The sequence below is a fragment of the Mytilus galloprovincialis genome, chromosome 4 (assembly GCF_965363235.1).
Source record: "Mytilus galloprovincialis chromosome 4, xbMytGall1.hap1.1, whole genome shotgun sequence".
In the NCBI taxonomy this organism is placed as follows: Eukaryota; Metazoa; Mollusca; class Bivalvia; order Mytilida; family Mytilidae; genus Mytilus; species Mytilus galloprovincialis.
In genome coordinates, this window is record NC_134841.1 from 9597833 (window position 1) to 9669921 (window position 72089).

The window sequence follows — 72089 nt, forward strand, 5'->3', positions numbered from 1 at the left end:
CAGCTTTCTAATTGTGAACTTTCAATTTCTACGTTGCAACATTCAAGCAACACCTGCACACTGTTGTATATACTAGCACCACCCAGTTGATACCATATTTCAGGGCTTGTAGTTGCAATCATGATTTCTTTGATAGAGAGTTGCTGTGGGGGAGTTCAGATTATCCATTCATATATTTTACGGACGCATCAGAGGTTGGTTGACCGCTTTGTATTATCTGTTTCACAGATGACATCAAATATGTTCAAATTATCATAACTACAATTCCGCCCCCTTTTACCTTAATGTGACTTATCGAATAAGACTGATAATCCAATTGAGCGCCTGAAATTATTTAAATTTTTATGCTGGATTCATGTTGTGCAGTATTTCTATGTTGTGTTTTGTGTACTGTTTTTTTTTGTTTTTTTTTTTTTTGTCTTTTGGTATTTTGCTTTTGTTTTTGGCAATAGCGTTGTACGTTTATTTTTCATTTATCAGTTTGAATATCCCTTTGGTATCCGTACTTTTGTTTCGCTTTTGCAACTACTTGGTCGATGTCGCTGGTGGAGGACATCTTTACCCTGATGTCATCGTAAAAAAATGTGTTATCAAAAAGGCTTTTGATATGAGCGTCACTGATGAGTCGTATGAAGACGAAACGCACGTCTGGCGTACTAAATTATAATCCTTGTACCTTTGATAACTACTTAAAATATCATATTCAAATCAATTGGAAAAACAACTTCATAAATACTGATGGACTCATTCGACCATAAACTTAATCTCATAAGCGGTGAAAGCGTAATGTGTCTGCTTTTTGATGCAATAATCCATCTTACTTGCACACGGAGAGTATATCTTTTCGATGATATGATACATTCGAGAGCTAATGTTTAATAAAAAAAAAAAGCATACAATAGAGGGACCAAAATAAAAAAGACAAAAGACATATGGACAAAAGTATAACATTGTGGTAGTTACATTATCGGTATCTTTTTCCCCATGGCATTATCATGGAAGCTGGTTGATGCTCGATTTTAACTTTTGACTTTTTGTATTTGTCATGATTCTTTTGTATAAACCTCTTGAGACATCAAAATTGCTGTCAGGTAAATTGCTCGGTAAGCCATAGACAAATGTTACCAAAAACAAAGTACAACAACTCATACAAATTCCCAATCGTTGTCAGGTTATACGAAAAAAGTTAATTATTTACGCTTGATGTCATTCTACTTTATTTTTATCATCTCTAAATTTTACCAATTGCGAGTTTTGGACCACGGTTGTGGGCTACGAGATAATTTTCTTATATTCCGGAAATAATCCAATCTTGCAAGGCGTTCTAAATCATTAACCTGGTGTCTTTGAAAACTTTTCAGATATGCGAACTGTCAGTGTATCAAATATTATAATGCATTCATTTTACATGTACATGTTAGATCAAAGACAACGCATGCGCATGTGTAAACCGCTCAAATAATACTTACGCTTTTGAGAGTGTTATACTTTCATGCTATACAACATGGAAAAAATGAAAGCTGGCTATATTCTATAAACAGTTAAAGTTTTCAATTTCATGTATTTGCTAACACAAAGAATCGGCTTTTCAAGTGTTAAAATATAACTAAGGGATAAACATAAGAATTAAAGGGTAATGTGGTTGAATTTTATATGTGTAATGTCATGTTAAAAGTAACGTAGTATAAAATATCTTATTAAATACGATATCATCATTGAATGCGAAGTAAATAGATACATTCATGAGTATGTGTTTATGAATCCAATTATTATAATATATCTTGATAGCTCAATCTTCATTGGAAATTTTTCTGTTTTTCACCAATATAATCGGTTAGTCCTCATGTGCAATAAAAATGTAAATAGGAATAACTTGAGACGTTTACTGTAATAATTCGCTACATGGCTTATGGCCATTAAGTTTTAATGTTCTGTAATTGATTGCAGTGTTTGTTTTCAATATCAAACTCAAATATCAAATGCACATTAGGATTTCCATAATAATGGTGTAACCGTGGTGAATGGTTTATGTCCTGCTGAATGACACGTAACGAACTCAATCTAGTTCTGAATTTATTTATATATCTATCGTTACAGTACTTTTAGGTTTTGCTTAACCTTGAAATTTAGCTTAAATTGGCCATTTATATGATTTGTGTGTCTGTGCAGTCTCCTCTCCCTCATTTACTTACAAAACTGAACAGCATATCACAATGAAGGATAAATATTAATCGTATTTCTTTTTTCGGGTGTACTTCTGTTCGTTAGCGGTTTATATGGTAAATGTTATTTTATTTTTGTATTGTTCAAAACCCTTGTTTGTAACCCGGATTTGTTTTTTATCAACCGATTTATGACTTTCATATTTTGTAGTACCCGTGTTGATTCCGAAATACAACAACATGTTTTCATTATGGCAATTACACAGTTGCTATGTGATTGTCGTTTGTTTTTGTTCAATTCAGTGTTTCTGTTGTTTCTTTGTTTCCTCTTATATTTGATGTGTTTACTCGGTTTAGGTTTGTGACCCGGATTTGTTTTCTCTCAATCGATTTTTTTTTTGAACATCGGTGTACTAATGTTGCCTTTATTGGTCAATCGTCAACTTTCTATTCTTGAGCGGTAAGTTTATCTTAGTATACACCGGTTTTCGGCTTGCATGACGCGTGTTTCTCAAGTGCAGTGTTTTGCTTGTCTTTTCGTATAGCCTCTTTTGTTTATGTTTTAATCTGTCTTTTATACCATTACGGGTAATGATTAATCTTAGATATCCTTTCTTCTTTTTAGTATCACAGTTCTGTTCAAATTTCTCTACTACCATTTTCCGTCTTAATAGGCAAGACTTAAATGTTCGTAGTTTAAAATCACTTGAAGCAGGTATACATAGACATTTTAACGATTTATGGGGTCAACATCGTTACCATTACTTGTTTTTCTATCGTCAATAAAAGCATGCATTCCAATTGATGCTCTTTAGCAACTGTGAAAACTGTCAGCAATACGGTTTGAGCATTGATGATAAAGAATAATCCAGAAAAGAGCTTCGGATGCACTAAATTTATAAAAATTTGAAATAACATACAATACTGAACTCCGAGGAAAAATCAAATGGTGAAGTCCATGAACAAATGACAAAATTAGAAGCTCAAACAGATCAAAGGAATGGAAAGCAACAGTCATCTCCCTGGCAAAGTGTTATTTTCAATGGACATTAACTATTATTGAATATATTTCAAATCAAACAACAGTTACTCTATTCATGCCAGGAGATTTTTATTCTATACGGAAACCTCTGGTGCATCTTATTCCGATACGTTTACACCATTTTTGTCTGTGTCTATGTGTTCCAACTGGCATCTGTATGTATGGTATAGTTTACGATATGTATAATGAATATGGTTTAATCAATCTTTTGGAAACAGCAGAAAGGTAACGAACATTTTGCATATTCATCACCAAAATATTTGCATTTTTAACATTGTTACATGAAACAGATAAGAGGTTTTTTTTTTGGCAACTAAGACATTTGAAGTACAGTATAGCAGTTGTTAGTGATATTTGAGCATAGGTGTCGACCTCTTTTAATTACGCTGATGGTTAAGAAAGTAGGTAAATGTGTAATCATCGTTTGGGTATCTACGTCAAACAATGAGTATCTGATTTATTTTAGGTCCTAGTATACTTTTAGAATAATTTTGTTTTTAAAATGTTAAATACGATATTAAACAACTTTCTTTGCAGTTCCAATTGTTCAATTGATTTTGTCAGCCTTCTCTTTACATTTGCAATGAGACATTAAAAAGTCGGTAATGGCTTTAAGATATTTTTTCTGTTACGTAAGGGAAATGGACGAAGTGTTTGTTTTTGTTTCAAAATTATAAAAAATATTTTCATAAAGGTATCTTAGAACAGCATGTCTGCAGAGATCTTTCCATCCTTTAATATTAAATAGGTAATTCAGAATTATAAAAAAGGGAATAAACGTTTGTGTTTTTTTTTTTACTTTATTATCCTCAATAAACATATTTTGTCTATTCGTTATACAATACTGTTGGTTTCCGGAGTTTAAACTTATGTTGTACCCGGTTTATGCCTTTTAGTTTTGTTAAAGAGGGTAAAGATCCAAAGGTACCTGAAAACCATGTGTAGGCAATAGTGTTTATGTATCAATTAATTATGTCTCAAAATCTAGATCTTGTATTTAAGGTATTCTGGTCGGTCTTTAAAATGAAGATGGAATATAATTATGATAAGGGAGTTGATTGCATTTGTTGGCTTTTTTTTTGAACATGAGAACATATATTAGACAGAATTGCAATTAACAAAAAGGAAAACAAATAATCACGGACTCATTTCACTCTTTATTAATCAATATGATACTTCAATGCTTACAAATACTTGTTATTCACGAGTTATTGCAGTACTTTATCAAAGTGTTGTCTACCATTCCGTTGGTATTTTAAATTTTTAAAATTATACGAGACAAATTTTAAAAAGCCAAGGAACGCGAAAGTCCCAGAATACAATCGAAACATATCTTAAGGAGTACCATTACAAATTTTGGATATTTTAAAAAGACTCAAATTGACAAGAAAACTTCAAAGAACGATTTTTTATTCAATGCATCTTGCATGATATATGTGATCCTGAAAGGCATCTGGAGAACGATTTCCGAAAATATCAGATCACTCCAAGTCTATGGTGAGGTTCACGTTGATCAGACGTCAGCTTCAATTTATAGTTGTTTGTGTACTTTTTTGTCCTTAGGTTTTGTGCCATACCAGTTAATCTGAGATCAGACCTTAAAGAAACAATAATGTATGAAGACATTTTTATATTGTCATGATCGACTACTTCTGACAAAGCTTTGTCTTGTGTTATTATGAGTTGATGAGTTGAAAACTCGAACGTCCCCTCCCCGAAAAAAAAGGGTTTTTGCCTATCCTCTCCCTTCATAATTTAAACTTACATGTAGTCAAGTATAAGTTTATTTGATGTTCGATTAAAAATAAAACATTGACAAATATTTCGTTTTCCGGATACAAATGTTAAATGCATAAGGTAGTGGAAAAGAAAAAAGAGGGGATATACACAGTTACTTTTGCATAGGTACTATTTCTGTACTTTAAATATGCAGTACTGGAAATTTACTTGTAATATTTAGTACTATTTCTTTACTTTAAAATTATTGTAATATTTAGGTACTTGTATTTTCCAGTACTTTATTTGTACTCAAAATATTGGTACAAAAATGATACCAACAATGACCAGTATTCCATGTTTGAACATCATGATTTCATGAGATTTGAAAAAAGACAAACGTTCAAAATGCTGAAAATGTAACCGTGCAACCAAAAATATGTAGTACTTAAATTTCAAGTACAAATCAAGTACTGTAAAATACAGGTACTTAAATATTTCAAAAATTCGTAAGTAACACAATAGTACTGAATATTAAAAGTAGATTTCCAGTACTACAGATTTGTGGTATATAAATAGTACATAAATAGTACCTCTGCAAAAGTAGCTGTGTAATCAAGTGTGTAGGAACGTGAGTGGTAAAAATTCTATCGTCAATAAAAAAAAAAAAAAAAACAATTATATATCAAAGCTTTGTAATAACTGGAATCATTGTCTACTTTTTCAAGGTTAGAAGGGTAATTATTCCCGCTACATGTTACAAACTCAAAAAAGTTTCGACTTGAAAGGTGTGGCCGGTTACAATTACATATTTTTCATTTTATGTGCTCATTGTCGGTATAACAATAGTAGACTAAACTATTAAATAATTTCAAAAAGTTAAAAAGTATACTTCTAAACATTTAATAGAACTACGGTTCGATATTTTGAATATTTGTCTATCAAATTTCATGCAGTTTAAATTTAATCAATATCATTATATAAACCTAGTTTTTTTTCTTTAATGTTATGTCTCTCTTTGCCACACCCATGTCTCGATTTATTCTAAAAAGGTAGCTAATTAAAACAATAATTGCACAAAACACATGCTGACGTGGTACGAGCAATGATTGTCGTGACTTTCCTTTTATTCTGCTTTGAGGATGACAATGATATTACGTTACAGATTAGTAGGGATACAGATCTATAGCAACAAAATAGTTAAGGTTTTAAAACAGTGCTGACTTTATGTATTATTCGTGAAAGGCAGTTTGAATAAAGAAAGTAAATTCTGTTAAAGTAAGAAGTACATAAAGTTAAGATAAAAAGTATATACATGTATATTATACTCTGCTTAAATGGCGATGATAATGTACGTCGTTTGAACCAAGAGTATTCTTTCCTTTATTTGCCAGTAGAGCATAAAAGTAAATTGATTTTTTTTCAATTAATGTTCGGTTTATATATTTTTCTTTTAATAAAATCTTGTATTTTATAGTTTTTAGGGACAAATTACTTAACAACACTGACTCGTTCGTTACAAGTAGACAAATATAGAGGTCAAAACTGTTTCACATTTGGAAATCAGGACCATGTTGAACATGTATGTGACTTTAACATTAACTAACTATGAGAGTCCATTCAAAAAGATCAGGTGATCAACGTCTTTTGAAGCATGCTATGCTGTATTTTGCCCATGTTTAAAGAGTAACCTTTAATAGATGAAATCTAGTTTATGTGGTCTGTGGTTGATAGTTGTTTCAGTGTTAAACATACCACTCTTGTTTTCATTATGTCAACGCTTACAAAACTATCCATAAAGACAAATAAACTGACCTTTTTCAATGACTACATGCAGAGCGTAAATCAATATTAACAGTATTCTAACTTTGGACAGAATGTTTCGATTATGAAAATGTTTATGAGCGTTCAACCTTCACCATAACATTAGACAGTGGCGTAACAGTACAGCATGTCAACAAACGAAAACTCAGTAGAAAGTGTTTAACCCATCATAATGTTACCAAATACAAAATATTGACAAAGGGAAAAAATACACTCATCGTAGAGTACTCGCAGTTATCTTTAGAAAGCAATTGCTGTTGCTTCTGAACTACGAATTGTGTAATATAGGTATTGTATTCCTTTGTTTGATTACAATCACCTCAATTTTCATTAACAACATTTACAATATACAGAAAAGCCTTTACAGCTATTTCAATGTTAAAGTAATCAAAAGGCATCAAGTAGTTACTGTAGTCAAACATAAATCTACATGTATTTCACAAAGATTTAAACATGTTAAAGTTCTACATATCCTTTAACATGTAGGAACATGGCACACTTACAGGTGTTTATATATTTGACATATGTAAATAATGTAAAACAGATGTTAACCTACTATCATATATTATCATTGTAGAGGGTGTGAAGCTAAGCTTCGGGTTTTTAGTTTGGATTACAATGAGTTTGCTTAATAAGATGTTCTTATAAATAAGTGTAATACAATATTCTACTAGATTTCAAATCGTTTTTTAAGTGTGCTTATGTAAGATAAAAGTAGAACTATACAAACGCTTTGAGGGAAAACTAAAATCTACTATTTGGAATTTAATGCTTCATAATAATGATTATAAGGCTATAATATATCAGGTTACATCTATTAAATAATTGAATGTTCTGTTTTCAATGACTATTTCACACCTGCATGATGTTACTTCAACTATTTAGAAACAGTGTAAGATTACAATGAGGAGAGGTTTTTGTATCTATATTTCAACAGATAATTTCGCATATTTTACACTTAATCTGTAACTTCAGTTTCCACATTTGATACTTTATACGATTTAAAGTGCACAATACTTAAGATAATTTATTATTTGTTGGTGCATTATCTTTAGATAACGAACTAAAACTAGCTAAATGCTTTCTAAAATCTACTTGACAGTTCAACAAATTATTTTACATCATGAACATAGTCATTTAATTTGGTTGGCACTTTGACTGTTCTTCCAGATCTTGTCACGGGTGACTTAGATGGTTCAATACTTTCATTTTCCTCGGATGCAACGGTTTCACTGCGGTCTAGTGTTTGTGACTTGTTACAGACAGTTGAAGTTTTACGGACGGTTGAATTGTGATTGTTCTTGAAATGTTCATTATCAACTGTGTTTCCATTGTAAGCTGTTGGTCTTATATGCCTACGGTTTCTTCTGTAACGCCTGCCATCTGATGTTTGTACTACATAGGAGCGAGGAGTGTGGTGTTTTTGAATTATTTTTCCTGCTTTCCATTTTCCATCTGTGTACATTACAATAGAGTCTCCTTGTTTTAGCTGTTTCAATTCAGGTCCACAATGTTTATCATAGTTGGTTTTAGCTTTCTTTTGGCGAATTTCGAGTTTTTTGATAATTTCACTGTTGTTGACATTTTGTGGCATCAATAGCGGTAATGAAGTAGGTAGTGATGTTTTTAATCTCCTATTTAGGAACAATTGTGCTGGCGAAAGATCAATGTCCAACGGTGTGTTTCGATAGTCTAATAGAGCTTTGTGTGGATCCTTCGATTTCATAATTAGCTTCTTGATGGTTTGAACACTTCTTTCTGCTTGTCCGTTCGACTGAGCATAGTGTGGGCTGCTCGTTGTATGTTTAAATCCATATTCGGTAGCAAATCTTTTGAATTCTAATGAAGAAAACTGAGGACCATTGTCGGAAACTAATTCGTCAATATATCCAAATCTTGACATTAGTCCTTTTAAGTAATCAATGGTGTTTTTGCTAGTTTCATTGTCTAGTTTCATAACTTCTGGCCACTTTGAGTAGTAGTCTACTACTAATAGATAATGTTGTTTTTGGTATTCAAATAAGTCGGTAGCAACTTTTGACCAGGGTCTTTCCGGTATTTCTGGCATTAACATCGGTTCCTTTGCGTTTAGAGACTGATGTTGAGCGCAAAGTCCACATGCTTTAACTTTGTCCTCGATGTCTTGTCCCATGCCGATCCAGAATAGTACATCACGTGCACGGCTTTTGCACTTTACGATTCCAAGATGTGATTCGTGTATTTTGTCCAACATTTCATTTTGTAGCGCTTTTGGTACAATTGCTTTGTTTGACTTGTACAATAGTCCATCGATGACTGAAAGTTCATCACGGTAAGTCCAATATGGCCTCAAAGAGTGTATAAATTCAGATTTTTCATTTGGCCATCCATTAAATATGACATCTTGTAATTCCTGAAGGTGTTCATCATTTGCAGTTTCCTTCTGAAATTTAGCATACATTGCTGGTGCAATTGGCAAGTATGATATCAAATGAATGTCATTCACGTGTAAGTCTGGTACTAATACTTCCTTTGTTTCTTTTAGGAACGATCTACTGAGATGATCTGCTAGATACATCTCTTTGCCTGGTTTATAGTCAACTTTAAGATCATACTTTTCTAATGCTATTAAAAGTCTCTGTAATCTAGGCGGTGTTTGGTGAAGCGGTTTCAGGAAGATTGATTCTAGCGGTTTATGGTCTGTCTCTATTTGAACACGGCGACCATATACGTACTCATGGAATTTATTACATCCATAAACAATTGCAAGAGTTTCTTTCTCGATCTGTGGATATCGTTGTTGTGTTTGAGTAAGAGCACGTGAGGCATACGCAACTGGTTTCTGATTTTATATCAGTACAGCTCCAAGTCCTTTTGAACTAGCATCAACACTGAGTGTAAGCGGTTTGTTCGGATTGTAGTATTGCAGCAGTGGTGCATTTGTTGCCATTTCTTTTAACTTCTGAAAGCTAGTTTCTTGTTTTTCATCCCAGTGCCATGCTGTGTTTTTCTCTAAAAGTGTTCTTAACGGTGCACTGACTGTTGACATGTTTAGCATAAACTTGCCAAGATACTGAATAAAACCCATGAAGGTTTGTAGATCCTTGACGCACTCCGGTTTTGACATTTTATTAACGGCACGGATTTTTTCCGGGTCTGGTTTCACACCTTCACTTGTTAGACGGTGTCCAACGTATGTTACTTCCGGTTTGCTGATTTCGCATTTTCCGGCACTGAGTTTCAAGTTGTATTCTCGCGCTCTGTCCAGAACTTGTTTAAGACGCATATCATGTTCTTTTTGGTCTGATCCCCAAATAAGAATGTCGTCGATAATCGCTTCTGCTCCTTCAATGTCGGATACCATTTCAGACACAATTTTCTGGAATACTTCCGATGCTGAATTTATTCCGAAAGGTAAGCGAGCAAATCTATAACGTCCAAATGGTGTATTAAATGTGCATAGCTTTGAGCTAGGTTCGTCTAGTTGAATATGCCAAAATCCACTGGTGGCATCCAATTTACTAAAGACTTTAGCGTTCGGCATTTGCGATATAACTTCTTCTACTGTTTTTAACGGATAATGTTCACGTAAAATTGCCTTGATCAGATCACGTGGATCGATGCATATTCGAATTTTGCCGTTTGGTTTAATGACAGTAACCATTGAGTTGACCCATTGTGTAGGTTCTTGCTGTTTGAAGATTACACCAATGTCCTCCATACGATCAAGTTCAGCTTTGACTTTGTCTTTGATAGCTATGGGTATCTTACGCGGTGCGTGTACAACTGGTGCTACAGTTTTGTTGATACGTATCTTATGTGTTCCTGGTAGACATCCTAGGCCTGTGAATAAATCTCCATATTGGTGTTCCATATTTTTTGGTAAAAATTGTTTTGTCGTTTCTTGCGGATTGCTTGTTTGAGTGATTGAATGTATGCGCTTTAGGAGTTTCATGGCTTCGCATGTTTTTGCACCTATTACAGATTGTACATTACGGTCTACAATGTGAAATTTCACAGCATGATCTTGGCATTTATAACTACACCTAAGATTAATTACTCCAACAGTGTCAATGATGTGTCCTGAGTATGAACGTAGTGGCGATACCTGTTTAGTAATGATAGGATGCGAACAAATGGTTTTCAGTTTGTTTAGGGAAAGTACGTTGCACTTTGCACCTGTGTCTAGCTGAAAGTTAACTGGTACGTCGTTGACGTTGATTGTTTCGGTCCATTCGTCGGTATTTAATTCTTGATTATCAATTGTTGCTACAAAAAGTTCATCATCATTAGATTCACTGCATATGTCTAAAGTGTGCATTTTCTTTGATGATTTGTTTGATGACAGACAGACGGACGCAAAGTGGTTGTATTTATGGCATTTGTTGCACTGTTTCCCGAATGCAGGACATTTTCTACGCTCATGTTTACCTCCACAGTTTTTACATTTGTTTGCGAAATTGGGTGATTGCCCCTTGTTATTTTGAGGTGGTCCCCTTTGTGGTGTGTATTGCTTGCCATACTTTTTACCTGATGATCTTGATCCTTGTTTGTTTAACATGTTAATTGTTTTATCTTCGCTTTCCATAGTTTTAAGTTGAGCCTTTGAAAGTTCATATGTTCTAGCGAAATTTATAGCCTTTTCTAACGAGAGTTCGGACCCTTCAGTGATACATTTCTCCCGAACTTTGTGGTCTTTAGTTCCAAAAACAATGGCATCACGTACCATTTCCTCCGGCGTCGCATATCCACAATCTTTAACCAATATTTTGAGGTCTGTGAGATATTCTTCGAAAGTGTCAATTTCTTTTTGTACACGGCTCAAAAATTTGTATCGTGAATAAATCTTATTCGATTTAGGGCGGACGTGTTTTTCAAAGTTCTGATAGTGCACATCAAGTTTCTTTTTATCGTCCTCCGAAAGATCCCAGGTCGAGTATATGTCCCTTCCTTTATTGCCGATCCATATCATTAGATAGTTACATTTTTGTGCTTCAGCAGTTTTGGCTAGAGGTCCCGCGAACCAGAATTCTGTGTGTTGTTGGAAAGATTTCCAAGCGGTCACTAGGTCCGTCGCTTCCCAGTCCATTTTGGGGTGTGATCCTGATAGTGCATCCATGATTATGATAATTTAGGTAGCTGGATTGTTCTTGCAACTTTTCGGATTGCTTTCATCTACGGATGGCTTAATTTCATGATGATGAGCGGTGGTTCAATCTGACACCATGTTGAATAACTATGAGGATGACATATTGACAATAACAAGATATTTTATTAACCTTCTATACAGGAGAGTATTATAATATATAACAATAATGTCCGGATCGTATCCGGTTAAGATATGTCAATATTACGGTATGTGACAGTTACGATATAAGGAACACATCCGATATCATCTGTGAAACGGTTACTAGTATTCCATAACGGTCAACCAACTCGTAATGCCAATCGTAAAATTCAGGTATAAATTGGTCAGTGCGTATACAGGTTAATCTGAACAACATAGCAAAGGCGATTAAGCTTGCCTTGCAGCATCCCGCCTACAAAATTCCCATATTACTTGTTGTCTGGAACCTCACCCCTATGCGTTTTTTCAATGCTTACCATAGCTAGACTTCAGTAATTTACGGTTTTTCTTCTCTTTTGCTTCAAAAAAATTTAAGTCAAGATTAAGTCTTACTTTTCACGAGAAAGATATCGGGTACGGATAGTTGAGCAGAAATTGTTCACCATTCCGAACACCCGAGTTCAACCAATTAGTTCGGCTAGGTTTAATTTGATCAATCTTTACTTTTCTTAACTTTTGTTGCGAGTTAGTATTTTTGTCCAGCAGGTAACGTTTTGATCAACAGTTATGTTCTTTCTCGGAGTTTTCTGCTTTCAACTGGTAGAAAAACTTAGTATATTCGCAATTAAAAATTAGATTTCTGAATAAGATAAGATAAGATAAGAAATTTATTAATCTAATCAAGAACCCATAAAGGGCATCATTTTACAACACAATATGATTGGAAAAAACAAAACAGAAAACTAATACATACTTTAACGTTATGAACAGGATCAGAGCCTAACACAACATGTGTTTTATATAACTATTATATTAAATCTTATAACAATAAAATACTAAATTACTTCATATATTTTGTTTACATCTGGATCTTATTTCTAACCCTTTAATAATGTAATTTCCTAGGCACATGAGAGTTGGTAAATGCTCATTTGTGAACAGCCAGAAATATTTCTTATCATTAGGTAGTTCTTTAAAATTAGTACAAAAAGTTATAACTTTATCATATAATAATTTCCTCTGTTCATCATATAATGGACAATTTACTGTAAAATGGGTCTCATCTTCAATAGAATTTGATCCATGTGATAAGCAATGATGACATAGACGTTGAGTTCTCTCTATGTATTTTTTATTATATCTATCTTTCTCAATTTTAAGATCATGAGCACTTATTCTCATTTTACATATAGCTCTTCTTATACTAAAATCTTTAATTGATAAATAGGCCTCCTTTACATGAACTACGTTTGTCATTTCGGGGCCTTTTATAGATGACTATGCGGTATGGGCTTAGTTCATTGTTGAAGGTCTCACGGTGACCTTTAGTTGTTAATTTCTGTGTCATTTTTCAATTGGCTTCTTTTGAAGAATCATTTCATTGGCAGTCAAAAATGACAGCTATGGGCGTGTACAACCACACTCTTGGCAAGATATTTATGGATTCGTTTTTTTATTGTCCACTTTTTTCAAACTGTTTTCTTCGCACTGACAGTGTATTGCTCTAATTTAAAGTTTGGTATTATGAAAGAATGATACGCGCTTGTTACTAATAAAATTTATGAGTAATTGAGCGATTTTTCTTATTTTATTCAAGTTTTTTTTATGGATTTTTAGAATCTGTTAACTGCAGCGAGTTAATATTGGAATCTTTTACTATATCTGTTTGTATCTTTTAAGTTAGTCTAGCTCTTATATCTTAATGTGAAAAGGACTTTGAAGCACGTGTTATCTTTTCGCCTTTGTCCGGTGATATTGGATACGAGCTACTGCCAAGTCAATCTAAATCTTTATAAGTTATAGCAATTGCCTTCTAACAGCACACATATTACAAGGAAACTAGGAAGAGTAAAATCAGAATGAAGTCCGTGTTCATGATTAATATGGCTTCATGAGAATATGTAACTTGCAATTGGGAGCTATTATTATTATTATTTTCAAAATCTACTACACATCTCCTTCCAATTACACATTTTATGGAAAATATATAGCTAAAAGCTAAATGAATGCACGACAATCGTTTTTCAAACTTTTCTAAAAACGTCTGGACCAAGATATGAATCGATAAAGTTTAAGCGTCTAATTTTAATCATATCAAGATATCAATCAAATTTACAGTAAAACTTTGAATTGGTAAGATACATACAATGTATATAAATCAAAAGGCGTGTATCACAGAGATTTCTGTGCATTCAGCGCCAGCTTGAGTTACCTCTCTTTGTGTATTGATTTCGTCCGTAAAATCTCGAGACAAAAGAAAATGGTAACCGTTTTAAGAATATGAATTTTCCAGATCCATCATTTATTTGGACCTACGGTATTCAGGTGTGTAACTATATGTCTTTTATCAATCAGATGCATTTAATCTAGTCCATACTATATTTGAGTTCATATACGGTCATTTTGTTTAAATATACGACTAGAAGAAACTTTTAATGACAATGGAGGTAAGTGTGAAAATAAACGTGCATTTTTGTCGTTTTCAATAGTTATAACTTATAAGATAATTATCACACAAATCAAGAACGAATGCAAAAGCAAAACAAAACGTTCATAAATCTACTGGCATGACTGTATTTGAATTGTATTCTGTTCTTGTATAGCTGTAAATTATTTGTGTAGGCCCATTCTAGTATCTTGTTATTTACATGTAACGTAAGAATGACTCAACGGTCAGGAAAGAGGTAGGCATATTGTAAAAAGGAAAATTATAGATTAAGAACCGTTCGATATGGCAAGCCGTTTTACTATTTATTCGAATTTCAAGATATCTCCTATAATATATAAGATATCTCATGTAATATATAAGATATCTCCTTTAAAATATAAGATATCTTATATAATTTCATTTCTATAAGCTATCTCATATATTATATAAGATATCTTTAATGTTATATGAGATATCTTTAATGTTATATAAGATATCTTTAATGTAAGATATCTCATAAAGTTTATATGATATCTTATATACTTTATAAGATATCTTCTAAAGTTTATAAGATATCTTATAAAGTATATGAGCTATCTTATATAACATTAAAGATATCTCATATAACATTAACGATATCTTATATAATATATGAGATAGCTTATAAAAACTATCTTATGAACAATTCTTATATAAGATATCTTATATAATTTATAAGATATCTTATATAGTTTATGAGATATCTTGAAGCAAGAATAAATAGCATAAATAATAGAATAAATGTCATAGTTCTATGTATAGGGAATAAAGAAAAAAGCGAAGAGGATAGGTGCTGAAATCAAACATTGTTTTCCTTAGTTTAAAGCCTACTATATGTTTATATAATGCAAAAGAGAAAGCATCCTTTAAATGTATCATTATATTACAATTTAATTAGTCGAATTTAGAGTTGATTGTCACAATATATATCATTTACCTATTAAACCTTGTTGTCGAAAACTATATAAATATAATTTACATGATTTATATACGAGTGTTGACGACAATCATGATCTACACATACTTAAATCTGGTACATGTATGTGTACAATAACAAATAGCTACACAGTCTACACAGTTCATATGCCGTTGATATGCCAATCAGTATCACTCTTCGATAATGGATGAAAAGTTATCATAAGTGCTGGTTTGAAATAATATACACATAATTTCTCATACAGTAAGTGATTTTACTAGTACAAGTATACTCCTCACTTTCATCGATCAACATTAATGATATAAGGATACGTGTACTGACATCATACTGTAACATTAATTTAAACTGTATTTGACCCCTTCACTTCACAATGTAATATCGTGGGTCAGAAAAGTCTGAATATATCGTATTGCCGTCTTTATTTTGATCATTCTGTCTTAATAGATTTTAATATGTATCTGTATTCCACACAATAAAGGTCTCCGAATTGAAAGTAATGTTTTTTTTTAAAAACAAAGTCTACATGCATGGCATGTGTTATGTGTATTGCATAACAACATGAACAATACACGTGCATATAGTTATCACAGGCGCTGGATATATGGATATGGAATATGGAATTTACGTAAATTCAATGCTATTATCATGTACAGTAAAAATCATATGTTATTTAGTCTACGTATATGATAAACATATCTATCACTTCTGTGCATGTCATTTGTTTTTTAGTATGGATCGTAAAATTGGGTATTTTCTCTGAGTCGTTTAAAAATCGCTCGAAACTAGATGAGACATGAACAAAAGAATCACATCGCGTGAAGCATTTCTGTGATTACTTTAAAGTTTTCCTACACTTGCATAGCTATTTAAAAAAAAGCACAAAACTTGAAGAAACAAGCAAAGCGGCCCTGTCAACCCTTTTTATGACAGGGAATCTAATATCGTTGAGTAAAATTAAACCCTGAGTTCGGGTACTTTACGACACGTTAGAAAAAATCTTCTTCAAGAGCAACATTGACTACTGAACAAACACTGTTTATAAATTAAAAACCAATTGTTCAGAGAACAACTGAAGGTCTTTCCACCAGTAAGAATCTATTTAAAAATGAAAATGATAAAAATTGATTTTAAATGTCAGTTTCAGCGTCAAATGACAGCTTATTGTACGCTGATTCCAAAAATATCTGGTTTCTATATAAAAAAAGGAGATAATCTTTTACTTCCAGTTTAAAAAGTTTACTTCCGGCATTGTTTGATAGTTTACTTGACACTGATTCCAAAAATATATGGTTTTATATACTTTTACATTGATTTAGTACAAAAATAGCTACTTCCGGTTTACAAAAGTCACTTCTGGCTGTCTTTTTTAAGGTCACATTGCTTACAACCTAATGCAAAAAGTCCCATGGCCTTATCATGTGTACATATGAGGTAAAAGCAAAGGTCAAAATCTAGATCGTTAAATAAGCGTATGACCTTGAGCTCAATTTCAAGTTCATAAACCAAGGACTTCAAATCAAAAGACTCTAGAAGTCCTCTACTTTATATTGTTAATGGGTTATTTGCCATACGTATGATATTAGATATAAAAAGGGGGAAAACTCGCGTCAAATGTCTACGTACCCTTTCGACTAAGAATTATGTGTTACGACATTTCGTAACTAACAATTTTGTGAAAATATTTTGTCGATATTTTATATGATTTCTGAAAATATAAGATAACAAGCCAAAATCAAATAAATTTTAATCATGACCTTGACCTTTGACCTTGACCTCATTTTTATTTTTTTGGACCAAGGACCTCAAATCGAAAGACCCTAGGCCTCTATCACTTATGGTTTTCCAGTTACAAATTTATTTCACTTATTTCAATACAAAAGGGGAAATTACTCTCATATGGGGTCTTCATAAAGCTTCGGTCAAAATAAAACCTAATATCTTGAGGATATAACGAGCAATTTGGAAAAATAAATTTGTCGGTTTCTTTTACGGTTGCGGAGGAGATCTGATAAGTATAGATTATCGGGTTTTCTCCACATTGATATCGTAAAATATCAGCCGCGAGCCACAATGTGAACCTTTTTGGCGAGTGAGCGTAGCGAACGAGCTAAAAAGTTTCACATTGTGTCGAGCGGCTGATATTTTACGATATCTATACGAAGAAAACCCGATTATCTTTTTATCGTTCTATTACTGGTCGTTTCTTTCTCCCTAAGACAGTTTTACGCTTGACAAAAGCAAGCTTCTCTTCTCGCATTGTGACGTCGCTGATAACTTCTCCTCTCACATTGTGACGTCGCTGATAATGCCTGGTCTCGTTTTGAAGTCTTGATACGAGAATTACGGAGCAACAGAGCAGTGTGATATAGGCGGAGGGAAGGACGATAACAAGAAAAACAGTGTTTGGGGAGATAACTCTTACAAAGAAAAGTGTTCGGTTAAACAAGGGTGAGTTTCAAAAAGTAAAATCACAAAAATACTGAACTCAGAGGAAAATCAATTCGGAAAGTCCATAATCACATGGCAAAATCAAATAACAAAACGCATCAAAAAAGCGTATAGACTGTATGATATCATATACAAAAAAACTGAGCAACATCTTTTGAAACATTTTTACACCGCAAGAAAAAAATTAGGCGGAAGAAAAAAAATAATCAGACGAAATTCAATAGGTCTTTCCACGCGAAAAGGTGGAAAGACCTAAAAATGAACGCGCTTTTTGACGATCATATCTGGTCTGTTCGATTTAGCAATACCGGACGGAAGTATAATTAACGAATATCCATGATGCATGTAATAGTTAGGCGATCATTGCACATAGAAAATTATAAGCAAAATTAGTAAAAGTTATTATTGAAACGTTTTCGTAAAGTTCCCAAACTATAATAAATTAATTGATTTTACATTTTCCCTCAACTAAGTCAAACTATTTATTTAGAAAATGTCGTCCCTGTACTGTGCAGAGGACATCTTGTGGATGTATGATTTCCAACAACATGGACCAATCCCCCCTAAGATATCATTCTGATAGGTCATTTTGTTTCTAAATAAATACAAGTATATGTGAAGTGTCGTTTGAAGGAAAAAATAATTTTGACATTAGTTTTTGTTGCTACTAGCATACCTTTTTTGGTTGCTTCATTTTTACTGTATGATTGCCAATGAGACAGCTCCAAAATATTCTTTAAGCACCGACTGAAGTAAAACATCACTTTAGTATATCAAGTAAGTGACACAGCAAATCAGTAGATTACTAGATTGTACAGTAATTGTTTAATCAGCTTTCATTATAGCTGCGAGTACTTGTTGGTCTTTTTGTTAGTTGTTTTGTGCCTAGTGTCGATCCTGAGAGTCATGTCCTCTCCGATTGTTTTAATAGAGTGTTTCAATGTCGGTATGCGAAACTAACACCACCGTGCTATGTTACAAGAGGGTTGGGCACTCAGAAACGTGTTGACATTGCATAACACCTCCACATTCAGTTCCAAGTCAAGAGGCTCAATGCAGTTGTTGTCGAAAATTGCTGTCTGCCATCCCTTTTTAATTTGTTGTTTTGAAAACAATTGGCTATTGTTAGAGTTGCGTCACAATTTATTATGTCATGATTTTTTGCAGCTTACTTTACGGTGTGGTTATGCTCGTTGCGAAAGACCGTAAAGTAATATATCAATGGTTGAATGCTTAAATTCAGATCCACTTCCTATGGTGGATAGTTTTCTCATTAGCAAACAAACTATATTGCTTTATTTGAATTTTTTAAAACGCGAACATTTCCTCAACAGTCCAGAAAACATTAAATAGAGGACTGAGTGTACACTTAATATTCAGCAACAAGAACCCTAGAATCTTAGTGAACCCATGTGCTCCGGATACGTTTGCGAATGACACTTTTCGATAATCTACTGTATCATTGAAAAATTTTTTAAAGAAATAAGTTCAATAGGGAAGTGTCACTACAGAAAAGCAATCATTATTGTTTAGTGACCCCTCTTGCTTAAAAAAATATGGTAAGTGAACATTTGTATTTCCCAATTAATATTTATACGTACTCTTATGATTTAGGATGTCAATTGTTTTGTTTCAGTTCACAAATTATGTTATATAATAGAACAGAATGAAGAAGAGAAGAAACGTGGATATAATCACTGGTGTTATATGTATGGCTTTAATTAGAACAATAACTTGTTATACTGTCGATCGTAAGTAAACTGTTGATGCTGGAACAATACATGTAGATACAGGATACTTAATTGTTCATCTTTTTTAGGTTTATCAAAAACAATTTTTTTTATTAATCGTTATAAATACATTAAACCTGTTTAAGGCTGTTGAAGAATGTTCTACCAAACTAGTATTATTGTTGTTCATAATCATATGAACATCCCCCCGGTTCTTCAATTTGTTCATACCTGTGTTTTTGCATTGTAAAATGTCTTACTCTGACTGCTAATGTCGTTTTTACACCAAATCTATTTGATGTTTGATGTGTACTAGTACTTATTGATACATTAATCGTAAATACATGACTTTGAATCAGACTGAGTTGTTACTGGCTTAGAACTAGCTGTTTGTCACTTAGAATACTCTAAGATCTGTACTTAGTGTCTGTTTTGTAGTAGGGATGTATAAATACTACCCTGGCATAGCCAGTCTGCTTTTGTTTCTTGTTTTTCTGCTTTGGATCTGATGGATTAAACCCCTTTTAACTGATTTGTATAGTTTGTTCATAGGTTGTACTGTTATAGCTGACTTTGCAGTATGGGTTTCATTATGTTGAAAGGCGTACGGTGACCTATAATAGTTGTTAACTTCTTCATATGATCACTTGTAGAGCGTTGTCTTATTGACAATCATATTACTTCTTCTTTTTTAAAATTTATTCGAATATGAATAAATTTCAATGTTGAAACAGAAATATGATTTTTACAGTACAAAAGATAAAAAAAAAATCATACATTATCGCTTCTGGTGCGCTTTTCTTGTTCTATGTATAATCACAATTTAAATACTTAAAACCTGAAAATTTTAATCAAGGGATGTGTGAATACGTACAAATTGTATGACCTACATGTATATATCACATGAATCCTACAGTCAACTTTGCCTGAGGGGATTTGAACTTTTGTTTCTTAATAATTTGTTTATATGTCAACGGGGAATTTTACAATAGTTGTTATAAATTACGGTAGTGGAGAAACACTGACTACAGAGCTGAATATAACCGAGGGGACTAGAAGTCCACCAGAGCTGAATATAACCGAGGGGACTAGAAGTCCACCAGAGCTGATTATAACCGAGGGGACTAGAAGTCCACCAGTAGCGGTACCGACCAAGTGTCAGAGAAACACTGACTACAGAGCTGAATATAACCGAGTGGACTAGAAGTCCACCAGAGCTGAATATAACCGAGGGGACTAGAAGTCCACCAGTAGCGGTACCGACCAAGTGTCAGAGAAACACTGACTACAGAGCTGAATATAACCGAGTGGACTAGAAGTCCACCAGAGCTGAATATAACCGAGGGGACTAGAAGTCCACCAGTAGCGGAACCGACCAAGTGTCAGAGAAACACTGACTACAGAGCTGAATATAACCGAGTGGACTAGAAGTCCACCAGAGCTGAATATAACCGAGGGGACTAGAAGTCCACCAGTAGCGGTACCGACCAAGTGTCAGAGAAACACTGACTACAGAGCTGAATATAACCGAGGGGACTAGAAGTCCACCAGAGCTGAATATAACCGAGGGGACTAGAAGTCCACCAGAGCTGAATATAACCGAGGGGACTAGAAGTCCACCAGAGCTGAATATAACCGAGGGGACTAGAAGTCCACCAGTAGCGGTACCGACCAAGTGTCAGAGAAACACTGACTACAGAGCTGAATATAACCGAGGGGACTAGAAGTCCACCAGAGCTAAATATAACCGAGGGGACTAGAAGTCCACCAGTAGCGGTACCGACCAAGTGTCAGAGAAACACTGACTACAGAGCTGAATATAACCGAGGGGACTAGAAGTCCACCAGAGCTGAATATAACCGAGGGGACTAGAAGTCCACCAGTAGCGGTACCGACCAAGTGTCAGAGAAACACTGACTACAGAGCTGAATATAACCGAAGGGACTAGAAGTCCACCAGAGCTGAATATAACCGAGGGGACTAGAAGTCCACCAGAGCTGATTATAACCGAGGGGACTACAAGTCCACCAGAGCTGATTATAACCGAGGGGACTAGAAGTCAACCAGCAGCGGTACCGACCCAGTGTCAGTAGTACAAACACTGATTACAGAGCTGAATATAACCGAGGGGACTAGAAGTCAACCAGCAGCGGTACCGACCCAGTGTCAGTAGTACAAACACTGACTACAGAGCTGAATATAACCGAGGGGACTAGAAGTCCACCAGCAGCGGTACCGACCCTGGAGAAACACTGACTACAGAGCTGAATATAACCGAGGGGACTAGAAGTCCACCAGAGCTGATTATAACCGAGGGGACTAGAAGTCCACCAGAGCTGAATATAACCGAGGGGACTAGAAGTCCACCAGAGCTGATTATAACCGAGGGGACTACAAGTCCACCAGAGCTGATTATAACCGAGGGGACTAGAAGTCCACCAGCAGCGGTACCGACCAAGTGTCAGTAGTACAAACATATGTAGTTATAACATTTGTACGTCTGAAGGGCTATTATAGATTTGCCGTCGACAAGAACGATCAGACCTAAATTAAAAGTCAGGGATATATAAATATGTAGCTAGGGAGCTATGTCAGATGAGACCTTTACTGATAATCAAATCTAAACTTGGATAAACTTTCATTATATTGTAATTGAAAAATTTTTTTGGATTTGCAATGCTACGAATATATTCTTATTTCAGCTGAAACTTCATTTTGTGAATCTATTTGATATTCTATTAAATACAAAATTAAACGCACTTTGTTTTGTAATTGTTGGGCTCCATTTTCATAATTTTTGTATCGTGAAATTTTTTAAACGTTCAATCATCATATAATGACTAATTGTGTTTTTGTTCTGTTCATTTACAATTAAATAAATAAATTTATTGTGTTTACGCAAACTTTTGTTAGTCTTATACTTGTGTTAGTCTTGTGTTTCATCCCCTTTTAGACAATACTATATTCTATTTTCCTTTGACTCTATTTGTCCATATGGAAACCAAGTGTGTTAACATGACAGCTAAGCATATTGAAAGATGAAAACATCTTAAATGGATCATCAAATAATTATATAAATTATACTTCTTGAGGATTTCATATACAATGCTACTAATTCAGCAAGTGAAAAGTGGTATCAAAAGATGTACCAAAATACTTCAAAGCTGAAACATAATACATTTATGAATCAGAACAAAGCGAATCCAGTTGAGTACAATTAAGAGGTACCAAACCAGCAGCGTTTATATATAGTAATCAGACCTATAGGGATATATAAGTAGGATATCTACCCTGTGAATGTTCCCTTTGTATCTTCCGTCACTTCTGTTTATAGTACGATACATTGAGATGACGGATAAAAAAGCAACAATACAGGTGATAATTGACTCAAATTGCATGAAAAGTATTCCCTTATGAACGCAGAACATTTCTAGTATCGTCCTATACATGTAAGCAACAAACTCAACATTCTGAAAACTAGTTATAAAGTACGAAAATTTATATGTACACTCAACTACTGGCAGTATCTTATACAATGTAGACTGAGTCCTATTGTTTAGTTTCTAAGTTTCTTCCTTTACTAGTTTCTTGTGTCTGCTCTTCTTGTAGTTTCATTTAATTCCCACAACTGTGATGAATACGCAAGAAGGCTACCTGAGGAGAAAGTTTACATTTTGACTTGGTCAGGAAAAACAGATATAAAAATATGTCCATTTAACTTTACGGGTGGTGAGGACGAGCATTTTTTAGACTATACAGTTTGTTTTGAGTCTGAAGAATTTGACTTTCCATCTTTGATGTAGAACTGGTTGTCACAAATGCTTCCAGGAGATGGGTAGGTAGATTTTACATATTATGTATTTGTTAAAGTAACAATTAGAATCATGTAGGACCCAAGATCCTCCTTGTACAATGGAATTCCAATAAAATGTATAATTTGCTTTAATTTTTAAATACATTTTAATATACAGCAGACTTGCATTAATTACATGTACCTGTTTCACGACATTACCAATTTAAGATTTAGGTCGAAACTTGACCCGTGAACTATCTCCCATTTTTGTGCCGCCACAGTCGAAAGCCGCAAAGTGCTAGACATATGAATTACACTTCGACGGAGGCGGCGGCGGCGAGAACGTAAACTATTTGTATAATTCTGTACTTTGTATTTCAAAAGGTAGAAAACCTGGATGCATTATAACTTGTGAACAGAAACCGTATGTTACGAAGACAAGTTTCCGTCTTTCAAATATCCATCGTCTTTATCCTTATCTTCATTGCTCAGTAACCTCTTGAAAAACCTTAATATTTCTATTTGGTATTAAGTCCGTATAAGGGTTCCTTTCAAAGTCTACATCTCCGTCATGTCATGGAACAGTGATCAATTGTGATTTTACGTGGTCAAGTCTGTATCTCAGAAACTATGTTGTAGCATTCGGTCGTCTAAATTTAGTGTATGGAATGATTGTAAGTTGAACATGACCGTCATGCAGGCTTCTGCTTACCTTAGACGCGTTTTCGTTGTTCATTGGACTATGCTTAGTTTTATCAGATATTATAGCCAATTACATAGTTCAATTATATTTAGTGTATGGAAAGTCTGTCTGGTGGGGGTACAAATGACATTGACCTAATTTTCATGATTCATTGATAATTTTAAGTTTTCTGTGATAGTTTTAGTAAACCTATATATTACAGATTTTTAACATGGACTGAATAAGTAAAACTGGCGAGACATTACAGCGTTTGCACTGTTGTTTCTGTTAAACGAAAGAATATTGTTTTTTTTTCGGTAAAAAGCCACATTATTTCGCTGTAAGAATTCTATATTTTATAAATGTCCAGCATAGTGATATATTAACAAATTAACAAATGACATTCTTTTTAACGTATTTAAAATATTTTCATTTATCTAAATACAAAATAGATACATTTATAAGTACAATGTAATTCATTACAGACTTACGATAGTTCAGATGACGAAATTGACCGTACATGTGTTTCCAAAGCTCGGGATATGATGTTTAAGCTTGTCATAGCAAAGAATTACCAGGAGTCATCGTCAAAACTTAGACTCAAGATTACATCAGAAGTTAAAGTTCATGGTATGCATGCTTATTGGAAATTGGTCAAATACTTAATGCATGGGAGAGAAAATATCGTAAATATTAAACTCGTCCATGCTATTCATAGATTGTCTTTTTCTGTATGTTTAAAATCTTTGATGTTTTAATTTAATACATCTGTAGTCCTAGTCATCGCGGTAACAGCGACGTGTGTTTTTCAGCTTTGATATTAGTTTTATTACTTTGCTATTTCATTTGCCTAAAATGTACAAATAATATTGTATAGATTTATATGATTTGATTTTAATAGGCTTGTCGTAAATATTGTGAATAACTTTGCATAGCTGTCTGTTAAGTAATCCCTTTCACAACATAATGAGCTCTTCCGAATGTAAACAAAATAGTGCAAAAGATGTACAATAGTGTTATGGTTTTTCTTTTCCTCAATCTGATTGAATTACAAGTCATGTATTGGAGGTTACATTTCACATGTTTCAAGCAAATGAAGCATGGACACTGTTTCTTTTCATTTGACCGTCTCTTTGTTTTACGGTGTACAAGTTGTTATCTGGATTTCGATGTGACACAGTGTTGTGCATGTTAAAAAAATCGTTACATTCTTTGTAGTCGCAGACATTTGGGACCAAGTAGGAAATGCGATTAAAGATATGATTCCATTGGCAATTGTTGTAATAATTCTGATATGTGTCGTCAGCAATAAAGGTGCACGAGAGAAATGTTGTTCTGCACTTACATGGGTTAAAGACAAAATAATGGGAAATACCACAAGACCGAGACGTGACTCCATAAGAAATAACTCTGAGCATACTGTTCCTTTACATGTAGACGAAACTCGACGAAATTATAGTCCTAGTGGTAAGTAAACTGGCTTAATCATGAATGTATCTGTAATGCTAAACACCCTTCCATGAACAAAACTTTTGCAGTAAGCACCTTGATAAACTTCTGTTTAATATAACTTGCCATATTGCGTGTTGTTGTTTGTAATGCTTGGTATCTTTCGCTAAGGATGTTGCTCATATCTCAAAATTAATAAAAAAAATGAAGAAATAAAACTATAATCAGTTTCAAGTTTTTTGAGGTTTTTTGCTTATTAATAATGTAAAAAGTACATTTTTATGAAACACACACTACTCCGATTAGCAAATAAGACGTTTTTAAAATATAAACACTTAGTAGTTCATGATGTAAGTGTCTGTGTGTTCCACTATCAACTGTATCTTGGACAAAGGGAAATTACTCAATTCAAAACATTATCATTTTATATGTTTCTTATTTCTTTAAATACAATGCAATTTAAACGTAAAGGCGAGAACCTTACTTGAAAGCAATGTTCAATATACTTACTCTCATTTATATTGTTTGAAAAAAAAAGTAAAATCACAAAAATACTGAACTCAGAGGAAAATCAATTCGGAAAGTCCATAATTACACGGCAAAATCAAATAACAAAACGCATCAAAAACGAATGGACAAGAACTGAAACCGTTTAAGTGTAGTGATTACAGAACAAACTAAATTATTTAGCAATGAAGTTTTTTTCTGGCATATTTTTTTTACTTGTTTTTTTTTCTATGCATTTTTAGCTCACCTGGCCCGAAGGGCCAAGTGAGCTTTTCTCATCACTTTGCGTCCGTCGTCGCCCGTCGTCGTCGTCGTCCGTCGTCGTTAACTTTTACAAAAATCTTCTCCTCTGAAACTACTGGGCCAAATTTAACCAAACTTGGCTACAATCATCATTGGGGTATATAGTTTAAAAATATGTCCGGTGACTCAGCCAAGCAACCAAGATGGCGGCCATGGCTAAAAATATAACATAGCGGTAAAATGTAGATTTTGGCTTATATCTCTGAAATTAAAGCATTTAGAGCAAACTTGACTATATAAAATTGTTTATCAGGTTAATATCTGTCTGCTCTGCAATTTTCAGATAAATCGGAGAACCCGTTGTTGGGTTGCTGACCCTAAATTGGTAATTTTAAGGAAATTTTGCCATTTTTGGTTATTATCTTGAATGTTATTATAGATAGAGGTAAACTGTGAACAGCAATAATGTTCTGCAAAGTAAGATCTACAAATAAGTCAAATGACTAAAATGGTCAGTTGGCCCCCTCAGGAGTTATTGCCCTTTATAGTCAATTTTACCAATTTTTCTTAAATTTTTGTAATCTTTTACAAAAATCTTCTCCTTTGAAACTACTAAGACAAAATGTAACCAAACTTGTCCACAATCATCATAAGAGTATCTAGTTTAAAAAATGTGTCCGATGACCCTGTCCGCGAACCAAGATGGCAGACATGGCTAAAAATAGTACATAGGGTAAAATCCAGTTTTTGGTTTATATCTCTTAAACTGAAGCATTTAGAGCAAATCTGACTGTGGCAAAAATGTTTATCAGAATTAGATATATCTGCCCTGAAATTTTCAGACAAATCCGACAACCAGTTGTTGGGTTGCTGCCCCTGAGTTAGTAATTTTATGGAAATTTTGCTATTATCTTATCTTATACTATAAATTATGATTTTAACCTTATTTTATATGATTTCCAAAGCATCAGTAAATATACAGGTGAGCGATACAGGCTCTTTAGAGCCTCTAGTTAATAAATTGTGTATGTGTGTGTTTTTTTTTATTTTATATGTTATACACTTTATCTATCTAAACAGAGCTCGAGGCAGCAGTATTACGAAATAGTCCTATAGAACCTGACGGACCAGCTACACCTTGGTCAGACAATAAACCTGATGCACCACCGAGTTACGATGAAGCTGTTGAAAATGCTAATGAAAAAAATGTACATTAGTTATTAAATGTCCAGTAGGTCGAGGATATGCATGTACATGTATTACAAATGTATTATACTTCATAATTACCACCAAAACATTTGTCTTCCTGAAAGTTGTTATGTATCTTAATGTTGTGTCGTTCTTTGTGGGTATTATTTGAATGTTTTATTCTAAATGTGAAACGTTTTCTACAATTTGCTCAAATTAAAGACGATGCTGTTTACATGTATATCTTAAGTTATAATAGATGTTTACTTTTCGTATAACACAGTAATGGGTGTCACGACTGAACAAATGAAATAAAATACATGTTATACAAATATGTGCCAAAACCGGCAAGCTTATTTTAGACCGTAGAAGACGTTTTTTATACCGATAAAAGATGTGATAAATATGATTTATGATTTAACTTTTGTTTTATAATAGCTTTTTGAAAATTTGTAAATACTAGCTCCTTTCTAATCTGTCTTTCATAATGCCCGCGTCACACTGTCCCGATTTTTACGCCGATGGCAACACGATAATGGAAATTTTCAAAATCGGGACTGATCGTATCTAGATCGGGCTATTCGTAGTGCCATCTTTAACCATCGTAAAACCATCGGCCACTTTTTCTAGGCTTCGGGGACAACTTCGGGAAGGGTTCTAAATTTTTTAACAGGTTAAAAAATCCCCGACGGTGTGTCCGATGTTGAGGGTTCGTATTGAGTTCGTATCACCATCCTCACCATCGTAATGTCACCCGGCATGCATCTTTGCACATCGTATTGCATTCGTGTTTCCATCGTTTCCATCGGGCAGTTTTGACATTACGATGTCTACACGAATGAATCACGAAGATACTCGAAGGTCTTACGATGGCAACACGACTTCGTGAAGACCTCGTAATCCCGTCGTGTTGCCATCGAATAAAAGTACGAAGGCGACAAGATGGAACTACGACGGAAATAAATCCAGCTAAATGTAAGTTAATTTTCGCGCTAAAATACATTTAAAGTGCCATGCGCGATATGCACTGGTCAGTCTAATACGACAGCTAAGAAAGACGTTCACAAAACATGGAGCTCATATCATATGATTCTATGAGAACAAGAAAGGCGACAGCGTTGTTTCTATTAATTCAAATGGATCAAGAAGAGCAGCTATTACAGGCTCGGGATTTACTTTTACAAGTAAAATATTATTTTTTGTCAATTTTTCATATCAAGTAACATAATGAAAATCATAAACGCGCCTCGTACACCAACACTGCAGGTATACGTATATAGGGAAACCAACTTTTTCTTCATGATTCTGATTTTTTATGTATCGTCTGAGTTGTTGTTACACGAATGTTTACTCCATAACCATTTTGTTTTGTATATGACATATTTTGCCGCATTTGTTGCTTTCCCCACATCCTTCCTTTTGTCTATATTATTATGATATTCTCCTGGAAAGAGCTCTTTTTGAATAAAAGGGATCAACGAACCCATTACCTTACCTTTAAGATAGATCAGTAAACATGGGCCTAATTATGGGTGATTATTCAGACTAGTGCATACATTTTACGGTTCAAACAAGGCAATGCCGAGCATGGCATCCCCTCGTATGTAACATATTGGGGACAAATATGGACCCTCTATTTGTATATGACACATGCAGAAAATGGGAAATTGAATATGCATATTTGATACATAAACTATTTAGAAATCAATCAAAACATTCAGTAACTGGAAATACCTTTGATATTGTCTTTAGAACCAGCAGGTAAAAAAAATGAGCAACCAATTTCCTGTGTATTATGCTATTTCAAGGAGAAAAAACAAGTCCATCTGCATGACCTTGACCTTTGGCCTTGAACGTAAAAAATGTCAGATCATTACAAGGAGGAACAATATACCAAATGTGGTTAAAATCTTTTGAAGCATATTGGTTTTAGAGTGTCCACAAGGGTGATATTGCCTTGTATTACAACTGCCACTGTGACCTTGACCTTTGAACTTTAAAGTCAATAGCACTTAAGATATTCCTAACGAGAAACACCAAGTTTTGAGCATTTTGGTTCTAGAGTGTCCATAACAATTTTATCTACACGTAACTTACATGTAGTAGGCGAGGGGATAATAAACTAAGTTTTATAAGAATTAGACAAAAAGATCGATTTCCTGCCATGCATGGCAGACTTGTACAGAAACGATATGTTGTCGAAATTCTGTTCGTATCGTTTAGACATCGTATGGCCATCGTGCCATCATCGTAATCCATCGTGTAGCCTTCGTAATCCATCGAGTAGCCTTCGTGATCCATCGTGTAGTTTCGGCTTAGATATGAAGCTTAAATACCCGTCTTCGGTTAACCTTCGTATGTCCATCTTTTGCTATCGTATATAATTTCGGCACCATCGTATAGACTTCGTTATTCATCGTACTTGCTTCGGTCACTTTTTGGTATTTTAACGAGATCGGGACCAACTTCGTACGAACTTACAATTTTCGCATTCGGGTGTCCATCGTATATAAAAATCGGGACAGTGTGACGCGGGCATAATTCTTTTTAGAATGGCATTAATAATTTTTAAAAAGCTTACTTTTATAATGTGAATTGTGTATGCTGTATTAGGCCACAATTAAAAATATTTTGGTTTGCCACAACCCTACCAAAGGTTGAGACAGTGGGTAGGTAGGTAGGCATTTTCTTTTTTTTTAAAAGAAATTTACGTATCGGATGTTTCTTAGTCTTCATGCCTATCTGATAAAAAAAAAACTTCTTCAAATCAGGACAATAAAAGAATTTGAGTAGGCAGCTTTTTTCTGGGTAGGTAGGGTTTGGGCAAACAAACCTAATTTTTTTTATGGCCTTATTGATGGCGAGATGTTAATAAATTATCATTGCTCACACATCTTTGTAATACCATTCTTTGATATAAAAGAAATTGAGGAACCATCGCTCATTCTAACCATAAAACAGCAAAAACTTAAAATTCTGACAATATATGTTTGGAAATAACAAGTTTTCTTGACGTATAAAATAGATAATGTAATACGATATTTATGTTATTTTCCTAACTAGATTCACAGTATATATATATACTGTGAATCTATGGTTCCTCAATTTCTTTTATATCAAAGTATGGTATTACAAAGATGTGTGAGCAATGATAATTTATAAACGTCTCACCATCAATAAATAATACAGTATCAAATTCTACATGTGTCGCATTCTATTCCACGTGATTCGAATTAACTATAAATTCTTAAGTTTGAGTTTTTGGCCCGTTTTTTGCACACTCGATGACGTCTTAAATTCTGCTCTGCCCATTTGTTTATTTTCTTATTTAGTCTACTCTCATCCATATATCGTGACCAATTTCCAATAGTTTATATTTACCCGTCATTGTTTCACAAACGGTGTTCATCTTAAATCTCCACTGCAATGTTTGAGGTATAACGACCAATTCCCATGAAAAAACGGATAGCTTTGTTTTGAACTGCATTTATATACGAGAATGACTTATCTCCCTATACTGCCGCACCGTTACTAATTGTACTCCATACCTTATAGAGTCGTACATCTTTGTAAAATTTCCAAAAGGTTAACCGCTAAGTCCCTTGTATTTCGAAATTGCATGTGTTAGCGTTTGTTTTTGTTGTATTTCAGTGTTTCTGTATCAGTTGTTTTAAATTTTAGAGTTGATTTGTTCCCTCCATTTATGACTTTTGAACATAGGTATACTACTGTTACCTTAATTAATCTCTAGTTTCCTGGTCTGCAATATCATAATCAGGGAATGTATTTCAATGATATAAAAAAATGGTAAAATACATTTGAACAATGTATGCTATAATCCTTCAGTAAATTGTATCTGCAAATAAACCAACAAAAATCAGGAATCTTACTTTATAATAGTACAGAATCGATTCCTATTATTCATTAAAATGATTATCTTTTCTTAAACGATCGACTTAGGTTAAAGCAATCTGACAAAATAGCCACTAATCATTTTGGGGGCACTTAATAGCTTGTTGTTCGGTGTGAGCCAAGGCTCCATTTTGAAGACCGTACTTTGACCTATAATGGTTTACTTTTACAAATTGTGACTTGGATGGAGAGTTGTCTCATTAACCACATCTTCTCATATCTACATGTATGTATAAAATTCAAACGGATAGGGTCTGATGTAACACTGTATTATAGTTTACTGCTGTCCATTATCTGTCAAGTTTGAACATGTGTCACAGTACCAAGTACGCCTTTAGCGATAAACATCAAACATTATCAAATTATTAGGAATATACTTTTTTTATGGTCGTACATGTACATTGTTTTATGGAAATAATGTAAGTATGATTTTATCATTTTAATAAAATGGCGACACTCATACAAGTGAAAGATTTAGCTAGCCATATAATTCTACATAAGAAAATCCCAGTACCATGTCAGAAATATAAGAGTTATTTTCTATTCGTTTGATGACCATGTGTCTGGGCGTATGATTTTGCCATTTGATTAAGGACTTTACGATTTGAAGCTTCTGCGCTTCATACAAAATGTACTTCGGTCAACGCTTTTACACCCCAATGAATTTACAAAAAGAAGCATGCAATTCATAAATGAAATACATTAACTCTATAAAGTCTATGAGTTAGTAATTTTTTAAATACATGTATATATAAAGTGCTTCTGAATGATACACCAGGCACATTTTCGTTAGTAGATGTCCATGAGTAAAATGGAAGAAAGAAGTTTTGAAATTTGAAGTACAGAAATGTGCAATTGGTGCAGAAAGATCGGTATCGTAAATGTTATTACTACGCTTGGGCCATTAACACTAGTCATCAGAAATACACGAAAATAGTCCGGCAGTTTTATTTTATACGGATATAGAATTCGATATTGAATTTAAGTGTCTCAAAATTGCGAATTCTAATGAAACCTGTAATGTAATTATAAAATATATCAATCGTGAACAGAACCCATTAAACAAGTTCATTAAAATCTAATCAAATAAACTAACCATTTGATCAATCGGAAGAAAATCGGTGACTCTCTTTCAGCGAACGACTTAACTTGAGAAGCATTGATCTCAGAAAAAGAAACCACGATTAAGAAAAAGGCTGACGTCAGAGAAATCAAGGTTTAATAACTACTTATATTATCATTTTTACATGCAGACTGCCTGCTATTCAAATGTCATGACATATAGCTTTTTTTAAAAGTAAATACAAAATTATATAAAAAATATATATGTCTGCAAATCACTAGACAGTGACTGGAATATCAGTGTTATCCTGTATCTTTGTATGGATCTTTTTCTATTTGCTGGTGTTTGTTTTGAACTTAAGGATGTTCTTTCCTCTCCTCTTTTAATTTAATCCCTGCTAACCCCTTCTTTTCTTTTCATAATTTTATCACATATTGTTAGAAAAAAACATATTTAAAAATCTTCTATAAAATCCTTGTTATTTTTTCATAATTTATTTTAAAAGAAAAAGGGTGGCAATCTTAAATGTATGAAAAGTCTAGAGTGAATTATTTCCCGCCAACTTTTCAATGAATATCTCGAAAAATAAGCACACAGACCCTTCATTTCTTTTCTGCTTTTTATGTTCCGTTATTTACAATCTATCAATTTATAACAGTCTTTGACACGTCTAATTGTTCCATGGCTTAAGACATGTGCGCATTTTTACATTCTGTGCATGTAGAATGAAATTCAAAACAGTGTGGCTGTAGCCATTGATTGACACATTAAATTCATCCATTGACTGGGACAATTTAGGTGAACGTTTGTATGTAACGACCACTGCTCACTATGTACTTTTTAAAGACACTTAAACTATGGGGTCACCAAAGGTTCTCAACACCTTAATAAAGTAATTCGAAAAATTAATCAGAAATAACACGATGTTTTGATTGATATCAATTATATAAATCAAAACATAAAGGTTATTCCTGATTAATTTTTCGAATTATTTTATAATTAAAGGCGTTAAGAAACCTTTGGTGACCCCACAGTTTAAATGTCTATCGTAGGTACGTCGTGAACAGTGGTCGTCTTAGACAAACGTTCACGTAAATTGTCCCAGTCAATGGATGAATTTAATGTGTCAATCAATGGCCACAACCACACTGTTTTGAATTTCATTCTATGTCATGGTCTACATTAATGGTTTACCCAGCTTGTTTAGATCAGACAATATCTAAAACAGTTGCCTATGTATGCATGTTCCGTATCTCCCTCCTTTAGTAGGAGCACCACCATGGGTTATGGTGTAAAAAGGAAGACATTTAACACACTGTATCGATACAGATTTAATGTGAGCATTTGCCTATCCAGTTTCCTAGCCTGGCCGTGACGGGTCTTACTACCAGAAAGTTAACCTTCCCCAAAACAATAAGTACAATGTAATAAAGCATACGAACACACCCACTCACCTGACTCGCTCATCCTCAAAAATATAAAAAATGCATATTATAAACAAACATTATATACAAAATAAAGGATAAGGTCACCCCGGATGCCGCACAAATGCCTAGACAACGAACGGGAAACCGGAGAGGACATACTTGGAATCCAAACCGATACCGCTAAATGTCCAGCTGTATTCCTGGTAGAGGAAAGCCGAAAATCCTATGATAAAGGATCTCGGAAAGAAACTACCGATCCATTAGGGGAACAGCTAAAACCCTCAGACATCAAATAGATTGGTCTGATAGTTTACCACATGGAAACTACTAATGGATCCCATCTGACTACATGTCTCAAACAAACCTGAAAATATCTGCAGAAACCTTTCTCAACAAAAAAATATAATCCAAATCATAAAATATACGATGTAAGGATAATAATATTTATCCATGAAATCAATTTGACAAAACAATTTCAAATAGATGTTGAAGGATTGTCTCTGCAAAAATTTTCACGTCCGCTCTCATCGGCATGCTTTAAACCGGAAACCTATAATCCTGGGTTAATTTTATTATTATAATGCATGAAATTATTCGAGGGACAAAGCTTTGTTTATGTTTAGTAATTGCTGATGCTAGGATTATACATATATCCCATCTTCTATTGAGACAACTAAACTGCAATCTTCATGAGGTAGATGTTGGAAACTAATTCTGTAACCCATGGCAGAGCGTTATATATAAGGTTTAGAAAGACGAATGGTGTCACATAAAATTGAGAATTGAAATACGGAATATGCCAACGAGACAACTCGACCAAAGAACAGAAACAACCGAAGGCCGCCAATGGGTTTCGACACAGCGACCGATACATGCCATTATAATCCACAGCAATTCGTTAAGTAATAACTTATAGTTGGAAATGAATGATAATGAAACAAAGGAGATGTAGGTATATATGTCAGTGAGACAGAACCCCAACAACAACAACAAAAGAAGACCTTACAGTAGCTTGATTTATCCGCAGTTAGTAAACGAAAAAAAAATAAGTATGTTTATCATACTTTTATCACATAACGTCTTCGTTTCTGGATTTCAGACTTTTATTTTGAGAATAAATTAAACTAAAATAATTCATCCCTGACTTGACACACCCTTAACAGGTTTTCCGTTTATTCCACAAGGTACAATGTACATACATACAAAATGGACAATATGTTCTTGTAACAGTGGTTTGATTTCGCCAGTGTACTTTTGGAGGATGAAAATCCCTAGTGTTTTTATCTATAGCAACGAAAACATCGTTATTTGATGTGCAAGCATCATTATATGATGTGCAAACATCATTATATGATGTACAAACATCACTATATGATGTGCATGTATACTTATATGATGTGCTTATATACTTATATGATGTGCAAATATACTTACATGATGTGCAGACATCCTTATATGATGTACAAACATCATTATTTGATGTGCAAACATCATTATATGATGTGCATATATACTTATATGATGTGCTTATATACTTATATGATGTGCATATGTACTTATATGATGTGCGAATGTACTTATATGATGTACAAACATTCTTATATGATGTGCAAACGTACTTATATTATGTACAACGATCCTTATATGATGTGCAAATATACTTATGTCATGTGCAAATATACTTATATGATGTGTACATATCATTATATGATGTGCAGTTACCATTATATTATGTGCAAATATCTGTATATGATGTGGTTGTGTCATTATATTGTGTGCTTGTAATCTTATATTATGTGGTTTGGTTTACTTCATTAGATGATGTCGAAACGTCATTATATGATGTGCTTTCATCGTCCTTATGGTCAATGAACATGATTACGATTAGAATGATTACTGTCTACGTCATAACTGATTCCGATCTGCTTCTGTAAACTATAAACCCGGCTCAAATATGTGTCCATCGCTAGCGAGAGTGCAACTTATAGGAAAAATGAGACAATGCAATTTAACAAATTCAACGTTTCAAACAGTTCAGAGGGAGATAATTTAAAGATCAATTAATATAGGAGCTAATTGGAGAAATTTGCGGCTGTGGCGAAAATATGATAAAACAAATTTTGAGGCTCTTTATAGGTTGCTATTTGGGTTTAGCTAAAGCTACGTGTTGCAGGTCGTACTTTGACCTATGAGTGTTTACTCTTACAAATTATGACTTGGATGGAGAGTTTTCTCATTGGCTCTCATACCACATCTTCTTATTTCTATTCATTGCAAAATGCATCATTGAACTCACAGTCAGTTTTAAAAATATTTCACAAAAATAGCTATAAAATTATCTACTCATGCATAATATGGCGAGATGGTTTGTTTTATAAACTGTTATTGAATAATATAAATGGTAAGATGTATAATGTAGTGTTAATCCTCCAAAACCATACAAAGTCGGATATATTTGTGATATGACGTATACATGTAGTGTTTTGTACTTCCTTTATTTGTCTTTGAAACAATCTTTTTTTCCTCAGAAAAAGCCAAAATATCCAAATTCGGAGACTGCATGCTTAATCCACGTACTACTCGCGAAATGCAAAATGGTCAGGTTTGGTAATGTTCACATATTTGTATACTAGTATATAGATTGTTTATTTTCAACTTATTTCAATGGAGATTTTTTTAACGTATTGAGAAAGGTGTGTGTAATTGTTCTCTTGTGTTTTTTTTTTTTTTTTTTTTTTTTTTTTTTTTTTTTTGGGGGGGGGGGGGGGTCGTGAAAAGTTAATGTCTTTGGAATGATTGTTTTTTTTTCCGTATTTCACGGTAATAACTTGGAAAATAAATTAGAGGAAATGAGCAAAGCCCATACCGCATAGTCAGTACAAAAGGCCACGAAATGACAATGTAAAACAATTCAAACGAGAAAACTACATGTATTTTGCTCAGAAAAGGTTTCCCTATAAATAAGTATCAAGATAAAAGGCAATAAAACAACAAAACTCATAAGAGCCAAAATTGCCCAAAATGAGACCTTAACATTTACCATAAAATATATTCAGACACATTGCAGTATTTTTTTTTAATCTATTGTAGTTTAAAAGATAAACCTAAAATATTAAAAGTCACCGCCGTAAATATTCACTTAGAAAAAAAATGAAACACAACTCTCTATATGTCAGAGACCCCCAGGCCTCAGTAAACAAAAAATAAATGTAGTATTTTTATGTTCATTCAGACACAAATCTAATTAAATTACAGCTATTGTGTGTCCAAGCTATGCTTACGCGGATCTGAAAACGCTCCATTCTATTTTCTGTTTAAAGACCATTGGGATTCTCGATTTTGTCGGATTTATATACACCTTCAAAAATGTGAAGGCTGAATGTCATTGGCTTATGTAATATTTACTAGAACAGAAAGTATCAAAGGACTGAAGTACTGAACATCGGATGACCACAAGTTCTCGTTGATGGTCACACGCACTTGTCTTAAAGAAAATCACATCACAATACCTGAAAGTGAGGTTAACTTACAGAGACATATTTTTTCTGAGACAAGTTCGTGCGTGGATGATGAACGGGCTCGTCTAGATATTCAACATGATATAGTCAGTATCAAAAACGAAACTACCTATTATTCTATATATAACAGTTACATGTATACATAATTTTTATCCAAATGCTATAGCATTCTATTTTACTATTCTAATAATAGTGCAGTGCAAGTGCATGGTGAAAATACTTCTATAATAATTCGGATTTTCTAATAGTTTGGATTTATGTAGGCATTCATTTTTCCGGTATAAACGTTCTTGAGATGTTCTACCGAATGCGTTAACACAATTGTCCTGTATGTGTGCCTAGATATAACTTACTTATAACTTAAAAATATATTTCTAACGACGCATTATTTTCATATAAATAAATTTGGTGTATTTACTGTCTTCTGATTGGTTAAAATTATTAGTTTTATTTTCAATGTTGTCAATTTTCATGGCGACACGCCCACTCCGCTGATGTTGTGTATTCATACACCAACATGTGTGTACGTTGTTATTGTTAATATAAATAATATAAAAAGTTCTTTGAGCTTTATTTTTGATAGAAATTTATTTATAATGAATGGCAATAATTTATTTTGAATTTATTGAACCATAAAATTAATTTTTGACTCTTCACATTTTACATAATCCGCTTCGCGGATTATTCAATGTGAAGAGTCAAAAATTAATTTTATGGTTCAATAAATTAAAAATAAATAATAGCCATTCATTAAATAATTAATTTAATATGTTCTAAAAAAATGTTTATGAGTATTACTTGAAGCGACAAGGAATGCTATTTTGCACTCGGTTATGTCTGCGTTTTTATACGATCGGTAACATGTACCAGTCAAAGTCGAAAATCAAATCTCTGTTGCGACAATACATCGGAATGCCCTCACGGTCATCGTGATGTAAACATGAAGTGTGGGCAGGTGGACGTGTGCTTCCTTGTTCCAGGACAAACACTATTGTTTTATTTTTTTCTCTCATTTTCTCATATTTATCAGAATAATCTGTCCGGGTAAGGTGAAATGGATTTCTGTGAAGTAGTATGTTAAAAATCCGACTCAGGGTGTTGGTCTATTACAAAACAGGGTTAATATTCATTTCACATTAATATTAATATGTTCTCGTACGATTATGCACCTGTCCCAAGTCTGGAGCCTGTAATTCAGTGGGTTGTCGTCTGTTGATGTGTTACATACCGGTTTTTGTTTTTCGTTCATTTTTTGTACATAAATTATGTCGTTAGTTTTCTCGTCTGAATTGTTTTACATTTGTCATTAAGGGGCCTTTTATAGCTGATTATGGGGTATGGGCTTTGGTCATTGTTGAAGGCCGTACGGTGACCTATAGTTGTTGATTTCTGTGTCATTTGGTGTTTTGTGGAGAGTTGTCTCATTGGCAATCATAACACATAGTCTATATATATATTTCAATTTTCCGCTGGACGTCAAGCATACATTCATAATCATGTAAGTGTGCAATAAATGCATGAAAACATAATAAAAAGATGCAAACAAGTGTCATGCACCGAGTTGAAGGTCATCCCATATCTCCTTTAATTCCTTTTTTTGGGGATGGGCTCGGTTGGCGAGTAGTCCAAGTATCTAGCCTGTCAACACTTACATGTAGGTTGTGAGTTCGAATCCCACACGTGGCAGGTAAGCTCGACTCCAATCTTAATTTAATAGAATTATTAGTTTTTCCTACCGAAAGTCGGTGGTTCTTTCCGGGGACTTCGGCTTCTTCCATCAATATAAACTCACCGCCACGATACAGCATGATAGTGTTGAAAGTGGCGTTAAAAAGCAACCAATCAACAAATTAATCAACCAATCATCCATACCGGTACAATTATAAATGCAAGAGAGGATAATTTTGTAGCTATCGTTATTAAATATTTTTAAAATTGACTCTGAGTTCATTGGTGTCTTTTGCAATGAATAGAAATAAGAAGATATGATATGAGTGCCAATGAGACTACTCTACATCTAAGTCATAATGTGTAAAAGGAAACAATTATAGGTTAAATTACGGCCTTCAACACGGAGCTTTTACTCAAACCGAACAGCAAGCTATAAATAAGAGCCACAAAATTTGTTTTATCATATTTTCGCCGCTGCAGGGAAATTCTTCAACTAGTTCCTGTATCAATTGATCTTAATCTTCCGCCGAAATGTTTGAAACGTTAATTTTTGTTAAAATGCATTGTCTCACTTTATCTTAAAAGATTTCGCTTAAAAGATTAAAGATATATTTCTAAAACGTAATAAGTTAACTACATATGCTCAATATTGTAGATCCCGTATATTCATTATTGTAGACCCATCGATAAAAAATCATAATTTGACAATTTTCCATCAATAATATCTGGTGTGATTTTTAAAATGCATTGTCTCACTTTATCTTAAAAATGCACTTTCGCTTAAAAGATTAAAGATCTATTTCTAAAACGTAATAAGTTAACTACATATGCTCAATATTGTAGATCCCGTATATTCATTATTGTAGACCCGTCGATAAAAATTCATAATTTAACAATTTTCCATCAATAATATCTGGTGTGATTTTTTTCATCTTTAATCAAGGAACAAACATGTCAAGGTTTTTTCTTTTTACATCTCAACCATTTTCCAAACGATAGCTAAAGATTTGATCCGGGTCTATATTAATTCTGCAGAAGCAGATCGGAATCAGTTCTGACGTAGTGAGTAATCGCTTTAATCGTAATCATGTTCATTGACCATCAGGACGATGAATGCACATCATCATAATGATGTTTCGACATCATCATAATGCTGTTCTGACACCCTATAAAGATGTAAACCGAACCCCACCCTATGATGTTACATTGTCATAATATAATGACATTACCACATCATATAACGATGTTAGCACATAACATAAGGATACGTTCACATCATATAAAGAAGTTTACACATAATATAAAGACATCTGTACATGATATAAGACCATTTGCACATCATATAAGATAATTTGCACATCATATAATATAATTTGCACATCAGATAATGTCAAATTGTCATCATATAAAGGTGATTGCACATCACATAATGCCGTTTCTATATCGTGTAAGGAAAGCATCACATAATATAAGGACGCAATCACATGACATAATGGAGAAAGCACATTATATAATGAATTGTGGACATGATATAAAGATGTTTGTACCTCATATAAATGTGTTTGGACAGCATATAAGGACAACTTCACATCATATAATGACAAGTGTACATCATATAAGGACAAGTTCACATCACATAATGACAAGTGTACATCATATAAGGACAAGTGCACATCATATAATGTCATTTGCACATCATATAAGGGTAAAATAACATCATATAAAGGCAAATGAACATCATATAATGAGAAATGTCATAATAAGACAGTGTCGGCGTTCCATACAACTGAATCATTCATTGATCATATCGTTAATTTTTCCGTAGAAAACATGAAAAGAATAAGAAATGTCTTCCTCAGAAAAAGTTGACCAACATGCTTTCTATGACAGTCAGCTCCGAACGTTTCTAGTTACGCATCTACACGTTTCTTGCTTTCATTTTAAGAATTGAATTGACCCTTGTAACTTCTTTGGGTTGTAAAAGCGTTGACCGTAGTACATTTTGTTCCGCGCTTCAATCTTAAATGTGCGCATGGTCAACGCCTCTGAAGTTATAAAAATAAGCTTTCAATACTTATAATTACATTTTTTTAGCTAGAATCGTGAAAACACGATTTCTATCAAGTTTTTCTTTAATTTACCTGTGCACTTTATTGTGGGATTTAGTGTCAACTTCATTGTGTAATGCATGTTAATTTTAAAAGAACGCAAAATTGCTGTTAGCCAATCAAAATATATAACTGTATCATAATGAAACATACGTCTAATGTAATTATATGCATGTGAAGTTGCCCGAAAAAGGTAAGTTCAGAAATAACATCAAATCAACATGTTGGAAGAATAAACTTTATTTATAAGCACTGGTTCGACTGTTAGTATAAGAGGGTACTATCCTCGGTTCAGTCGTCGGTGCTACGGAAATGGCACGATCTTGAGAATCTTGTTTCAAAGTTTCCCTTTGATAAACTATGACCACTTAAGTTCCAACTTCCTCAGGCAAGCTTGAACTTAGATGAAATTGGCTAATGATTCGGTCAAATAGCTCCTAACATGTCATCTTATTGATAAAGACTGTAGTCATTGATTTTAGATATTTATGCTTGAACATTTCTGGTTAATGTAAATCCACAAAAGAGCTTCGGGGAAACGAATATTATCAAATACTGGTTTTTTTTTTGATAAATCTCAATTTTGAAAATATCATTATTCTCTGAAGAAAAAGAATTCATATCTGATAAAACAATATAATAAAGTAAGAATAGAAAATGAAATAAAAAAAAATAGTTAAATTTAGAATTGAGCGAAATTCTATAATAGTCCACCTGACTTTAAATAATAAAATTGAGAATGGAAATGGGGAATGTGTCAAAGAGACAACAACCCGACCATAGAAAAAACAACAGCAGAAGGTCACTAACAGGTCTTCAATGTAGCAAGACATTCCCGCACCCGGAGGCGTCCTTCAGCTGGCCCCTAAACAAATATATACTAGTTCAGTGATAATGAACGCCATACTAATTTCCGAATTGTACACAAGAAACTAAAATTAAAAAAATACAAGACTAACAAAGGCCAGAGGCTCCTGACTTGGGACAGGCGAAAAAATGCGGCGGGGTTAAACATGTTTATGAGATCTCAACCCTCCCCCTATACCTCTAGCCAATGTAGAAAAGTAAATGCATAACAATACGCACATATATATATCTGAGATATAGGTATTTAAATGTAGACTAAATTTAATCCTCAGTTAATATTTAAATGTGACAATCGATGATCCACTCACACACCCTGGTTTGTGTATGTACACACATGAATGGGTAGCTACACAGTTCACATACCAATCAATTTAAACCATTGATAATGGATCAATGATTATAGACTCTATAATAGTTAGTGTCAGTATGACATAATATACACACAATTTCAAGAACAGTAAGTGATTTTACAAATATACCATATTTTTCAATAATTATCATGATTATAAACAAAACTAGAAATCGCGACGCGTGTGGGCGTCGATGTCCAGAAATACACTGTATTAGGCAGCAACCATTTGATTTTCTGGGGGGGGGGGGGGGGCTATGGTTTTTTTTGGAAAAAAAAGTTTGTTTCCAGTTATTGGAGATTGGAGAAAAAAATAATTTGTTTTTGATTCTGAGAAAAAAAAATTGTTTGTTTCACCCTCAGCTGCCACTTTATGTAATGCTAAAATTGAAAGAAAAAAATTGTTTTCGACTTGTCGCGAAAAAAATAGATTGTCCAGAAAAAAAAACCATAGCCCCCCCCCCCCCCCCCCCCCCAGAAAATCAAATGGTTGCTGCCTTACATTTATCAATTATTTTTTTCTTTAAATTTTACACTAAAGTTTTATTCACACGATAAATAAAAAAGTGAAGATTTTCAAGTTATTTATGATCAGGCTAACACAAAAAGAGCTGACGTCTTTCAAATGCAAAATTTCAAAAATTCATGAAATAACCAATGTCCAAAGAAAATTTATAATAATGTTTGCATTGACTCCGACAGAGTATAAACAGATATGTAATACATCGATTTAAGTTGAATCCAACGGAGGCAAACGACAACTATAATTAACTAGAGGCTTTAAAGAGCCTGTGTCGCTCACCTTGGTCTTTGTGCATATTAATTAAACAAAGGACACAGATGGATTCATGACAAAATTTTGTTTTGGTGATGTTGATGTGTTTGTAGATATTACTTAATTGGACACTCTTGCTGTTAACAATATATCTATCTATAATGCACTTTGCCCAGTAGTTACAGAGAAAAACATTTTGTAAAAATTTACCAAAATTTACATTTTAATTTTTGAAAATTATTAAAAATTCACAATAACTCTTTAAGGGGTCAATTGACCATTTTCCTTATCATAACTTATTTGTAGGTCTTACTTTGCTGTACATTATTACTGTGTACAGTTTATCTCTATCTATAATAATATTCAAGATAATAACCAAAAACAGCCAAGTTTCCTTAAAATTACTAATTCAGGGACAGCAACCAAACAACCAGTTGTCCGATTCGTCTGAAAATTTCAGGGCAGATAGTTCTTAACTTGATTATCAATTTTACCCCGGTTTCAGATTTGCTCTAAATGTTTTGAGGTATAAGCCAAAATCTACATTTTATCCCTATGTTTTATTTTTAGCCATGGCTGCCATCTTGGTTGGCTGGCCGGGTCATCGGACACCGTTTTTTAACTAGATACCCCAATGATGATTTTGGCCAAGTTTGGTTAAATTTGGCCCAATAGTTACAGAGGGGAAGATTTTTGTAAAAGTTAACAGACGACGCCGGACAACGACGACGGACGACGGACGCCAAGTGATGAGAAAAGCTCACGTGGTCCTTCGGGCCAGGTGAGCTAAAAATAATACGAGAGAGCCAGTTAGGGATTGGGTTAACAGTAATGTTACACTGACTAAAATTACAACAAACAGTTACATTGAGATATTATTGCATGAATACTTGCATGTTTTTCAGTTATTTTCACACAATATGATAGGAGGGACTATCTTATTTTTTGCTTATTTTAATCTCTCAAATTCACTGTTGTACAGGGTTTTCCTGACTGCACGTATTCCGCTATTTACTCTATATTTTTTGAACTCACCATTTCAAACAGAAATATTTTTTAAAGACTTTTCTAACATAACAAAAGATTATTAGGGACAAATTAAGAGATTATTAGTGATTCTACAATAAGAAACAGGACAATCTAGACTAAAACAGTTCAACGAAACAGACTATTTCGGGGCTTTTTAAAGCTGAATATGTCGTACGAGCTTTGCTCATAATTGAAGGCCGTACTGTGAACTGTGGTTTGTTTATTTCTATGTCAATTGGTCTCTTGTGGAGAATTTTCTCACTGGTAATCATACCACATCTTCTATTTTACATTCAAATCTAAAACAGGACAATCGTAACTAAAATAGAACAATGAAATCGTTCACAGTTTTGGAGAGATTGGAACAGTTACTGTGGTTTAAATGTAATGCGATAATTATGAGATCGACTAAAGACAAAATGTTACATGTATAAAATTGAGAATGGAAATGGGGAATGTGTCAAAGAGACAACAACCCGACCAAATAAAAAACAACAGCAGAGGGTCACCAACAGGTCTTCAATGTAGCGAGAAATTCCCGCACCCGGAGGCGTCCTTCAGCTGGCCCCTAAACAAATATATACTAGTCCAGTGATAATGAACGCCATACTAATTTCCAAATTGTACAACTGATCACGAACACCTTTTTTTGTTTTAGTGCATAGCTGATTTTTAAATAAAATAACCACCATGAAGATGAGAATATACATGGATATAATTACTGTGACAATATGCTTGATATTAAGTAGAACTGTCACTTGTTATACAGTCGATCGTAAGTACAGTCACTATTGGCGTCTTGGTATTAAGTATACTGGATAATAGGGAATTTATTGTTAGATTTATTATTCTAAACTACATGTAAAATCTTCAGTAATATTTGTATGGCATAGCTGAACTTGTTTCAGAAATTATAACATTATCAGCTTCACATGCACCTTGTTGCACAAGACGCAATTCGATAAAACATTGCTTTTTATATGATAATTAAGTTGATGTAAAGCTTATGTATTGATGGATATCTTTAACAACGCAGAATCAATCTGTATATAAGATTATCCGTATAGCTTTGTCATTTTTTCAACCGTTTAAAGTAACTTTTGATTTGGGATGCTCTTCTTATATTTTTCTTAAAAAAAATTGAAATGCCAGGTGCAGTTTTCCATGTGATTCAAATACATGTATCTTAAATATAACATGGCTTTGTAAGACATTTATTTTGCAGTAGCCGAGTTGTATTAGGAAAACTTTTTGATATGACACTTCTACTTTTGTCCTACTTCTTTTCTAATTCTTTACATCGTTCAATGTATTAACAATGAACTAGAATTGTTGTGATTCAATGTGGCAATATATGGAGAAGGTAGATCAAAGCAACAATCGGTGTATACAGACTTTTATCGATTCATTCATTAATAATGGCGGTAGGTCGCATCAACGCAAAAGGCTGTATCACGGAGATAAAAAAGGATGCAATGTATATATATATGAAAAAGACAAGGTGCTATATGAAATACTATCTTCCATGAAGATCACGACCCAACCTGATCAGCGAACAAACAACAGATAGCCAATTCTTAAGTGATTTTATTATAATTATAAACTTACAAGTTAAAAACTAGGTCGAGTTTTAAATGCTTTATTTGCTTATCATTAGACATATTCACACTTTACGTAAAATGTACACTTGTACTACATAGAGCAAGCTGAAGGACTGTAAAATAAAACGCTTGCATTCCTTATTTCATTAATTTCTATATTTTGTCTTTACTTTCAGTTTCATTTAATTCTTACAACTGTGATGAATACGCAAGAAGAATACCATTGGATAAAGAATATACCCTAACTTGGTTAGGAAAAACAGATCCCAAAATATGTACTTTTAACTTCACTGGTGGTGATAACGGACAAGGGTTTACTAATTATAAAGTTTGTTTTGAGACTGAACAATATGACTTACCATCGTTTGATGTAGAATTAGTTGTTTCTAATGGTACCGAAAAATGGGTAAGTATACTTGTTTTATTATTTTTTTTTAAAATAAAGTGAGACGGAGTTTTAATACGTCATCAATATTATCCTTTTTTGTAAAATTTTTAAACTCTAAATACACAAATCAATTACTTACAGCTTGTTTGTACACATTTATACGTAAAAAGAAGGAATATACATTGTTTAAAATTGATAGTCCTGTAATAAGAACAAATGGCTTTAAAAGCTTTCGCTAAAATGGGTTATTCTATTGCGATAAAACGTCAGATTTTGTTCGCTTAAAATGTCATATCAATGCACTAAAATGCCATATCAATGCGTTAAAATGTCCTCCACCGCTTTATAACACACTGTAAGTATTCAAATAACCCTATGCTACATGATATGACTACAAAATAATCTGTGATTTATCGAATTATCAAAATATTTTTTGCTTTCAAATTTTGTGTATGGCAGAGAAGCAAATTCCAATTTTTAGAACTGTGTTTTTGCTCAATAAGAGAAACAACCAGCAACCTTCCGCATTCGAGTTTATAATCCGTTTTATCTGACAAGTATGCGACACACTTCTTGGGTATATTAAATGAACATCATCAAAATATGAGTTAAATCAACTTAAATGAATGAAAGGAAGAGTTACATGTATGTGTCAAGGAAGAGTTACATGTATATGTCAAGGAAGAGTTACATGTATGTGTCAAGGAGAGAACAAGACAAAACAAACAATCCAGGAAAAATTTAGTTTTTGTATAATGATCATTACATGTAGCATGTTTATCTCAGTGGCGTAGCTTCCATTGAGGCAATGAGGCAACTGCCTCACTAGTTTTTTTTGGCAAAAAAAAAAAAAAATATGAAATATTTTCATGTACTTGACACTTAGTTTTATTTCAAATAAGAAAATACTAGATCATCGTCTTTTTCTGTGAAGCTTTTTTACGGAAACATACATTGTCGCCCGTCATTGGTATTATAAATTTGTAAAAAGTTGTTGACGATCCAAAATTGGAAATCATGGACAAATATCTTATTAAAAAAAGAAAGACAGTCACTGCAGAATCCACGGATAATATGGATCCGGGTAAATTAATATATAATAGTTCTTTAGTATCATGACAGCATTATATCCGATTTATTGTGTATAGATCGTAGATCTTTAAATTGTGTATGACACAGGCGCGGATTCAGATGGAAGAAAAAATGGGGGAGGGTCGGACCCGGCATACGCCCCCTAAACATGCACTTTTCTCTTTTTTTAGCATATACTTGTCATTGTTTCGCCCCCTAGTATTTAAACCTGGATCCACCCCTGTGACATACTAATGTGTGTTCCCAATAAAAAAAAGAGAAAGTCCGCGGTCGGAGACATATCGGTAGAAATATTTACACCCCCTTTTTGTTTTTAAAGTCGGTAACTACATGTACAAATAACATAAGCTCTGTAGGGCTATTTTAAACCGACACACAAACATGAGACAAATATACAAACAGTACAATATTAAAAATTAATAACATGTATGTCTGTCTGTCCGTCCTTTATAACACTTTGATAGGCAATATTTCATTTTCTTACGGAAAGACGGTCGTATCAGACGTTCATGATGAGCAACAAAAAAACTGTCAACGATTAACTTGCATGAACTTATTTTACAATCTGACTTTTTTTTTTGCAGTTATATCCAAAACCCATGAAGAAGCTTCATGTAGCGACTCTCAAGATTCTGAAACAAACCCAAATACAAAAACACAAACACAAACACAAACACAGTCTCTTGATCCAGTTGGTTTTATAGGAAAATCTTTAAATGATACACTTAAAAGTACAATTCTTGGTTCAAAATGGACACCAGAAAAAGGAAAATTTACATTTCCTCTTACACACGGTAGAAGATATAATGTAGCCTGGGAAGATAAATTCAATTGGCTAAGGGATTCTCCTTCTACAGATTCTGCTTTCTGTGCTCCCTGCATAGCGTTTGGTGAATGTAAGTCTTCTGGTGGCTATTCAGACAAATTTTCCTCGTCTGGAATGAAAGACTGGGAAAATGCTGTCGGGGCTAAAAGAGGAACTTTTTTGATACATCAAGAATCTAGTGGCCACAAGGACGCTTTGCTCAAATCGTCGAACTTTCTACAAATCATTGAGGGAGGGGAAAAAAACATCAAGTGTAGTATTTCTAAGGCTTACGAAGATAATATTAAGAAAAATCAACAGATAATTCTCAATATTATCGACGTTATCGTAGTCATGGGTCAACGTAACATACCACTTCGAGGTCATAATTGGGATAAAGACGCTAAACGTGAAGATGGGAATTTTGATTTTTTCGTCCATTGGAAAGCCGAAGACAAACCCGTCCTAAAACAACATTTAGCTACAGCAGCATACAACGCAAAATATTTGAGTCCCGACATTCAGAATGAAATTATTGCAATCGCTGGAGATGAGGTGTTAGAAGTCATTCTGTCAAGAGCTAGATGTGCCAAGTGGTTTTCTATTATGGCAGATGAATGTACAGACGTGGCAAACCTAGAGCAAATGGCAGTCTGCATTAGATTTGTTGATGTGAAAAGTATTGTGAATGAAGATTTCATTGGATTTGTCCCTCTAGATAAGGTAGATGCAGCATCCATATCAACAGCCTTGCTTAAGATAATGGAGGATTGTAAATTAGATTTGCGAAATTTACGGGGTCAGGGATATGACGGAGCAAGCGTGATGTCTGGGTTAAAATCTGGTGTAAGTGCCCGAATTAAAGAACTACAACCCCGTGCAGAATACCATCATTGTAGAGCACATGCGTTAAATTTGGTTATTTCGTCATCATGTAGAAGTGTTGATATGATAAGAACCGTATTTGATGATGTTAATCAATTAACGTGGTTCCTTGGTGGCAGTCCAAAGAGAACAGCAATTCTTAAGCGACACTTGCCCGATGCAAAACAAGTTGATTATTTAGTAGGGGATACCGATGACGAGAAAGTTGAGAGTAACATCAATATTGCAAATGCCTTTTCCAAGAGTTTGCTTCCGAAATTGTGTGAAACAAGATGGTCTGCTAGAGTTGACACACTGTCCGTTATTTTGGCTAAATACAAGGCAGTTCTTGCATCTCTTGAAGATGTAAGAAAGGAGAGTACGGCAACCGAAGCTCGCACAAAAACCACTGCATTTATACATATGATGGAGAAGAGCACTTTTGTTGTTTCAATAGTAATTGCCCATCATATTTTAAGTTATACAAAGCCCTTAAGTCTTGCATTGCAGAATGCAAAATGTGATGTGTTCAAGGCCTTCACAGATGCTCAGACATGTAAAAAGGTAGTTGCTGCTCAAAGGTCGGACGAAGTGTTCAACAGATGTATATGGATGAAAGCAGCTGAGATCGCCGAGAGCATAGACATCGAGCTCGGTAAACCAAGAACAGTTGGGCGAATGCGTCATCGGGCTAATGCTGCATTTTCCGACGATTCGGTACACGGCTATTATAGAGTGAACGCATACTTTCCGTTTGTCGATCACTGTTTGAATGAGTTGAATGAACGATTTCCTGAACAAACACGCCCATCTTTCTTGGCGTTTCAGTTGCTGCCATGTCGCCTTCAGAACATAACTGAGGAGGAAATTGCCGATATCCAAGTCAGATATGAGGAGGATATGCCAGACTCTCCAGGGTTTGTTAGAGAACTTGAACGGTGGAAAATGTTCTGTTCCGGACTCCAAAACAGAGATAAAGATACCGGTAATCAGTCTTTGGAAACGGCAATTCAACTTGCAGACCCCAATTATTATCCCAATGTTCATGCAGTATTTAGAGTGCTGCTCACAATGCCTGTAGGATCCGTGCCCTGTGAGAGGTCTTTCTCTGCGATGAGACGATTAAAACATTGGAGCAGATCTACGATGACCGAAGACCGACTTTCTGGACTGGCTAGTCTCTTCATACATAGAGATATCACCGTTTGTAGAGAGAAGATTATGAGAAAATTTGATGAAACCAAAAAACGTCGCCTTGGACCATTACATTTCTAACATTAATGATAATTTGATAACTACATGTACTTGTACACAGGTGTTAACTTATTAAAATTGCAAAAAATAGTACACTGTCATATTATTTACATGTGAAAAGAGAATCCCATACAATGCATAAGAGGTATACTTTCGAGACGAATACACTATTTATTTAATATTTAGTACTTGTCATCCCAAAAGACAGTGTTGTATCAAGACTAACTTTCCTCATATAGATATGTTGCGATATGGCGATATGGCATTAGGTTGTGATCACAAATCATACATTTAAATCCAGGAAAACGCGTTTCAGGCCCTCAAACACCCCTAAAAAAATTTTCGAATTGCCTCACTATATATAAGACCCAAGCTACGCCCCTGTTATCTGACAGTGGTACATAATCAGTGTTTTGTTTTAAGCTTCACTTTAATGATTTAAAATTTCGCGTGTTATGATAAGCAAATAACAGTCACTATTTAAACAACATGTGTTAATATTAAAATTGATTTAATTTGTCCAGCTATAATATTCGGGACACAATACTTTCTGGTCTTTGGATCCATACAACCGTTCGTCCTTCTATGTAATATACATGTACCACTAAGTTGTGGTCACAGAAAATGGAAACTATGGAAACATGTTCACTATGACGAGAACTTTTGAAAAAAAAATATATATATATTTATATATCTGATCCTTATTTCACATAGGTCACTGAAAACGAAATTATGATATTGCGGATATGGCATGGTGTCCTATGGGACATATTTTCTAGTTTAAATAAAACAGTTGTTTATATTTTATATAAATTCAGGTGTACGATAGTTCAGATACAGGAATTGAAAGTAAATGTGTTAACAAAGCTAAGGATATGATGTTTAAGCTTGTCGTATCAAAGAATTATCAGGAGTCCACGTGGAATTTAAAATTAAAAATAACATCGCAAACATTTGTAGATTCCAAAGGTATGTTTATATACTGTCACAGTGTGATTGAAAATGAATTGTGCTACTTTAACGGTGCCACAGTGCCTATAGCATACACAGCACAGGTTACATAGATATTGTAAACTGTATAAATATAATCATGAAACTTTATAGAGTTCTGGTCATAGGGTCAATGTATTCACTCAAAGAACCAATTGTTAACAGTTGATGAAACTTCAATGTTAGTGGAACTATAAATAAAAACTTTTTATATTAGTAATATAAAACCACTACAAACTACTAAACAATTTCCACATTTTTACCCCTATACCATTTTAACTCAGCTGCAAATGTGCTATTGAGGACAACTTTTATACAGTATTGCAATCCGCAAAAGATTTTATATATTTCATATCGCGCTATGTGAAAACATCAATAGGCATCTTCCAGTCATTGGTGTATGTGTGTTATTTTCTTTGTATTTCATTATAAAATGTATATCTGTATACGTACATGTAGTCCTTGTATTTTGTTTCTTATGAGTCGCTATATTGTAACTTGTTTTCATGCGGATAGAAGATAATGGATTTTAGTCGGAAAAGAATGATGTTACTTGTTAAACCTTTAACTGGAGTTTCATTCCACTATTTTGTCAGTTGCTTCAAAATAAAGTGTTTACAGTGATTTTTCATTTTGTTAGGCCTGATGTAAACATGTTCAGATACTTTTTTCTACAGCTTTTAATGCGTCATTGTAAAATACATAGTTGTTTTTGCACGATAGATATTAATATGTTGATTTTGTAACGGGAAAAAATCTTGTGAAAAGAAACAGAATATTTTCCTAGCAAAATGCAAGATATAATTAGGTACAAAATTGGAAACACGAAGCAAATAAGCTGACCTAGCAACAGCCAGGCAAAATTACAGTCTAAAAACATCCTCATGGTTCTCAGACAAAACTAATGGGCATCCCTTTATCTTAAATGTGTGATGTACAATTTGTTATACGTCAACTATGTTTGTCGAGTTCTCAATCTGTACATCAAAATAAATGTTCTTATTTATATACTAGAAGTTTTTTTGTTTTTTTTTTTGGTCTGTTAAAATCGAATCTTTATATTTGATTATAGTTGGAGAAATTTGGGACCAAATACTAAGTGTAATAGAAGATATTATTCCTCTGGCAATTGTTGTGATTGTTGTGTTCTGTATACTGAGCAACCAACGTGCACGGGAGCAATGTCGTTCTATGCTAACGAGTATTATAGACAAAATAAAGGGAAATAACTCAAGGCAGAGACGTGATCCAGAAGGAAGGAGAGACTCAGAACATTCTGTTCGTTTACATGTAGACGAAACACAACATAGTGATAACTCAAGCGGTGAGTAAACTGGTTTATAATAAAGTATCAAAGAACAGGTTTCTCTCTAAGCTGGCCTCTAAACAAAAAATGTTGTATGATACTGGTTCAGAGAAAATTGATGTCACACTGAATGTTTGATGTTGCCATGGAATAAAATGGCCACGTATTCCTTGAAGTCTCAGTTTGCTTGAAAAATACATGTGGAATACTGAAATCGGTAGGATTCCAATGTGGTATATTTTTCTTATTTTTAATACAAATACTAGCATACTGTTGAAGCATCATTTATATACGATAAACACTATATATAAATGATTACCTTTCAAGTTGCAAAAAATAAATAAAAGTTAACGAGGAGCAATATAAAAAATATAGAGGGAAGATAAAAAAGGAAACAAAACAAGAAAATCTGACAAAACATTATGACAAAAGAACAAGGACACAAGAACGAACAACTATAGGACTGTACAGTTCTTATAATATACAAATATAAAACAGAAGATTAAGCAATACGAACCCGAACGCAAACTCAGTTTGAACTCATGTGTTTGATAGTAATAATTAGTTTCTGATCCATAAATGACACACGCATTGACGTGTAGATAATATAACGTGAGCGTTTGGAATGATGACTCGGTTCTCTAGGACCAAGGATCATAGACAAGACCTGGTTGATTAAACACAGGCATTGTATTTGAAAACCAATTTGGCAGTACAAACAACAATGAATGATTAGAGCCTTAAGACAACACGAAAAACTCAGCGTTTAGAGTAAAACTATGAGTAAAATCGCGTGCTTCTGAAGAAGAAGCAAACTCGCGTGCATGTTTGTTTTATGGTAACTAAAGTTGCATTCGATGGTTCATAATTAAAGAAGAAAAAAAAACAGTATTGATGAAAAACATGAGCATGAGAACATAGTTATATATAGAATGAAATTCAAAACATTGTGGCTGTGGCCATTGATTGACACATTAAATTCATCCATTGACTGGGACATTTTAGGTGAACGTTTGTATGTAACGACCACTGCTCACTATGTACTTTTTAAAGACACTTAAACTATGGGGTCACCAAAGGTTCTCAACACCTTAATAAAGTAATTCGAAAAATTAATCAGAAATAACACGATGTTTTGATTTATATCAATTATATAAATCAAAACATAAAGGTTATTCCTGATTAATTTTTCCAATTCTTTTATAATTAAAGGCGTTAAGAAACCTTTGGTGACCCCACAGTTTAAATGTCTATCGTAGGTACGTCGTGAACAGTGGTCGTTACAGACAAACGTTCACGTAAATTGTCCCAGTCAATGGATGCATTTAATGTGTCAATCAATGGCCACAGCCACACTGTTTTGAATTTCATTCTATTTACCTTTTTCCCCGTAGAGCCTCAAAACTTTGCATATTTTCCTGTTCATCGTATCAAGTAATTCACAAAGGTTTACAATTAAACTGAAATCACTATCAATGATCGTTTACCGTTGGAACAACCCAGACATTGTGAACCTTTTATGTAATTGTTATATGTATATTTGTTTTAAAAAAAACCCAAACTTTTCTGTTATTTCAGCAGAGACAGTTAGTTTACAAAACATTCATATAGAACCAGATGGGCCAGCTATACCTCAGTCAAACAGTAATTTACCGGATGCACCGCCTCCTAGCTATGATGAAGTTGTCAAAAATACAAATAATGACATTAGTAAATGTTAATATACACACGTACATGTACTTTAAATTATAACCAGCAATTCCTTTTCTAACGGAAAGCTATTATAGTATTATATTTCAATAGACCATACCGACTCCAGTGCTTAATACATCTACGAAAACTCAGGAAGAATTTCTTTTTTTTTTTTTCTTTCTACATGACAAGTGAAATCTTCAACATATTAATTCCGATGTAACTACTAGTATTTCACAGGTTTGGTGGTAATTCTATTTTTGACGATAATTGTTTAACAGTAAAACTTTGATTTTCTAATTGACAATGATTATTGATGGATTTTTTGAATCGGGCAATTCATCCTTCCAAGACAAAATGGAACATCATTGTAGACAAGACCTCGATTATACAAATCATTAGTAAATCCACTAGCTTATTTCAGACAACCATATCAGTATTCAAAATATTTTTTCAAAAATCCTGATTTTATTTTGTGTACAAATTGCATAATCAATAAACTTATCCTAGTTTGATGTCACCAAGACCTGTTAACTGTAGCACTATTGATTCAATTTTTTAGTGCTATTATATTTTTTAGATAATGTATTGAAGGAACATTTTTGTATTTTTTTTAAAGTAAAAAGACGAAAAAGGTTTTCAGTATCTTATGTTTGGTATTTCAATCAACACTCAGTGTAATAATGCTTAAAGTTTGTCCACAATTAAAACATCGTTTATCAAAATCCTATTAAAATACTTCTGTAGAATTTCAATATTCTATTTTTAGTTCGAGTTATATATTCTCATTATTCTGGGAAAATGAATAATTGTTTCATAAAATAAACTGATATAACATAAAGTTACAAAAGTAGTTATACCTTCTTTTAAGAATATATAATATATGACATGCATTTTTTTCTCACAAAAGTCACAAAATATACCAGTTACAAATGCCAGGCTTCCAGTGGAGCGGTTGACTACTATGCAACGTCAGAGTTGGTTGTTAGTCTCTCTTATATTTATTCTTTTCGGTTTGTATCTATGGCAAAACAAACTGCTTATTGTTCATGTCTCTAGACTAGTTTAAATAATATGCAGAATTTCAAATAACTGTTCCGTGTTCATTCATGATATAGCAGTCTTTGAAATAAGACAAAACAATGCATCTAGAAAATAATATAAAGTTTAAATAGCAAGTTTAAAATAGTAGCACTTAAAGCCGACATGGCCAGATTGGAGAAGAAGTTATCGTTTTTATATCACAACATACAGACCAAAAAGTTCATGCCTTAGACTGGTTTTGTTCTACAGTTGCCTGTACTTCTTCTTTCATGTAGTTGACAATAATAATTCATAGCATAGGCTCAATATATCAATTCAATTGGTCATTTTTTAGAGTACGTATGATCGATTTATTGATATTGAGTTCAAATACATTTCTGAGGGAAAAATAAAGTCTATGTCATATACATGTAGCTTTACATAGATCGTACTTTCTTAAATTATGCGTATGTGCAATGTGCCACATACTCATTGAAATTATATTGAGAAACCAGCTGTTTTGAATTGCCGGTTTTTTATGATACTATATCACATTTATTATACACAAATGACCTGATCAGATTCATGCGTCCGATTTGTTAAACCATGAGGTCATTTGAAATGCTCAAACCAAAATATTGTACACAGGCAAAACTTGCTCACATTAATTTCACATGAATCTCGGATGAAATTCGCATGAAAAATTTCACCTCAATCGAGCTTATGTATACATGAAACTCACGTGAAAATTTTCATGTGAATTTTACGTGAATTGAGATTCACATGAATCTGATGTGAAAATTTTCACATTCATTGTCATTGTAAATATATGGTTCCAGATGAAATATTTAGAATAAAAAGCATCATTATTGAATTTGAACCAAATGACGTAAAAATTCCGGGAATTCACATGAAAAATTTCACCTAGTCAATCAAGCTTATGTATACATGAAACTCATGTTTAGTATAAAAAGCATCATTTTTTCCTAACGGCTCTGGAAATTTGTACCTCTCAGCCGGTATTTTTGACAAATACCCCTTCTAAGCATGATATATTTGTATAAAATTTACAACAAAATAAATTGATAAATTTTATGATTTTATAATTAAATTTTAAAATTTAGATGTTATTTGAATAACTCTATTTTAAATATTCATGTGAATTTCACATGAAAAAAATTTACGTGATTTTCATGTGAAATTCACATGAGTTTCACATGAGATTCACGTGAAACTCACATCAACTGATTTCACATGCGTTTCACGTATAAGCTCGTTTGAGGTCAAATTCATGTGATTTTCACGTGAGATTCACATGAATTTAAATTCCCGTGAAATTGATGTGAGTGAAATTTGCCTCTGTTAAGCTAGTTATGTAAAAGTATGTATGTAGAAGTGTGTCAAGCTGAAAATACAAACGACCAAAAGGGACCGAAACATGTATAATAATTATAAAATTATAATTTCTCCAGTGAAATGATTGACAGTTTCTGTATTCATTCATTTTTTTTCCGTTTAATGATTAAGTATAAGAGAGAAAATTATCCGATTTCGTTCGATACACATACTGTGTATAATAATGCATTTAAAGTATTTAAGTAAAAGGATGTATAGGAACATGCAAAAGCGACTCAAACGGTTTGTCAAACAAGACAACCAACAAGAAAGATGTTTAATTTATCAAATTATGAACAAATTGAAAACTGAAGATAGAGCTCTGGTCTTTCCTTTATTGCGGGGTTCATGCTTATATATTGGCGAGTTTTGGATGTGTCTATGGGCCACTCGATATCTCTCGGCCGGAACGTCTCGAAAGTTTTCGGTCATTTATACAGGTCTTTATAACAGGTTGTTATCTACGTCTTTGGTATGGTCCTTGATGGCCCTTGACGACGCAATTATATTTGTTTTAAAACGACCACTGTACACTGTGTGTATATATCCGGGTCAATTATAACATGGTATTGTATGTTGTCTCGATAACATGTGAACTAATTATGTTTGAAGATTTAACAACGGGATACTGAGTGTGTATTTCATCATAGACTTACGGGAGAGAAGATTCTGGTTAAAATATTAATATTAGATCGGAAAACAGAAAGATAATATTCTTATCAAAAGTATTTAATTCAATCGGAATCAAAGAAATATATACAAAATATATACTGTAGTTATGTTTCTGAAGAAACTAACAATGATTGAAATCAGAATATTTTCAGAGTTGTAATTAAGAAATAAGTATTTTATATTACAAGATACTCTGCTTTGGTATTTTTTAATATTCATTTGTAAAGGAAACATAAAAATTAAATCTAAATAAATTCTTGCATCCTACAAAAAAAAATGTGTATAAACAATAATCTTTATATTTGTACGTTAATTATTTCATACCATTTTAGTATTTAGGTTTTATGAGTAATTATTATTTATTTTTTTGTATTGTAATATATCCATAAAACGGAAAGTAAGATAAATTTAGTAAATATTTAAATTTTAAACGGTCGTGAATAAAAATTTGTGTGTTTTCAATTCATAAAGCATGATTTTAAATCCTTGCAACTCACAACAACCGTAAAAATAATTTACAATAATCACAACAAAATTTAATTACAACCATAATGTTGATTATTTTATACCGTTTTAGTATGGATTTAGAAGTCTTTGCTTATATTTTGTATAGTAATATATTCACATAGTGGAATGTTAGAATTTAAAGTAGATTCATTCGATAAATAAACTGTCCATATATATTCAAAAGAATTTGAAAAAAAATACTAACAGGAACGTTAGTTTTTTATAAAATTTAAATTCAATTTTTGTTTGTTTGTTTTAATAGTTTGACCGTATAGCATCTACATATTTGTACTATATGGTACGGTTTTGAAAATTGTATTCATTGTGTTGACCAACTATCCTACACCTCTTGATTCATTCACATTATTATAGATCACATTTCAAAAGCACACTATCGATTTGCGTTCTCAAAAATTCCGGATAAAATGTCAATGAATCCGGAGTCTAAACATTTCATGTAGGCCGTTTAACATTCGAATTCAACTATTACATTTGTACATTAAGATATGTGATGATGCAAATGCGTATTCTTTTCCTGGGTATCAGTGAGATGCTTTCTATTTACTATTTCTTGCGCTAAGATACTACTTGCATGCAATACTATTAAATTCACTCGTGACAGCTTATTTTCGTTTTTGTTATCTAAATTCAGGACACGGCAGATAGAGCTTCACATGTGACTTTCAAGCACGGTCATAATTTCTAACGGTATTCTGACCTCGAGTTGTTTCTCTTTTGTTTCTTTTTTGAGAAACTGTCCTATTATAAACTTTGACCTTTTCGAAAAGCTAAGGATTGTCTACCCCAGGAATAGATTCCATAACTTTGTAATGTATTTAGCCTTTTTACTTTTTTCATTCGAGCGTCACTGATGCTTTTTTGTATCTACTGAACTCGTGTCTGGCGTACATCATTTTAATTCTGGTATCTTTTTATATCTACATACCTTTTTATATAAATTGGTTATTTGAAAGTGTGTACAGGTATTCATAAACTTCTGAATTAAGAAATTCTTCGGCAAAACTAAGTTTCCCTGTAGAATGTTTGAATTGATTTAAGTAAAATCAGGAAATCCTTAAAATTTGAGATGTTTTATGAGACCAAAATAAGTCTCTTCATAAGAGGTCCCAATCAATTGCATGCCACAGGTTTCACCGCATACAACATCTACCATGAGTACAGACAGCTTCAAATACGAGTTGAGAATATATAGGCATTCATGTAGGAAACAATATATAAAGATATGATAGACAAAATAAATGCATCCAGAATTCCACATTGTAAAGCAAACTGAGTAGGTTTGTGCAATTTGCATAAGACTTAAAGTCATCCGGTTAGTAGAAATTAGGATTTTCCAAAGGGTTATAATCGGAAAAATTATGACCATTCCCAAGTATGAATAAAATAGTCGAGCTTTAAAATAACTATTCAAATAGAAGCTGTAAATATTTACTTTCAACTGGCTTCTTATATTCACAGTCAATTATTTCAATTCAAAAGCAAACACAAATTCAGCAACAATCTTTTGGTGACCCGGCAGTCAGCGGTCTTAGGTTCATGTATTGCTTTTCTTTTTTTAAAGAAAGCAACTTGTTTTACTATCACTGTGTCCAATTACTTACATAACAGAGTTATCTCACATAAATTTCCGAGTTATCTTTCATAGACTGCATGAAAGATTACCACAATTTCTCTGATTTAAAAAGACCACAGTGAAAAAATAAGAGAACATATACCAAGGGAGCAATCTAAAATCAAGTCCCATTGAAACAAACACAATGGCAAAAAAAAAAAAAAAAACTAACGACGAAAAGACAAAAACAATTACAAAAACAAATGTAACATCTACTGACTTGTTGACCAATGCATGACTAGACGACGTGTTCTACGCAACAACGATACATCAATGTACTGGAAAGAAAGCAAACAATTGGATTTATTCCTTTGTTCATAGTTATAACATGAAAATGAAGTTATAAACATTAAATGCTTCTTCTTTAAAAAAAAACTTCTAAATAGTGGATCAAAATTTTGCAATCAATTGTTTGGAAGTCCTATTACTCCTGAAATAACTGTCAAATCAAAAGTAATGACGTCGACTTCATGTGCCAACGATAACAAACAATATCCTACTAAATATCAAAACTTTCTGGAAAATACGGAAGCCTTTTAGGACCATGCTAGTCTACTTTTTACAATTTGATATAACAAATGATAAATTTGATATAAAAAAATATTAATTTGATATAACAAATTATTAATTTGGTATAACAAATTATCAATTTGATATAACAGATTTTCGATTTTGATATAACAAATTATTTATTTGATATAGCAGATTATTAATTTGATAAATCTGCTTATTAATTTGATATAACAAATTGTCAATTTGATATAAAAAAAATTATCAATTTGATATAACAAATTGTCAATTTAATATAAAAAATTATCAATTTGATATAACAAATTATTTATTTGATATATATAGATTGTACAACTGCATCGAGATCGAGTTTGATACGATATTTATCCACTCGAGACAGTTAAATATTTAAAATTTAACTGTCGAGAGTAGCTAAATATCCTATTACACGAGATGTGGTGGTAGAATCTGTTTCTCTAATGATTTTCAAACAATATGCAGGCAAACGTATTCCTTCTTTTCGAATGATCTGCAAAAAGATGTGTTCTTTCCATGTGACGTCATCAGGCATGGTCGCCTTTTTTCATGCCGTCACAATAGGAAATTCAGAGGAAAGCAAGAAAATTTGACGTCATAATAGGATTTTAACAAATGAAGAACTGGGATCAAATGAACCACACGTTGATTAAATTATTTATACAATGGGTGCAGAAAGGGATAGATTAACGAAGAATTAGAGAAAACAAATTATCAATTTGATATAACAAATTGTAGATTTCTCTATAAAAAGTGTGATTTTATCATAATAATGATCAATTAAAAGTTGCATAACCCGAACTGGCGCATTTCGTGTATTAATTGATGGTTTATCTGACGTCCAGTAACAAATTTATAATGCATTTCCAAAACTCAATTTACAGGTTTAAAGTTTCTATAACCAATCCTCTTCCCTTTTCCCTTTTATTTGAGACAATTTTCGGGACTTGTTTCTCAATTTCGCTTATGGGACCTGGTGCCTTAGAACGAACAAATGTAAGAGAGAAACGAGGGGTCTGTTTGACCAATTTATATTGCATATTTTCAAGTCAAAGCGAAACGAAGAGTTCTATTGAGATGATGGTGTTTTTAAGAACAAAAAAACATGAAGGATAAAATAAAATGCTTTCCTTCTTAAAAAAAACTCTGGCATGTTGCTTAATTAATTTCAATAGGAACATGTTTAATCCCGCTGGTTTACTTTTATAAATTGTTACTTAGATGGGGAATTGCCTCATTGGCACTCATACCACATCTTCCTGTATCTATGAAAAGATTTATTAAACATCCTTCAATTCATCACTGCATTTATCTTAAATAAATTTGTTTCAACATATATTTTTGATTTTGATTTTTTTTTATTAAAGAATAAAGAAACATGCGTGAGATTTTGAATGATTGTGGACTTTCAATTTCTGTTAATAAACACACGAGTATAATCTGAGCACCTTAATAACGTTGTATATAATAGAATACGGGTTTGAGAAGTTATCAGCGACGTCACAATGCGAGAGGAGACGTTATCAAGCTTGCTTATGTCAAGCGTAAAACTACGGAAGCCGATAAGGGCCATTCAAAAAAAAAAAATTATGTCGTAATTACGACATAGCATGTCGTAATTTCGACATAACATGTCGTTATTACGACATCGCTATGTCGTAATTTCGACATAACATGTCGTTATTACGACATCGCTATGTCGTTATTTCGACATAACATGTCGTTATTACGACATCACTATGTCGTTTTAACGACATAGCTATGTCGTAATAACGACATCACTATATATATTAAAGAATATGTATTATCATTGCCAAGAGACTAAATGACACAGAAATTAACAACTATATGTTATCATAATGCCCCCAATAATTAGAAAAGCCCCCGCATAGTCAGCTATAAAAGAGGGACGAAAGATACCATTGGGAGAGGCCCCGAAATGCTGTGTGGCAGACAGTGTTAACATTAATTAATTATTAGCTCCCTTGGTAAAACTCCAAATTTCATATTTAAAGTATTTCATTGTTGATTAATTTACATGATGCTTAATAAGTATATATTTGTTAATTGCATATCTTTTGCTATTTGAATTCATTGATTAAAGATATTTATTCATATTGTAAAGTTTAATATTTGTATCGTTGCAAAATCTTTGGTCACCTTCTTTGGTTACCTTCTGTGAGAAACTTATATAATTTATAGATACTAATTAAGGAGATACAGACTTAGTGTGATAAACTCTCTACTTGTTTGAACTAATATGTGAGGAATTATATGAGGACTGACATACATCCGACCTATAAACCAGCGCCCAACTACATGCCTTCGTGTAATAAGGGTGAATTGAAATATATTGATTGCTCTCTTTCTACTTACAAACGTTGGACACGATGTTTCTACAACCTCTAGTATTTAAAACAGAATCTTCGAAATTTCATCCGCAAAACAAAATAAAAATGTTAGAAAACACGAACCAATATTAAAGCAAATTCAATATATGTTTCAAATTATGTTTTTACAGCTCTTGGTCATATAATAAGTAATATCTAGTATATTTGATGATTATATTAGCAAAGCTATGTGAAAAAAACCGGATGTCCAACGTTACATTTATGAAAAACTGTTTTAAATCTTATGTATAGTGATCCTATTTCTTATTCTCTGATCTTCTTGATACTTGGCAGGAACAACGACAGATGTCGGTTCTTTGTGGCGTTAAAGACGTTATTTTTGCCAAATTTTATTTGACTCGGTGGCTTTATATTAAGCGGGAATAAGAAAAATGTCCAACGACGTTTTTCGTTATCTCAACGACTGAAAGTGAATTTTGTAAGTAACAGAAAATGAATAAAAATAGTAAGACAATAATAATATCTAACAAAAGTACAAATATTTGCCTCATTGTTCGTGAGTTCAAATATTGCTGATTCAATAAAATCTTCTCTACACAGTCGTTTTTCAAACGGTAGCCATTTTGTCCAAGTTGATATTTCATTTTTCAAAGCAGTTAACGCGTATTTTTTATAATTAATCAAAACAAAAGTTAGATACACGAAGAGTAAAAAATGACAAGATTCTTTTCTTATTAACTACATGTTTGGGTCTTAAAGGAATAAAATGCTTCCACACATTACAAAACAGTAGCCAATTTGTCCAAACGTCGAAAGTTCGAAAGACGCTAATTTCCGTCGTTACATGTGCTTAAGTTTCAATTAAATGTTCATGATAATTAAAACAAATCGTGTTGTGAAATTTGGAAAAACAGGTTGATGATTGCTGACGAAAAAAAAGAATAGCGCATGTTGCTATAGACTCCACCCGGGGACATAGGTTCGACACAGGTTAAATTTTGCAATTTTTATTAATCGTTTATAGCTTTTAACGATTTATTTAAAAGAATGGTGAAATGGGGAAAAACATCTCATTACATGAACTTCGTCCAACTTTTGCAAAGACAATTTTTAGACACCAAGACAATCCTCTAAATGTAAAATTCGAATTGAAATTTATATTGTGGAAGTACTCCATAGATCATTTAAAGTCGTCATTTCAGTAAGGTGCAATCACCAATATTAAAAGACTTATACCAGTTCACGGAGTGTTTTACTTCGCGATTTGTCCTGCTATTCATGTTATAACTGTCGTGATGAAATTAATTCCTGTACTAGCGAAGCCGGAACTTTTCGTCAATATAAACTTGTGCATGAAATGGAGGTACTAGTAATTGAAAGACAAATCCCAAACAGCGACGAAAACCGTTTCATCGAATTTTAAAAACCCGGGATTATTTAAGCCGTTTTCGCGGACGATCCAGGAGTAGATTACTATATTTTAAAATGTATATCAGAAATTAAACACTATAGATGACTTGCGGAAATAATTCTCAAGCCAAGGTTCAAGTAATTGAAGGGGTGTATTTCGACAACTTATGTACCAGGGAAAATACAATTCTATTCAAATTTAACCAAGGGTAAAAATGTTCGATTTACTTGCAGAGTGTCAGATATATTTGTATTGGGGTTGAGTTAAGATTTAGAAATTTTACAATGACAGATGATATGCACCTTGAAAGTTAAACATCATATGATAAAAGTTTCGTACATCTAAAAAAAAATATCTTTTTTACGGAAAACTGTACATCTGCCTATATCTACTTCTGTCCCATCTTTCTTTCCCACATTACTTGCGACAGTAATGCATTTTTAGTTGAAATAACTTAAAGGGTAAACATTATTAAATAGATTTCCACAACTTGAGGTAATTTATGATAAAATGACATCACAAAACGAACAGAACCAGAATCAGAAATTTAAAAAATTTTGTAATATAATAAATAAATCAACCAACATATAAAAAAACGAATAAAACTCGCAAAAATTAATCAAAAACCCTCTTCGACGCCGCTTTTTATGTGTAACGTCGTGTTTTAGGAACATGGTGCCCATCGTTTGACAGTAAATACACAGCAATCTATACGTTCATTCACCCTCATTACCACAAACCACGGAGTTTTGCGCTTCTTTTTAACAAAGGTGTTAGGCTTTGCTTGCCTTGATAGGACTATAGGACTTTATGTCAGTCTGCTTAGTCCCCGGTTGGTTTCTTATTACTTTCAATTAGGATCTATAAAATATATAAGTTTCTCACAGAAGGTAACTAAAGAAGGTGACCAAAGATTTTGCGACGATACAAATATTAAACTTTACAATATAAATAAATATCTTTAATCAATGAATTCAAATAGCAAAAGCTATGCAATTAACAGATATATACTTATTCAGCTTCATGTAAATTATTTAACAATGAAATACATTAAATATGAAATTTGGAGTTTTACCAAGGGAGCTAATAATTAATTAATAACACTGTCTGCCACACAGCATTTCGGGGGCTCTCCCTCTGGTATCTTTCGTCCCTCTTTTATAGCTGATTATGCGGGGGCTTTTCTAGTTATTGGGGGCATTATGATATGACCTATAGTTGTTAATTTCTGTGTCATTTAGTGTCTTGGCAATCATAATACATATTCTTTAATATATATAGTGATGTCGTTATTACGACATAGCTATGTCGTTATTACGACAAGTTATGTCGAAATTACGACAAAGCGATGTCGTTATAACGACATAATATGTCGAAATTACGACATAGCGATGTCGTTATAACGACATGTTATGTCGAAATTACGACATAGCGATGTCGTTATAACGACATATTATGTCGAAATTACGACATAGCGATGTCGTTATAACGACATGTTATGTCGAAATTACGACATGCTATGTCGTAATTACGACATAATTTTTTTTTTTTGAATGGCCCTTATCGGCTTCCGTATAAAACTGTCTTAAGGAGAAAACAAAAGGACCAGTAATAGGACGATAAAAAAATAATCGGGTTTTCTTCGTATAGATATCGTAAAATATCAGCCGCTCGACATAATGTGAAACTTTTTAGCTCGTTCGCTACGCTCACTCGCCAAAAGGGCTCACATTGTGGCTCGCGGCTGATATTTTACGATATCAATGTGTAGAAAACCCGATAATCTATACATGTGCATGGTAAACTTCTTTACGTATAATGACAAACCAAACAATACTACCGAGTTTGAAAAAAATACAGTCGCATACATGTAGCCTAAGGCTTCATATTCACAAGATTTTATTGACGGTCAGACGGAATTCAGAACAGAGAGAACACGACTATTTTTCTGTCCATTCTTCATGTTTCAACTTTAAAAAGCATTCGATACCCAATCAAACTAAAAATGCCAGAAAAAAATGCTTCATCTCAACCGAACAGGATGTGTGTATTTAGCGAAAATAAGTGGAAAATAGTTTATTCCTAAGTTAATCTTGTTTGCATGTTTTACATGGTTTATTTCATATCTTATAACATTATGTCCTGTTTAAATTGTTTCACTGGCAAAATATGTACGCATGCAAATTATAACATGTAATGTAAATTTGAAAGTGAATGGGAACAGCAACACAAATGGTGCTTTTGAATAAATAACCAAATTAACTAATGTAAGAGTTGAGTCTTGGAAAGATTACAAGAATGATTAATTATTCTCAAGCCTTTTCAATTAGAAAAAAAGCCCCAAAGGACAAGAAAGTAATAGAATTAATTTACAACTTAACAAAGCTTTAATTGGCTGATCTGAGGTGTATACTATCAACTGATTAGATCCTGCCCGAAGATTTCTGTACAATCGCTTGATTCAATCCGTGGTTCTGCTAATGTAATTGCGGAATAAACTTGTGATACATGTTTCACTATAAATTATGAAAAATGGGCATTTAGTCGCTAGAATAGTTCATTAAAACAAGAAAATTCCTAACTCACTACAAATTAGTTGGAACAGCAATAAATGAAGGTTAAAAAAAGTAAAATCACAAAAATACTGAACTCAGAGGAAAATCAACTCGGAAAGTCTATAATCACATGGGAAATCAAATAACAAAACGCATCAAAAACGAATTGACAAGAACTGTCATATTCCTGACTTGGTACAGGCATTTTGAAATGTAGAAAATGGTGGATTGAACCTGGTTTTATAGCTCGCTAATGTTCTCACCTGTATGACAGTCGCATCAAACTCCACTATATTGTCACCGATGCGTGAACAAAGCAAACAGACACAATAGGTAAACAGGTAAAAAAATAGGGGTACAGCAGTCAACATTGTATTATCATCTAAAGCACTATAAAAACAACAAATGTAAAGAAGAAGCACAAAAAGGCATACATCAAATTTAACATCCTCATTTTGTTTATATTAAACGATTTAACTTATCTATGTAAAATGCACCCATAAAGGATGGAGGGTTTTAAGTACTGGTGTAAAATTTCGCGTTTGAAATTCGCACAGGTAGACATTAAATATTTTTGTCGTTCAAAGTATGACGGGATGCATAAATACAGTCACGTAAAATAGATATAACAAAATCAGACTTAACAGTAAAAGTAATAATAAAAAAATAAAATAATAGTGTGGTTCAAAGTATGATGAGATACATAAGTACAGAGTCACGTCAAATGTGTATCACAGAAAACAGACTCTACAGTAATAGTAAGATTAACTAAACACATACCACATAGTTTTTTTTATAAAACGAAGAGCTTTTTGATGAAATGACAAGGAACGCTTATTTATGGATCTGACGTCCTTGAATCTTCCTATGCATTTATGTTTTACATTTGTTATTACATGTATTAAGGAGCGCTTTTTAGCTGACTATGTGGTATGTGTTTAGTTCATTATTGAAGGTTGTACGAGGACCTTTAGTTGTAATTCTAAGTTCTGTGTAGTTTGGGCTCTGTTGCTGAGCTTTTCTTTGTCAATCATACCACATCTCCTTACTATTATATACAATGTGTCCCAAACTTCTTTATTTGTCCTATTAAATGCTCAATATTTTGAACCGCAGTTTATTCAAATTGTACAGGTTGACATTAAGTAATATTAAAGAAAGTCTTCAATGATAGACAGGTGTCTAATCCAAAGCTGTGAATAAATTTCAGAAACCGAATTCGCTGAATCCTTCCCTTTTTGTTACCAAAGGATTTTCTAGTTTCCTAATGGCTTTTGAGTCTTTAAAAATACAATTAAAAACGTTTAACGACATTTTTTCTTACAATCAATGAGTGCAATTTCAAGAAGGAATGGTTTCATTGAATATTGACAATTTATCATCATGACGATAATAGGGCAAAATTTAAAACTGTTTCTCACGACTTGCAAACTCGTGCTAACAAATTTGAAATTAGTGCGCACCTTTTTTAAAGTCATGCTCACCAGATTCAAAGTTGTACGCATCAGTTTCAAAGTGCTCGACTTTTCAAACTGGACCAGGTGATTTAACCGCCTGCATACGAACAAAGGGGCTCCGTAGACAAGTGCAAATTGAACATCTTATATTTATACAATATGTTACCGACATACACTTAATACTTGCAATAAAACAATGGTGAGTGTAAATTCTTTAATACAAATTTAAATCCAAGTTTGGAGGAACAATGATCTTTTGATTTATGTAGCAATGTAGTTTTGCTGTACACCTCCAAAACGAACAGACGTTCACAGTAATCACATTGTGTTATACATTTATATATACAAGAACAGCAGTAAGTTTCAAATGAATCTGAAAGGTTTTTTTTTCATTTCAAACATTATGGGATTTAAACTTTAAAACGGCATATATACGATTCCAATTCTCCCGATAAAACTTCTCACCCCTTAGATTGGTACCTCATATCTCATCGATTTACTTGCATATACTGTCATATTTTCAATGTTCCATTCTTATACAGAACTTCGACATCGTACATATGTAGCTAACGCAGAAATTGATAAAACAGACACAGCAATAGTACACTTATTTCTACAGATCTATTTTTCTATATTTACCGAACCATTCTAGAAGACAAGATGATCAATTCGAGTTTTTGTTTCGTTAAACCTTTGTTTAAGAGAAAACATGGAGGTACATTTATACAAGCCAAGTGTTCTCTTTTTTAATGAATATAATAAACAGAAATTGGTGTTTTTATTCAAAGATATTCATATGATTCGTATGTACATATTATCAAAATATGTTTAATAATAAACGCATTTGCTGTACCGCTTCGATGTTATACATGACTGTCTATGGTATGTTGAAAGATAATAAATGGTTAGTCCTATATATGCATTGTTAAGTAGGTGCATTTAAAATCAAGTTATTGGATTAAACTATTTATATGTTCTATAATATTGTAAAATGAAAACTTCAAAAAGATGATAACACAATTTTGACTGCTGTACCCCTAATTTTTTTTAACCTATTGTGGCTACTTGTTTCGATCACGCATCGTTGTCAAAATAATGGAATTTGATGCAACTGTCATACAAGTGAGAGGCATAACTAGCATTAAAACCTGGTCCAATCTACCATTTTCTACATAAGAACAATGCCTGTTTTAAGTCAGGAATATGACAGTTGTCATCCATTCGTTTGATGTGTTTGAGCTTTTGATTTTAATTTTGATTTAAATTAGGGTTTTTTCTTTTTGAATTTTCCCGAAGTTTAGTATGTTTGGGATTTTACTTTTTCCTAAGGAGTATCAGATATTACATTATAGTCGAGTCTCGTTAAGGTGTGCCTATATACAAGAAATATCAATACTATTTGAAGCATTTCATATAAAGATCATGAGATTTCTGTCGCGTTTTCAAGTTTTAAGTGTTGGTTAAATTAACTTTGTGTCTAGGATTTAAAGGACAAATTTAGCTATATAACTGTCATAGGAACCAGAACAAATACAATATGGAGAAGACACTGTGCAAATTTGTAGTATTGGTCAACACCACCTACCATATCTAAAAATTCAAATCTAGAATCTATCACAAGTATAGCATTGATCTTAGTTAAACTGTTTCATGTACAACAACAACAACAACAACAACAACAACAACAATAACAACAAAAACAACAACAACAACAAGTGTTGAGGAAGTGTTACGTTATCGACACAGTAAAGAACCCTTACTCTTAACTGTTTGGGAAATCAATTAAACTGATCGAACGTTTACAAGAAACACTTTTTGTGGATACAACAATGATAGGTAGCTGTGCTGTATTACCGTTTTTATGCCAATTTATGTAGTCGGAAATATCTTTATTTTAACTCAAACGAAAGCAAGACGACTATTAGCAGGCACTTTACTATCCGAGAATTAAGATGATTTGACGAACTAGATAATTAACAAAATATATCCATAGTTCTCGGATGCCCCAATCGCATCACCATTGTCTATGTTCAGTGGACTGTGGCATCAAAATAAGAAAAATCATATCATAGGGAACGTGTACTAAGTTTCAAGTTGATTGGACTTCAACTTCATCAAAAACTAACTTGACCAACGAACAAAACAAACGAACGGTCACACAGACCGTAACACATAATGCCCCTAGATTGAACATACAATGGGATTTAATATTTAAATACACATTTGATAATAAGAAACTTTCCAATTTCTCCCTTGGGGTAATAGAAATGTTTGCCCATTATCTTTAGCTGATTTATTGTACATTAGGTAATTATTCGGTCAATAACTTTTTTCTGTTGGATATTTCCTCCCTGCTTTTCTTTTAACGTCGCTTTTCTTATAAATATGGATATGCATTTAGACAATGGAAATATGTAACAGCTTTTATGGAACTATAATGTAACATTTACAATGTATATTGGACCCATTAATAGATTAAGAAAATATAGCTAATAAAACCTTGAACCACATCTAGAGTAATTTGTAAGATTGGCCTTTAGCGATTTAACCTTGAACACGAACATTGAGTTAATTTAGCTTATATGATGTATATGTGCTTTAAAGGACATTACCATATACATTGTTGTATATCTATGTATGTATTCTAAGAATGAATTTACTTAAAGAGCAGTTTGTCACATTTGATCAACATTTGACTTTTGTTGTTTTTCTTGAACCGTTTCGTATTTTAATTATTTTGTAGATCTTTCCATTAGGTTTCGGTCGTTACCATCGGGTATCATGACCTACGATGTTCATTTTATTTTCCCGATTTTGTTTGAAGCCGATTTGATTTTCAATTACAAAATATCAAATCAGACGTTCTTAATAAATAGTTGAAGTAGATGATATTGAATAATCATTAAAATAAATCAGAAATGTTAATAAGAAGGAAGCATGCTTAAAGGAAACACGTTTCGACTGCCACAAGTAAACTACGAATAGTTGGGAAGAATAAGTAAAAACAGCTTCAGCAATGACACCAAATGAATTTATCATCAATGCTTGAAAACGGTAGTGAAGTCATTTTCAGGATAGTTGCTTGGTATTTTCCGAACACTGAGTAATACCTGGCCTCCAAAACACGATATGCGTATTTAGTATAAAAACCACATACAGTGGAGATCACTTCTAACCTCTCATTAGAACTGTCAGAATATCTGTCATAGAACTGTTCTAACCTGTCCTAGAACAGTTCTACCTAGAACTGTTCTAAGTAGAACTGTCAGAATCAGTTCTAGGTAGAACTGACTAAATCAGTTCTAGGTAGAACTGTCAGGATCAGTTCTAGGGTAGAACTGTCTAAATCAGTTCTAGGCAGAACTGTCCAAATCAGTTCTAACCGTAGAACTGTCAGCAGAATTGACTAAATCAGTCAGGACTGTAGAACAGTTCTAAATGACGTCACTGCAGTAAGGGCACTTCAGAATTTAGAAGAAATAAATCACTTCCAATTACTTTGCTATAGCAGATTTTCTATATTTTTTACTGATCAAACGTTACATGTACAAATATCGAAGGGAATAGAAGGTTATACAACTCATCGGAGAAATATTTTTATAAGATTGCATAGGAAACATTATTGTTTACGTTTCTTCGTTCCCCGTTTTTAACAGTCTCTTCATAAATATAACTCTGCATTTAATTCATGGAATTTGAATCGTAATTTACCTTGTTTGTCTTGGATTTACATTCATTTAAGATTCTGTTTTGACAAATGTTCAAACGAAAATTGTACAGTGGATGAATTATGGGATATTAAAAGTGTTGTATTATAACGTAAAAAAACTATATACATTTGCACCATCTCGTCAATTTAGCCAGTCTTATCCATAACGATTATAAATGATATCAGGGAGTCTGGAACTCAGAAAAATATACTCATCTGAACATGAATGAAACATTTGCCCCTGGATGTTCGGCTACAAACAAAATCATGCATTTTTCTTTGCCTTCTTCAAATTATATTAACAGTATACTATTCCAAGAAGAGAACTTCCCATACATGTACTTTTTATTTTAAAATAAAGTATATGAATCAGCCATGTAAGTGTTGGATGATGCTGTAAAATAGTTTTGTTTAAAAAAAACCATTACAAACCTGAGACTACTATACGTATACTACTATATAGTAGTCTCAGCACAAACTAACGGACTTAAAAAGTCACTTTAGTGACGGTTCATTATTATGGATACAGAGAGGAAATAACGGTGCGCTAAATTTTTAGATATGGTTTAAATACACCTTATCGCTATTTGTCTGCCATTACTGGATATCACACAGGTTCCCGTAAAAATTTGACGTTATAAAACAAAATATCTGACGCCACAATG

At 33.2% G+C, this 72089-nt stretch overlaps 2 protein-coding genes across 4 annotated transcripts; both read left to right on the forward strand.

Moving 5' to 3' along the window:
• The first annotated feature begins 15550 nt into the window (after window positions 1-15550).
• On the forward strand, window positions 15551-27695 carry LOC143070485 (uncharacterized). The gene is made up of 6 exons (XM_076244758.1): window positions 15551-15657; window positions 19499-19613; window positions 23202-23427; window positions 24553-24697; window positions 25286-25534; window positions 27347-27695. Exons 4-6 carry the CDS (start codon window positions 24610-24612, stop codon window positions 27481-27483), a joined length of 474 nt encoding a protein of 157 aa, XP_076100873.1. The 5' UTR covers window positions 15551-15657; window positions 19499-19613; window positions 23202-23427; window positions 24553-24609; the 3' UTR covers window positions 27484-27695.
• A 14632-nt stretch (window positions 27696-42327) lies between these two features.
• Window positions 42328-55015, forward strand: LOC143071313 (uncharacterized). Of its 3 annotated transcripts, none has more exons than XM_076245551.1 (6): window positions 42328-42477; window positions 44832-44948; window positions 45951-46180; window positions 50996-51146; window positions 52240-52491; window positions 54052-55015. In XM_076245551.1, the coding sequence occupies exons 2-6, from the start codon at window positions 44864-44866 to the stop codon at window positions 54192-54194; spliced, it is 861 nt and encodes a 286-aa protein (XP_076101666.1). In that variant the 5' UTR covers window positions 42328-42477; window positions 44832-44863; the 3' UTR covers window positions 54195-55015. The 3 variants fall into 3 exon arrangements, with proteins under 3 accessions (XP_076101666.1, XP_076101668.1, XP_076101667.1); XM_076245553.1 differs by having other exon boundaries at window positions 54055-55015; XM_076245552.1 differs by lacking the exon at window positions 42328-42477 and adding an exon at window positions 43783-43925.
• Window positions 55016-72089: the final 17074 nt, after the last annotated feature.

Excerpts from the sequence above, each read along its gene's own strand:
- LOC143070485 (XM_076244758.1), top strand. The coding sequence starts at position 24,610 with ATGATGTTTAAGCTTGTCATAGCAAAGAATTACCAGGAGTCATCGTCA. Across the intron at positions 24,698-25,285 it reads ATCAGAAGTTAAAGTTCATG|TCGCAGACATTTGGGACCAA; the intron begins GTATGCATGCTT and ends CATTCTTTGTAG. Across the intron at positions 25,535-27,346 it reads ACGAAATTATAGTCCTAGTG|AGCTCGAGGCAGCAGTATTA; the intron begins GTAAGTAAACTG and ends CTATCTAAACAG.
- LOC143071313 (XM_076245551.1), top strand. The coding sequence starts at position 44,864 with ATGAAGATGAGAATATACATGGATATAATTACTGTGACAATATGCTTG. Across the intron at positions 44,949-45,950 it reads CACTTGTTATACAGTCGATC|TTTCATTTAATTCTTACAAC; the intron begins GTAAGTACAGTC and ends CTTTACTTTCAG. Across the intron at positions 51,147-52,239 it reads AACATTTGTAGATTCCAAAG|TTGGAGAAATTTGGGACCAA; the intron begins GTATGTTTATAT and ends ATTTGATTATAG.